General features: G+C 37.8%; 4 protein-coding genes and 1 long non-coding RNA gene across 10 annotated transcripts; 3 read left to right on the top strand and 2 right to left on the bottom strand.

Annotated features, from left to right (window-relative positions):
- The first annotated feature begins 20,031 nt into the window (after window positions 1-20,031).
- Window positions 20,032-23,568, top strand: LOC104093497 (electron transfer flavoprotein subunit beta, mitochondrial). The gene is made up of 5 exons (XM_009599244.4): window positions 20,032-20,204; window positions 20,294-20,578; window positions 21,232-21,312; window positions 21,998-22,092; window positions 23,050-23,568. The coding sequence occupies exons 1-5, from the start codon at window positions 20,136-20,138 to the stop codon at window positions 23,273-23,275; spliced, it is 756 nt and encodes a 251-aa protein (XP_009597539.1). The 5' UTR covers window positions 20,032-20,135; the 3' UTR covers window positions 23,276-23,568.
- A 5,182-nt stretch (window positions 23,569-28,750) lies between these two features.
- LOC104103694 (transcription factor bHLH104-like) lies at window positions 28,751-32,642 on the top strand. Of its 2 annotated transcripts, none has more exons than XM_009611616.4 (5): window positions 28,751-29,030; window positions 30,847-30,927; window positions 31,267-31,344; window positions 31,737-31,899; window positions 32,030-32,642. In XM_009611616.4, the coding sequence occupies exons 1-5, from the start codon at window positions 28,912-28,914 to the stop codon at window positions 32,273-32,275; spliced, it is 687 nt and encodes a 228-aa protein (XP_009609911.1). In that variant the 5' UTR covers window positions 28,751-28,911; the 3' UTR covers window positions 32,276-32,642. The 2 variants fall into 2 exon arrangements, with proteins under 2 accessions (XP_009609911.1, XP_070041979.1); XM_070185878.1 differs by having other exon boundaries at window positions 28,807-29,030; window positions 32,034-32,642.
- Window positions 32,643-33,139: 497 nt separating this feature from the next.
- On the bottom strand, window positions 33,140-34,304 carry LOC104103693 (WAT1-related protein At4g08290-like). Its single transcript, XM_070184487.1, has 5 exons — window positions 34,299-34,304; window positions 34,122-34,183; window positions 33,928-34,044; window positions 33,457-33,691; window positions 33,140-33,301 (listed from the first exon to the last, which is right to left on the bottom strand). Exons 1-5 carry the CDS (start codon window positions 34,302-34,304, stop codon window positions 33,140-33,142), a joined length of 582 nt encoding a protein of 193 aa, XP_070040588.1.
- Window positions 34,305-36,241: 1,937 nt separating this feature from the next.
- LOC104103695 (CASP-like protein 5B3) lies at window positions 36,242-40,877 on the bottom strand. The gene is made up of 3 exons (XM_070185947.1): window positions 40,391-40,877; window positions 36,829-36,961; window positions 36,242-36,728 (listed from the first exon to the last, which is right to left on the bottom strand). Exons 1-3 carry the CDS (start codon window positions 40,519-40,521, stop codon window positions 36,534-36,536), a joined length of 459 nt encoding a protein of 152 aa, XP_070042048.1. The 5' UTR covers window positions 40,522-40,877; the 3' UTR covers window positions 36,242-36,533.
- Window positions 40,878-53,553: 12,676 nt separating this feature from the next.
- On the top strand, window positions 53,554-58,462 carry LOC104098155 (uncharacterized). 5 transcript variants are annotated; one of them, XR_001969635.3, is made up of 8 exons: window positions 53,554-53,694; window positions 54,102-54,530; window positions 55,147-55,248; window positions 55,765-57,043; window positions 57,142-57,266; window positions 57,341-57,618; window positions 57,703-57,818; window positions 57,894-58,462. It is a non-coding gene; the product is annotated as an uncharacterized lncRNA (long non-coding RNA). The 5 variants fall into 5 exon arrangements; XR_001969636.3 differs by having other exon boundaries at window positions 55,765-57,073; window positions 57,163-57,266; XR_001969634.3 differs by having other exon boundaries at window positions 55,765-57,073.
- Window positions 58,463-72,089: the final 13,627 nt, after the last annotated feature.

The raw sequence follows: 72,089 nt of genomic DNA, 5'->3' as shown, positions 1-72,089 counted from the left end.
TTGTAGACAATGGTTAGATCACGGGGACGAGGTGATACATCCAAGGGGAGGGGTGAACCGTCCCGAGGCCGAGGCAGGGGTACCCTACCACTCTCCGTGCAAAAAGTTTTATCTAAAAAGGCAACTGCAGGGGGAGGTAGGGCTGCAGAGCCCTCTGAGTCAAGTTCATACATCTCGTCTAGGGAAGCATCAGAGGGACACTCTTTGGAAGAATGACCTGATGCCCAATCTCCGCCACAACAATTTCCAGGGAGATACCAGCTCTGAAATGAGCTTTCCACCTCAGCAAGCACTTCTGAGGGTTCGGATGATGACATTCAGGGTTCTGAACCCTCATCTACTCATGCCCCTACTGCACCAGTCACAGTTGATGATGATAATGATATTCTGGATAACGGTCGGGGGGTGATACCAGAGTTGAAGTCCTGGAGAGGTCAAAGAAGAAGGAAATTTGGGAAGATAGGTTTGTGAGCCTGACTACATTCAACAGGTTTCAAGAGTGGTGGTCGCATAGATCGCTCACACTTGAGCGTCAGTTTCTTTTGAAAAACTTGGATAAGTACAATCCAAATGTGGCAAAATAGTTTCGGGAGAGAAAAAGGTGGAAATGGTTCATGTAAAGAGTAGTGGATGCCAAGGAGCACTTAGTCCGGGAGTTCACGCCAATGTGGCGCACATCAAGAAGGGGAATAAGGTGACTAAGATGAGGAACTTGAAAGTACGATTTGATCAGAGCACCATGAACACTTATTTGGGGCTCGAGGATATGGAGCTGGTGCAGTATTTAGAGAAGTTCACAATGGGTGATGTAGCTCGCCCTTGCCTAGATGAGATACTAGCATCTCCAGGACCACCACCACCATGGATCACAGCAGGGGTTCCCATTCAGCGGAACACCCTAAACTTTGAATAAAAAGGGTGGCAAACATTTGTGTGTAGTCGCACAGACCCAAGCTAGAATGAAAACAATCTCCCAATCCCTCGGGCAGTCCTAGTTGCTTCCATCATGGCCGGGTACCCAATCAATATGGGTGCCATCATGTCGGCTAACATGTCTATGGTTGTTGGGCAGGGTGAAAGCTCAAATCCATATCCCAACACTATCACGGAGTATCTCACGGATGCGGGGGTGGAGCCCAAGAGCTTTGATATGAAGGTTAGGGCTAAGCAACCCTTCTCCTGGTACTCTCTGAAGGACCCAAAGAACCCCGAAGAACAAGGGTAAGTCGACTACTACCGTAGGCTAGTCTGATGAGCTGTAAGTGGTAGTTGCAGATTCAGCTGCCATGCCTTCCACAGCAGCCAGGCCTTCCATCGATATAGCTGCCATACCTCCACCTCTATCTTCAGGGCCATCAGTATCAGTGCCTTCCTCCTCTACTTATCCACTCTCTACGCTGTGAGTCTCCCAAACACTGGAGAGTCTCAACAACTGGATGCAGACAGCTACTGCTAAGCTGTCTGACCTATCCAGTGATGTTGTAGCTCAGACTTCTACCCCAGCACCCCAGATTCCTCTGTAAGTGGAGGAAACTTTGAAGAAGATATTGGATAATCAGAAGACCATCATGGACACCTTGGTGGCACACGGGGGAGAAATTGAGGAGCTTGGGAAGCAGGTGAAGAAGATGAGGAAATCTCAGGCTTCGAGGAAATCAGTTGACAAATTGAGATGAGAGGTGACCAAGATAGTAGCCGCTGGAGATCTTCCATTTGACTTACTGATGGAGAAAGATCCATCAGTACCAGCAGGACCATCAGCACCATCAACACCAGTGGCACCAGCTGGCTAGTCTGAGGAGCCAGACCTCGATGTCCACACGGCTGAGGCGGTGCTACAGATGTTCACCAACCCAGCTACTCCCTCAGCAGATAATGATGAGATCCAGTTGGAGGAGCCTGAGGGAGGTGATGTTGCTATGGACACTGAGACCACATAGTGAGTCCTCTTTACTCTTTCCCTTCCTTGTTTTTATTTTGCTAAGCATTGGGGACAATGCTTATTTTTATTCAGAGGGGTGGAGTTTATTTTGATTTGACATTTGACATTGGCCTGGAATAACTTATAACATTCTCTTTTTATTTTTACTTTCATTATATACATATTCTTCTCTCTCTATTGCTGTATATATATTCTCTTTCCCTTTCTCAATTTGTATATTCATTTATGCTTTCATCAGTTTACTTCATAGCTTCTTTATTTTGTTTTCTCAGTAGTCAATGTTTAGTCTAATAGCTTCTTATTTACTTTAATAGATTCTTTTTAATTTAGTAGTTCTTTTCATGTTTAAGTGATCAATAATCCTTTGGTTTTCTTAATTTCACGATTCTTTCCAAAGGTGGTTTTTCTGTGAACCGGGTGACTCTTCCCAACGATGGATGGCGTGACAACCTTCTTAAGGGATTGAATCCGTTTTTGATGTTTAGGTAAGAACAATAGTAATAATGAATAAGAAGACCTAATTGAGTCGAACTAGAAGAGTCAAGCATGCTTCACTTGGTACCAACACACTTAAATACATGTTTATTATTAAAAACAAGTTCTTGGAAAGAAATAGCTCTAGTTAGTGACCTTTTGACTCTTGTGTTGACTTAAGCAATCATCGAGTGGTTTAGTTGAACCATTAGTGATTTTCAATCTCGAATATGGTTGTTGTGGGCTCTCAATTCTATCCTCTTGAACAATCCAGATGTGTGAGATGTGAGATTTTTTGTTGCAAGTCCAAGTACCCGTGCGAATGGTCTAGAACTTTCCCCGAATGTGGTTCTAGGCAAAATTCTAAGTTTTGCTTGGCTTGAGAAGTGATTGTAGGCTCTCCTTGACCCGTTTTAAAATTTTCCATGACCCACCAATGTTGTTATCCCTAGTCAACCCTTTTGAGCCTAAAACCTTTTTCATTTGATAACCATGTTACAAGCCTTTACCTGTTTTGTAGTGATCCTCTCTTGGCACTCGAGCTTTCCTTAACACTCTTGAGAAACAATTGGCTTAAACATAAGTTTGGGGGAGAGACGAGAAATTTGAAAGTGGTATCAAGGTACAAAAAGAGAAAAGAAATGAAGAAAAAGAAAGGCAAAAAAAAAAAGAAAGAAAGAACAAAAGAAAAAAATGCAAAAAGAAAGTGAATAAGTTGAAGAGTTGAAAGAATTCAAAGAAAAGCAAAATGCAAAGCATGGAGAAAACAAAGAAGGAGAAACGAATATCATGACCAAGAAAGTGTGGTGTTAAGTCGCTCTAGTTCCCCTAAGGAAAAAGAAAATGACTCAAAGAGTCTGCAAAGCATGAGCCAAAAAGAGAAAATGGAGTGTTTAAGGAAAGATAAACCCGTTCTATTCCAACATTTACTACCTTAGTCCAAAAGCCTTCATTACATTCCGAAAAGGCACTATGTGATTTCAAGCCGAGTGAACTTACATTAGTGGTGATTTACATGAGGGGCAAGCATATAGTACTTAGAGCCGTACTTGTGACATTCTTTTGAGAGAGATAAGCGAACTTTTCACAAATCCTTGAAGTGAGTGCTACATTCTTAAGTGAGATACACTAACGGAGAGTAGAGGAGGAGGAGTTTGGGATCCACAATGACCTACATGAAAGAGCGAACTTCCTTGATGAGTAAAGTCAACTCTTGATGCTCTAATGTCATATTAGAACTATTTGTGCTTAAAACTTCAAGTGTTGTGGGTAATTGTTGGTCCTAATTGATGTCTGTTTGATTCACCTTAGATCATCTGGAATAGCTCTTATCTTGTGGATGTGGGAATTACCTTATTTTCTTGAGGACAAGCAAAAGATTAAGTTTGGGGGAGTTGATAAGTGAGAATTTTGACTACTTATTAGCGCCTTTTAGCTTTTGTTTTAGTCCAAAAGTATCTAATTGTATTCCCGAAAACTGAAAAAGTATGCTTACCTGCAGGAGTATTGGAAAATGAGCCACTACGATGAAATCCAACTCAAGGAGGAGTGATCTGAACAAGGACAAAAATCAGGCACAGAAGCTCAAGTGCAGACCGTAGATTTCTATCTGCGGCTACAGAATGTGAAGGAAAATCAACAGAGCCCCAGTGCAAAGTGTGGACCGCACAATTATTGTACGGCCGCAGAAGCTACGTAAGAGCCAAAGTTCAGAGAGTTTCATTTCAATATCAAGAAGAAATGCGGACCGCACAATAATTGTGCGGCCGCAGAAACAACTATGCGACCGCACTCAGGAAATGTGTGGTCCGCAGAAGAGCCAGTGCGGCCACACCCAGAATTGTGCGGACCGCAGAACATGAGAGATGCGGACACAATCCAGAATTGTGCGACCGCAGAGTCGACTCTTGTCAAGATCTGAAGAGAAGTGCGGACTGCACATATAATTATGCGGCCGCAGAAACTCCGGAAGGGAAATTTTGTCCGAAAATTTCAGCTTTGTATAAATAGACTACTTTCACGAAATTAGGTCAAGTTTTGAATATTGAAAGTTCTGTAGCCGTTTTTCTTTACCCCTTTAGGCAACTTTAGCTTACCTTGGTGATTTAACTTTGGATTTTTATCTTTTAATCTTGCAATATGAGTTTTATCATCTTTTCTTCTCTATTTTCCTCTATACCCATTATGAGTAGCTAGAGTTTTAGCTAGGGTTGTGACCCAACCCTAGTGTGTGAACCTAATGGGTATTTTATTTATAACTTGTTTATGGTTGGGTGTTTATTATTTAACCTTGTTCTTGCCTTTAATTGTAGAACTAATGGTTGCAAACATTGGTTTATGCCTATTTGACTTGGTTTCTACTTGAGAAAGAGAGACCTAGTCTAGAAAAACTTGGATAACAAGAATTTGGGATAAAATCAAGAGATTGATAGTCCCAATTAAAGGGTTGAACCTAGAGATAGTAAAATCCGACTTGAGCATTTTATCAACTGTTTCGTTCAATACCCATTTGGACTTGAGAAAGCCAAATTGGGCAAAATCACTCTCTTACCGAGAGGTATTGAGTGGGTATTTGAGTGTTGATTGCTATAATATACCCCGACCAACAAAACAAGCTTTAAAGTTTACAATCTGTTAGGCAAACACCTAGGTGAAGGTCACACCCCTAGGACTTTTTATATATTTGAAAACCATCCGAAAATAATATTCTCTAGGTTTATATCTTTAGAATTGTAATCCTTAACTTAATTTTAGAAGTAAAAATAAAACCATATTTGTGGAAGTGCAACCAAAATACTTCTCGTGCTTTATCCAAATATATACTATTAATCCCATCTCAGCTCCCTGTGGATTCGATCCCGACTCCTTGGTGGGTATTATTATTGCAATCGACCGTTTCACAACCCCGAATAAAGGTGTGACTTGGACGAGATCATGCGCAACCAAGCTCGCTTATGCGAGCTCGCACCTGCGAGCCAATTTCCGCAAGTGCGATTGCATCAGTAGATAGCAGCAAGTTTCAATTGTTCTAAGTCCAAATTTGATACATTAACCATCCGAAACTCACCCGAGTCCCCCAGGACCTCAACCAAATACACCAACAAGTCCTAAAACATCATAAGAACTTATTTGAACCTCTAAATCACATCAAATAACGCTAAAACCATGAATTATGCCCCACACAAGGCATAAATGACATAACGGACGTATTCAAATTTTCAAACTCTGATTCTGACCCCGATATCAAAAAGTCAACTCCTCGGTCAAACTTCCAAACTTAAATTTCCATTTAGCCAATTCAAGCCTAATTTAACTACAGACTTCCAAATAATTTTATGTAGGCATGACAACACAACATAACTGAAAATCTATTAATTCAACCTTAGCCCATAACCTTGGAATTCAATTTCCAATATTCAGAATTTCTTTTCAAGACCTGAATCTCACATCTACACAATGTATAAGTCTGAACAAACAGTATCAATGCCATATCCATAACTCCATATATAATCATATAATATACTACACAACTCGCATACTCGCAGCAGCATTTCTGATCACAGTAACTACTCAAAACCAACCTAGTATTAGTATTAAACCCCATATCCACAAAACCTCATTCCAAAACCTTCGTACATTGCCGATAATGAAAGAAACACGTGAAATCTCATAACTACTTATCAGATCAATAAGTCAGGGAGCTCTCTCGCCCCAACCAGAACCATAATCACTTTCTAAGCCGACTTTCGATATTATTCTCCCAAATATACCGCAATCAAATCTGATAGTACCCATTATAGGTCCAATAACCTTATGTTATCAAACACGACTATTCCATAGACATGCCACGCCAATATAACTCAAGCCCCAAACCGCGCAATCCGTGCACCCAAAAATAGGAAATGTCTCGAAGAAGAGAACCGTTTCGCAAGTTCAACAAGCACCACTACAATCGCAATGCTATGGGCTCATCATACATAGTAGAACCAAAACATACGAATCTAAAACAAGGATCATATCCCGACGTATCCCCGCTGCAATGCGTGACCCCATCCAAACACTGGTCCATATGAATTACCTCCAGCTACCATGCTCAAAACCAACAACCGCACACAATTTGACATCAAGTACCCAAGGTGCATGACCATAACCGTGGAGAAGTAGATAGCACAATATACCACAGTCCGGAGAGAACATAACCAAATGCGCAATCAATCATTCAACACCCTAATATCCATTTCGCTCAAATTCCGCTATATGGCCGAAACAGAACCGCACCATGTGTGCTTATAACCAAAAAATCACAACCCCCCGTAGCGTAGAGGAGTAACACATAGATCATATCAGAGCACGAATAAGCTTCACTCTAACCGAATGGCACATCCCCCAACAATAGCAGTACAAAGTCGACCAATCTGACCCGGTGTAGAATACACATCCTCATCTAAATTATTTTTTACCTTTCTTAAACTGGAATGTAGAATCCATAGTCATACAGAATTACCGCAAGTCCAGGTACCATCAAATGCAAATCTCAGATTTTATCCATACACAAGTTCGGAGAAATTCTCAATTGCTATATATAAACCTCGAACCCATTGGAACTTTCTACCCACTTTGTTCAAATCCATATTGCATCGCCCAAACGGCCCGAAAGACACATGCCCCATTATCACAACAACACCCAAAGAAGTAATCCTGCCTTAACACCATCAATGAAATTCATACTTCATGCGCACTACATTCTTCAAAATAACAACTTAATCATTCCATGATTTTCATATTTTCATAAAGTGCAGTGTAACCCGTATTCAAAAAAATTTCTTACTCGAGTCATCCTCGATCTCCACCTATGCAAGTCATGACTAGCCCATAAGTATGTCTCAGACCAAAACTAAAATTTAACATATAACGATGAAATTGAATTGTCAATAGCTGGCTCCCCCACTTGGCTCAAAGCCATGGATTAAAACACTTGATAGCTCACAATACTCATACTCTATTACTGCCATAATACTATAGTCAGTTCAACAAAACTTCTTCTCAAGCTCAGGCAACACTAACCATAAAATACCTCAATAATCCGCTAAAATCGCATTTATTCTCTTGACACTCAAGTCAACTTTCTCACCCAGATTCAAATTCAAATCTCAACACATACACGTCGCTGGTAGAAAAGAAACTCTCCACTCAACATTATAAGGATCACACATACGTAAATTACCCCACATGTGTTAACCTGCCTGCTTGGCCTCAAACTGGCATCTTTCTATACCCTTTTACGGCCACAACTACTACATAATCACTTAACCTTCTTGAATCCAAACTCATTGACAAGATATGAGAATTTAGTTTGTCCCATAATTTATAAACGTGAAAGATCCTTCAATACACTCACAACTCGAGACTATACGTCAAATCAAGACAGAAATCAAGTACCCAATAGCAAACTCTTAAATCACAAGTAAGCTTTATCTGTCACATTCATCCCATCTGAACACATCCCGCAGTCACATCATACTTATCTTATAGCCATTCAATCGCTCATTGAGCCACAAATTCTAGCCGTGGGGACATTACCAGACAAATGGGTCCAAATGTACAAGTTCTCACAACCGAAACTGCCAATTCTAAGCTGCGGTCTAAACCTGGCCTCAAGTCCTCCAGACTGGCCTATCACCAAAACACATAATACATATCTCTCACGTTATCCCTGAAATCACAAGTCGGCGATGCACAACTGATACCGAGCGCTCGCATGCGCACACGAATGTGTGGAAGAAATTCAAGGAGTTATGCTTTAAGCTAAATCAATTTCGCACGATAAGGAAAGAAAGATGGGAAATTATCCTAAATGCCCTGTAGCCTCTCGAAGATAAGTATGGAAGTCATCATACCGATCCGCAAGACTCTACTAGACACTTGCTCATGACTTGTAGAACCTATGAACCTAGGGCTCTGATACCAAGTTGTCACAATCCAAAATCCACCTAGTCTTGATGGCACCTAACCCAACCCGTCAAGTAAGCCAATTAACAACTATCCAATTCAATTAATATTTAACTAACTCTAATATACTCCCAAAGGACTGGTAGTATAAATCATGAGCTTCTATGATTAGAATTTACAAAGCTGGTATGAAATAAATACATCATCTGGTCGAATCCAGCTTCCGTGAACATCAACAGATTTTTATAAATCTAAGGCTACCATGAACAAGGGGCAGCTACGACCGGAACACAGGTACATCTTCAAATCCAGCTTCCGTCGATCACACCAACATCACCATCTAATATATGCACGCAAGGTGCAGAAGTGTAGTATGAGTACAACTGACCCTATGTATTCAATAAATAACAAACCTAACCTTAGGTTGAATGTAGTGACGAGCTGGAACAAAGGTCAGGGTCCAACACCAATAGCCAACAACAGTTCATAACATCATAATAGAAGTAATAAAAGAAGTAGCTCAGAGATAAAATGCTTAGCTCGTTCACAGTTCCAGAAAAATAGTCCCGCTTTTCAAATATATCAGTGAAAACCCAAATCCTTTACCGAAATCACCAATTTATAAGTAAGTTTAAAAGCTGTGATTTTTCCCAAAACTTTTAACAGGTAATCATTTTATTTTTAAATAACATGAAAATATATCTCTATGCCTACATGTCATTATGTAGGAGAAGTCATGAATGACGCAATATTGTACAACATGAGGAAAAATGCATCTATATGCCTGTATGTCAAGTGTGCATGTCAATGCAATGCAACTCAGTGATAAAACCATGTGCATACCCTCAGAGTATCAATTCACTCAGTCCTCCCAGTCACTCAATCCTCAGAGTCACTCAATCCTCCTAATCGCTTGGCACTCGCACTCAGTAGGTACATGTGCTCACTGGGGGTGTGTACAGACTCCGGAGGGGCTCCTTCAGCCCAAGCGCTATAATCCGCACGGACAACTCCCGTGTTGCACGAACAACTCCCATGCTATATTATAATATATGGATCCGCACGGACAACTCACGTGTTGCACGGACAACTCACGCGCTATAGTATAATATCAGGATCTGCACAGACAATTCACGTGCTATAGTATAATATATGGATCTGCACAGACAACTCACGTGCCATAGTATAAATATCTCAAAATCAGTCCCTCGGTCTCACTCAGTCATCAATCTCTCTAGTCTCTCGGGCTCACAATATCATGAAACTAGCCCGAAATGATGATATGATGTATCAATAAATAACAACAGAGACTGAGATATGATATGCAATGAATGGACATGAATAAGTGAAAAATTGCAATGTAAGCGAATAACTCAATAGCAGTAATGACCTCAGTAGGTCCAAACAAGATAAGCATATAGTCTAGACATGATTTCTAACATGAATCACATCTCGATAACTCTAGTACGTAGAGATTTCATGATTACAGATAAGTTCAGGTAACTACATAGTACCACAGAAATAACGGAGTCACAGTTCACACGGTGCATGCCCACACGCCTGTCACCTAGCATGTGCGTCACCTCAACACCAAACACATAACACGTATAATCAGGGTCCATACCCTCAGCTCCAAGATTAGAAGAGTTACTTACCTCGAACAAGCCGAGTCCAATATTGAGCAAGCTAAACAATGCTCCCAAAATTCCATTCTGTACGTATCAACTTCTGAACGGCCCAAATCTAGTCACAATTAATTCAATTCAGTCAATATAAATTATAGGGATTAATTCCATATAGAAATACTAATTTTCCAACAAAATCCGAAATTGCGCTCAAAAATCGCCCATGGGGCCCACGTCTCGGAACCCTACAAAAGTTATAAAATATGAATGCCCATTCAACCACGAGTCCAACCATACCAAAATTACCAAATTCCGACAACAACTCGACCTTCAAATCCCCAAATCTCATTTTCCAATCTCTAGGCCCAAATCCTCTAATTACACCTCAAAAACATATAATCTAGTCAGAATACTCAATGATAATTCAATATTATTGACTAACAATGATCACAAGTAACTTACCTCAAGTTTTCCCATGAAATCCCTCTGAAACATCGCCCCAAACCGTGTGTTTGAACTCCAAAATGACAAAAATGTTGGACCCTTCTGTTTTTGTAGCCTGCCCAGCGTTTCCGCTTCAGCGAAATACATAACCGCATCTGTGGTCTCGTAGATGCGAGGTCCTCCCCGCTTCGGCGGACAAAAGGTCCTCTTCTGCGGCTTCGCATTTGCGGAACCCAAGCCGCTTCTGCGATGAGGCCCCTCCCCTCTCACTTCCGCTTCTGCGATCAACTCGTTGCAGGTGCGAGTCCGCTTATACAGTCCTGCGTGCGCACCTGTGACCCCTGCCCTTGCCAAGCCAATTCCACTTCTGCGCAACCAAGCTCACTTCTGCGAGCTCGTACCTACGAGCTAATTTCCGTAGGTGCAATTGCATTAGTAGACAGCAGCAAGTTTCAATTGTTCTAAGTCCAAATTTGATCCGTTAACCATCCGAAACTCACCCGAGGCCCCCGGGACCTCAACCAAATACACCAACAAGTCCTAAAACATCATCTTATTTGAACCTCTAAATCACATCAAATAACGCTAAAATCACGAATCATACCCCAATTCAAGTTTAATGAAACTAAGGATTTTGAACTTCTACATTCGATGCCGGAACTTATCAAATCAAGTCTGATTGACCTCAAATTTTGCACACAATACATAAATGACATAACAGACATATTAAAATTTCCAAAATCGAATTCCGACCCTGATATCAAAAAGTCAATTCCCCGGTCAAACTTTCAAACTTAAATTTCTATTTTTAGCCAATTCAAGCCTAATTTAACTACGGACTTCCAAATAATTTTTCGGACACGCTCCTAAGTCCAAAATCATCATACGGAGCTATTGGAATCATTAAAACTCTATTCCGGGGTCGTTTAAACATAGTCAACATCGTCAACTATTTCAACTTAAGCTTTAAATCTTGGAACTAAGTGTTCCAATTCATTCTGAACCCTCTCCGACGAGTCACATAATTATAATTGAACACATGATAAGCAGTAAATGGGGGAACGTGGCTGTAATACCCAAAACGACCGACCGGGTCGTTACAGGTTTTGACTGACTATTGCTCTGAATGGGTAGAAGTAGGAGTATTCGCCCAAATATGTGAACAGGAAGTGATCGCCTTCATATGGAAAATATCGTATGTCGATTCAGCCTCCACAAAGAGATTAGCTACAACAACGAACCCAATTTACAGGAAAGAAAGTCGCTAAATTTTTTGAAAAATGGAATATCAAAAGAATACTCTCAACGCCATATCATCCCGCGGGCAACGGACAAGCGGAGTCCTCTAACAAGTCGATACTAAACATCATGAAGAAAAAACTTGAAAATTCCAAAGAGATGTGGCTGGAAATATTACCACAAGTACTCTGGGCCTACCAAACAACGCCAAAGACAAGCACAGGAGAGGTGCCTTACTTATTAGTCTATGGGACTGATGCAGTAATACCGGTCGAAGTCGAGGAGCCCAACCTAAGATACTCCCACGAGAGCGGACCAGGGAATGATGAAAGCAGAAGGCAAGAGCTCGACGAAGCCGAAGAATGAAGAGATATGGCCTACGTAAGTATGATCGCCCAAAAACAACAAGCAGAACGCTATTATAACAAAAAGGCAAAGGTCAGGACACTCAAAGTCAGGGACTACGTGCTTAAAGATAAAACACAAGCAAGAAAAGACCCACGGGAAGGTAAACTGGGAATAAATTGAGACGGCCCGTACAAAACCATGGAAACATCGAACAAAGGGTCATTCCAACTAGAAACAATGTAAGGAAAGCTACTACCAAACGACTGGAATATTACCCACCTTAAGTATTTCAACTTTTAAGAGACAAAGCGTCCCCCAAGTTGTACTCTTTTTCCCCTCACTTGAGTTTTGTCTCAATTGGGTTCTCAAGGAGGTTTTTAACAAGGCAACGAAATGGACACTTCAGGTCGAAGTACGCACGGATAGAGGCACAAGACGGCTAGTTCATTTTCCGACTTCTCAAGACTTCTCCAGGCCGACCAATGAAGGGACTAGATAAACTGGGACTGGGACTGGAACGCTAGCCAATGCCCGAAAAAAGATGTAAATTTCTCCAAGTGTATGAACAAAGAACAAATGCATGAAGTTTATTTCTATTTCTCCAGATATACAACCAAGGCAACATCACCTTAAAGTTCACAACGTCGACAAATGCCGCACCTAGAGACATATCTAACTAAATATAGGTTATATTCGACCTCGTTCGAATTAACACCTAAACTTGCCCCCGGCCATAACAACATAGGTTATATTCGACCCCGTTCGAATTAACACCTAACTAGCCCTCGACCATAATTAAACAGAGGTTTATATTCGACCTCGTTCAAATTAATACCTAAACTGGCCACCAGCCATAACAATATAGGTTATATTAGCCCTCGTTCGAATTAACACCTAACTAGCCCTCGGCCATAACCAAACTGAGGTTATATTCGACCTCGTTCAAATTAACACCCAACTGGCCCTCGACCATAATTAAACAGAGGTATATATTAGACCTCGTTCGAATATATTAGACCTCGTTCGAATTAATGCCTAAACTGTCCCCCGGCCATAATTAAACAGAGGTATATATTAGACTTCGTTCGAATTAACACCTAAACTGCCCCCCGGCCATAACAACAAAGGTTATATTCGACCTCATTCGAATTAACACCTAACTGGCCCTCGGCCATAACCAAACACGGTTTATATTCGACCCTGTTCGAATCAACACCTAACTAGCCCTCGGCCGTAATTAAACTTAGGATGTGTTCAACCTCATTCGAACTAAACGATTAGGGCCAAGAAAATCAAAAAACATACAAGCCCGAACCAAAGAAAAAGAATTAGGTACAAGAAAAGAAAAACTATTGGTCGCCACCAGGAGCATCAGTGCCATCGGCTTGACCATCTGCCCCCTCAGGGTACGCATCCTCATACCAGGCATCCTCTTCAATCTGATCCACATTCGCATCCCTCTCATCGTCACCAGCCTTCGACATAGCAGGATTATATCCGCAAGTGATTCAAGCTTCACGGGCTTTAACACGAGCATCTTCAAGGGCGTCCCCAGGAACAGACCCCGCCGCATGCAAATATCGAAACGCGTCCAACTGGGCCTCAGCGTGAATCCATTCCTCGTACAATCCCCGGGAAATGCTCAGAAAATCTAAAGTGTAAGAAGACGACGGTCATGCAAGCATTTGAGCCTTCGCGGCCTCTAAGGTGGCCACCTAGTCCTGAAGGAGGGAGTTGTCTTTCTCCAACTCCCCAATCCTCTCATCAAGCCGCTCTTCTTTATGCTTAGCCGTCTCCAAGTCATTTTTTCGCTCAGAGCGAAGAATACGGATCACTACCTCCAAAGCTTCCGCCTTCCTCAGATCCCCTGACCGAACAAACTCAGCATTCTCAAGGTCCTCTTCCTTCTCGGAAACCTCGCCGCTTAGAGAATCCGCTTTGAATTGCCACTCCTCAAGTTAGGCGCGTAGAGAAGCCACTTGGGCTTGAAGGTCGCCGCACTAGGTCGCCGCACTAGGCTTCGACCCCCCTGCTAACCTTAAGCTCTTCCTCTTTATTTCTTAGCGTCCCATCGAGGACGCTGCACTTTTCGATGACCCTCAACAACTCGTCATCCTTCTCCTTCAATTCATCTCGAAGAGCCTGGAAATTACCGGTCTTACCAAACCGCCTATAAATTTCCCGATGCTTGCCATGGTACTCGCGGTATTTTTGCTGCAACTTCATAAAAATAGCCTTACGCTGCTCCTCTCTTCGGGCTCTTTCAATTTTCAAGATCATGGTCTAGAAAAGAAAGAAAGAAAACAGAGTAAGAATAAAGCCTAAACATTGAGCATAATGAACATAAGCGTCGAAAAACTTACCCCGAGAGAGAGGCTAGCTATGCTCCTCGATAAGGTAGCATCTTTCAGCTCTTGGAGAGTTCGACTCTCCATATCAGAACAAAGGGGACCGAGGGCAGGAACCACGTTCTTAGTATCTTTCAATAAATTTCGATCCATGGGGATCACAATGGTCTGTGTGGACCCCTATAGTCTCACCTCCAGGTAAGTAAATCCCTCATCCATCATCCCCATCTAGTCAGCATCGAGATCAGAACCCATCTCGTAGCCATCCTTGGCAACACCTTTGCCTCTCTCCTCGGCCAGCAAAGAAGCATCGTTAGCCGGCTGCAAAGTCGACGGTCCCTCATGCCGTAAATTATCAGAAGCCGCAACGGTCGGCCCTTTGGCTCTTACCGCCAATATCGAACAGCAGATGCCTGCTCGACGTTGTCCTCGAGTGTAATGGCCGTCATCCCACAGATGACAAAATCATCCCGTGATGAATCCACAACCCGGGCGACCCAATCACCGACGTCCACTAATCTTCTCTTATGAGGAACCAAATTCCCGCCGCTCGACGACTCCTCCCCCTCATCCACTAGACGGTACAAAGAAGAAGCTGGTAGCTCCACTGTCAAAATATCCGCAGGCGGAGTAGATACCGATGTTGAGGCAGCAGTAGATGGGGCCGAAGACCGATCAGACCTGGCCGCGGTTGAGGAAGGAACATAGGCAGATGATCAAGTAGGTCTAGCCGCGGCCATAGCGGAAATATACACCAAATAGGAGGCAGCCTTTCTCTTACAAAACACAGGAGGATGAGCCCTCGGCCTCCTCGAAGATCCTCGAGCTGAAAAAGAAAAAAAAGCAAAGCAAGGTTATCATCACTACCAAGAGCAAACTACAATAAGTAGGCGACCATGAGGCCAAAAAAACAAAAACATATATAGAGAAACTCATCGGCTAAGGAAGGAGCAGGCCTCTTGAAAAAGCCCGGCCACTCACGAATTCCCACAATGTGAGGCAGAATCCGGCCAACCCAGTTAGAAATGTCCCCGACCAAAAGAGGGGGTGTAGTCGTGGCTGCACAAAGAAGAGATAAAATTTCAGAGCCTACGACTAAAGCAGACAGATCAAATGTTTTAACAAGAGAAGAATAAACACTTACGAGTGTAGTTCTAAGTCTCAGGGAAGCCATCCGCGTTAGCCACCACGTCTTCAGTTCTGACAAAAAAGAAGTTGTTCCAGAAGTGACGACTTGCCTTGTCGTCCATCTTCACCACCTGGCATTTGCCTCCCCGATAGCGAAGGTTCAACATTGCTTCCCTATAGAAACTAGGGGTGAAGAGATGCATCGGATGTCTCGGTGTGATCTCGACCCCGGCTAACTCCGCAAATTTAGTAAGCATCCTGATGAGCTTGTAGATATATGGGGCGAGTTGAACTGGGCACACGCCATAGTAGCAACAGAATTCCTCTGCCAATGGGAGAAGAGGAAGAGCATAGCCGATCTGGAAGGGATATGCATAAAATGCGTAATACCCGGGGCGGTGGACTTGTACCACATCACGCCCTGCTGGGACCAAATCGATGCGGGCAGGAACGTTGAATTTTGACCTAAGCTCTGCTAGGTCGACCCTTTCATAGTCGACTCAGAAACCTCAGGCGCCTTCGAAAAATCAGACCTAACTTTCTTGCTACGAGGAATTATTTCCTCCACCGTAGGAAAGTTCTCATCTTCAATGGCGATAGAGCGTCATTAGCGTGAGGAGGCATAAACACCGCCAAAGGGACAAGGTCAGTTCCCACAACGTAACCAGAGGATGCATTAGCCATATTTTTGATGAGAAAGAGGGATTGAAAGCAACGGGAAGCACTAAGACTATGAAAAAAGACACACAACGAGGGAGAAGGGAGAAGAAATCTCAAGGTTTTGATGAGGAAAACACGTAAAAAAACAAATGAATGCCATAATGATGAATGATGTCGTGACGTCATTCTAGCACAGAAACGACGCAACCCTAAAAGTTGCGGCTCTCAAAAGGCCACATTGTCGTCTCATCCCAAGCTTAACTGCCTGACCCACTCGTCCACTATCCTCGACCATAACCAACAAAGTCCACTCATCAAGGTCATCTGAGGACGACCTTAATAAGCGGAGGGACTAACTTTATAGGTCGAAATCTACTACGGAATATTTAGGGCGAGAAAGTATTGAGGAAAAATCAATCGAGGTCGATCAGGAAATGGCGAAGCTCGTGGTCGGGATGCTTATAATGGTCGAGGACGAAGTCCGCAGAAAGAACCGTAACGGCTAGTTTTTAGAATAGGATAATAGAGGGAATATTCTAAAGAATATTCTCTGCACATGTACTATTAGGGTTTATTAGGGATGTGTCCCATATAAAGAAGACAAAAAATAAGGACAGGGGATCTGTAATATTGATCTAATAAGATCAATTTTCTAAGAAAGATTCTCTCTCTCTCTAGCAAAGATACAAGCATTACCTTTTCATCAAGATTCTTGTTCATATTATTCCATACTTTTTCGTCAGCTCCGAGAATAATTCAAACATTCTAGGATTTATCTGTCACTCATCATTGTCAGGAGGAATAATCATCTAATCCATTCTTTATTGGGTGAATCACTCATCATATTTACTTAAATGTCATTTATTGCTAGTTACTCGTCCATTATTTCTCATACTTTATGAATATTTAGTGCATGTTATTGTCAATCTCCTATTAGATCTGTCCCACATTATCCACGCTTTCAAGATCCGCATTTAGAGATATTATCGTTAACTAGATTTAACCCATCATTATATAAATATGATAGTTTTAACCGAAAGTTATACTTTTTGTTCAAGCAATTAGTTATATGACAATTCAATTTCAATGCATGATTTTAGAATATCAGTTAGTTCTCCATTGTCGGACCTAATTAGAAATATTAATAGCTTCATGATTTTTACTTTGAAAAAGCTACACTATATCCCATTAATTTTTTGTTAATGACTTGTGAGAACCATTGGATCGTTCTAATTTGCTTGTGATCACAATTGAATATTTTTGGATTATAAACTCGGGTAACAAAATTACCTAAGTTAAGGTGGATTATACATGGAGAGAGACGACAGAAAAAAAAAAAAAAAAAAAAAGGAGAAAAAAAAAAGTGTAATTGAATTCCCTAATTAAGGCACTAATAATGGATTGTATATAATTTGTAAGTAATCCTTGTTTAGGGCGGGTAATATACAAAACTAGGACATTTTAGGTAAATAAGTTTCAAATATTTATGGCAAAATACATAAGTTGACACCTGACTTATGCCCCAAATCCCCGTTACATACTTTCTGGGAACGAATATTACTTTACACACCCAACCTTTCCAAAGTGTATCTAAGACACACTAGTTTTTTCTTAACCAATTTTTCAGAATATGTGTAATATCACGCACCTATAAGGTCGTGACACATGTTAAAAAATTTTAAACAATAAAATACTTAAATTTATAATTATACCCATAACACCTTCTCTCGTCTCTTTCTCTTTTGCAAGGTATGTACAACCAGTGCTACAATAATGGCAGCCACCATAAATCAGAAGCTACCACAACAATGGCAGCCACCATAAGATTCCTCCATCTATGCCCCAAAACCAAACCTATTTTCCCTCGTTTCTTCTCTTCTTCATCAAATCTTGAACTCCCCCATGCCCCAACCACCCCTTCTGAACCACTCCACCACCAATAATAAACACAATCTCTACCCCCTAAACCCTTCTCGTTTTCCTCCATGATTAACATGTCATAATAGTAACAAATCTTGAAGATGAAGGAAATAGAACTGAAGAATTGTATAATTTCAGCTATTTTCAAGAAATATAATTCTTTTTTTGATTTATGTAAAGTGGGTCTTAATGGTAGAAAAAGAAGCAAAAGAATTTTTGTAGCCCCTATTAAAGAACATTTACAGCAAGTTATTTGATTAATTCTTTATAATGGGTTTAATAGATTAGTAAATTACATGTTAAGAAGATGAAAAAAGGGAGAAGAGGTTGGGAGAAAACATAGAGGAAAATGGGGAGAGGGGGTATGTGATGAAGAAGAAGAAGAGAAGGAGAGGGTGGGGTTATGGGGACCCACTAATTAAAAATATATATATAAAATTTTGACACGTGGCACTTAAACATATTTGGGAATATTTTTTCAAAGGGTTCACGCTCTTATCTCTGTTGTTACGCACGCGCGTGCCACGTAGCAAAAGTGGTATGTCTTAGATACACTTTGGAAAGGTTAGGTGTGTAAAATAATATTCGTTCCCAGAAAATGTCTAACAAGGATTTGGGCTATATGTAAAGTGGCTACTTATGTATTTTGTCAATATTTATTGAGGTATTTGCACCTATACCCAGTTTTTGGGTCACATTTTAACATATACCCGCTTTGCAAAAACAATTACAAGCATACCCACTTTTCGGGTAACTTCAGGCATACGGGCCTGAAATAGCAAAAATTTATGTTCGAAGTTTGAATTTCAGGATTTTTTGCCTGAAGTGTAGCCTTATCAAAGCAAAACTTCAGATATTTTTGCCTGAAGTTTGGCCTGACTTGCAAAGGCAATCACGCAAACTTCAGTTTATAGTGCAAGGGCAAACTTCAATTTTTTCTCACTTCATAGTGCAAACTTCAGACAAATTAGTCTAAAATTCTTCAATTTGTAGTGCAAACTTCAGGAACTTCAGTTCATAGTGCAAGGGCAAACTTTAGTTTTCCCTCACTTCATAGTGCAAACTTCAGACAAATTAGTCTAAAGTTCTTCAATTTGTAGTGAAAACTTTAGGAACTTCAGTTTATAGTGCAAGAGCAAACTTCAGTTTCCCCTCACTTCATAGTGCAAACTTCAGATAAATTAGTTTGAAGTTCTTCAATTTGTAGTGCAAACTTCAGGAACTTCAGTTTATAGTGCAAAGGCAAACTTCAGTTTCCTCTCACTTCATAGTGCAAATTTCAGACAAATTAGTCTGAAGTTCTTCAATTTGTAATGCAAACTTCAGGACAAATTAACTTTTCAGTGTAACTAAGAGCTGGTTTGGCATCACATCGGGCTTTACCTCATGGGGAATTCTTCATGTTCTTCATACTGGATTTGGAACTTCTGTATATTCAGTATGAGATAAACACATAACAAGATGAACTAGAGAGTATCTGTTGCGCTCTCGGTGCATTTGGATTTGTATCTCGAGCTTGCAAAATAAAGGATTGTAAAATTTGCAGAAGCTCACGTTTTACCTTCTATTGACAGGGTTTCTGAATTCAAATAGAGAACAATAACAATACTCTGTTTTGTTATTTTATGACAGTATTTGATCAAATGTAGGTTACGTTGTTAATTTGACTTCATATTTTATTAGTGAATATATTAAAGTAGTGATTGAAAAGTTAATTTGATAGATAAGAAGAGTAGTAAGAAAGGAGCGCATAGGTCGAAGAAGAAGAAGAAGCGTCTGAAGTTATTAAAATTAGGGTATATGTTAAATAATTTTAAAAATATGGGTATATATTAAATGGGGGCGACCAATGGTGGAATTTTTACATATTTATTAGCCATAATGCTGGCGTGTAATCTTTTCCCCAAAACTTATCCTATTTTGTGCAAATAGCCCTTATTATACTACTATTTCATTTTTTTTCTCTAACGTGGACATAAATAGACTTTTAAACGAATAGCAACTTCCGTGTCTAGCTAAAAATACTCTCCATTTTCTCCGAACAATTTCCGACCAACAATGAAGATCATGGTAGCCATCAAACGTGTCGTTGATTACGCCGTCAAAATCCGAGTTAAACCGGACAAGGTACAATCTGTAACAATATCATTTGATTGAAATTTCATTTTTTTGGGGTGTAATTTTAATTGACAATTGTTTTAATGTTGGGACTGAAGAGTGGAGTAGAGACCAAAAACGTGAAGATGTCAATGAACCCATTTTGTGAAATAGCTTTAGAAGAAGCTTTAAGGATTAAACAATCCGGTTTGGCTTCAGAAGTGGTGGCTGTTAGTATTGGGCCCGTTCAGTTTTCGGAAACTTTAAGAACCGGGTTAGCTATGGGAGCAGACCGGGCAATTCATGTTGAAGCACCTGAGAATATATACCCACTTACAATTGCTAAGATTCTTAAAGCTCTTGTTGATGTTGAAAAGCCTGGTCTTCTTCTTCTTGGCAAACAGGTATGATTTTGATGTAAAGATTTGAGCTTTTATTCTGCTTTTGTTTGTCATTTTGTGTACAAACAATTGTTTGGTATATTAGGCTAGTAAGATAGATCTGATTACTCGATATATGTGCTGGTGGAAGGCAGCAAATACCCGGCGGCATAGTTGTCTTTGTAGATTATGTTTTGGATCATTTCCAGTGTTTGGTTGGGTATAAACACAAGTCACATAATGGAAGATAAGGTACAATTATAGTGTTTTGATGATATTCTTTAGTGTTAAAGAATGACATAATGTTTAAGAGTGTTGAATCAAGTAATATGAAGTAAGAGTTGGAGATATTTGTAAAAGAAAATGAATTCTGCTCATAAGTGAAGGTAAGTCATTTATCTCTTTTTGTGGAAAATATTTTCTTTTGGGAACACGTTTGCAACACTTAAGGCAATCAAACACTAGAAAATGACCTAATAAGAGAAATCGTTTTCTGCCAAACCAAGTATATCCTTAGTTTTTGACTGATAAGTCATAAATGGAACAAGTCTTGGTTTTTGTGGAGTTACTATCTGCTATTCTCTGTGTTTTCTTGGTTATTTTCTTCGTTTTTCTTTTCCAGTTTTCTTCTTGGATTTCAGTCAGTTTGTTTGTCTAATATTGTGATTTTTATGTAGGCAATTGACAATGATCAAAACCAGACGGGCCAAATGGTTGCAGGACTTCTCAGATGGCCACAGGGAACTTTTGCCTCTAAGGTTGGTATCATTTCTGCATAAGGAAAGAGCTAAAGAGATTCAAAGATTGTGATTCTGCAATCCCTATTTGGTCTAAGTTGGTTTAGATCACCTCTACTTCAGTCAAGGGCGGAGCTAGCCTTACGGTTGCGGCTTCGGCCGAACCCAGTAGCTTTGGTTCAAATCCTATAATTGTCTTAAGAAATCCATTCAATATTATATAAATTATTAATTTAGAACCCGGTGACTTAAACTGATTGGAAATACGAACCCATAAGCTTCAAATCTTGGCTCCACCTGTGGCTTCAGTGTTTGTATTTTGAGTACCTCTTGGGCATTGCGTCCAAGTATCCAACACTTTCAAACTGCTTCTTTTGGTTTGCTTCTGCCTTCTTTATATCTGCCTCTTGAGCACCTCTTGAACCCGTCTGCTCATATGTATGAAGCTAATCAGATATAAGACGATATCTATCATTTAGCTGTTTGATTTATGAGCCGTCTAATCTACAAACCAAGTTAGTTTTATACTTCTGTTCATACAAGAGGATTTGTCTGATCTCATGCAATCAGCACTTTTCCGAGCAAAAAAATTATCAAACAATCATCAGTCTTCCAAAATCCATCTCGCCTTTCAACTATAGTTTCTTTACTATCATGTCCAGCTGGCTTGTTTAGGGCTTCAATCTCACTATGATGCTTCTGTTAGGTTGTGCTGGACAAAGAAAAGCAGGTGGCTACAGTTGACAGAGAAGTTGATGGCGGTATTGAGACATTGTGTTTGGATTTGCCTGCAGTAATCACGTAAGTGTCAATCCAGTTACTCCAAAGACTTGTATGTTCACTACGGAAACACTTAGAAGTATGTCTTCTGGATAGGAAAAAGATGTGAAAGTAGGTCCTTTGGGGCATCTTAAAACAAATAGGATTTTAACTAATTCAATCTCAAATTAAGATGCATAAGCTTCAACTATTGTTTTATTTTTTGATAATTAATAAGGAAAACGTTAACTCTTGTTTTTATTTGATTGCTTTAGTTCTCACTTCTCTGATATTAAGTATTTTACTGACAAGTCGTGAAGCGTACTTCTCTCAAAACTAAATGTATAATTAAGTGGATCCGCCTCCCTATTTCCCCTGTTTTCAGTTTCCCAAACTTTTTCTGCACCAGAAACAGGATACTGCTATAGCTAGGAAATATTTACACTGTCAAAACTGTTTAGTCAGTATCGGACGTAAGAATGCAGTTGCTGATAGTCAGAGTGAGATGCTTTTACATAGTTATTTAGCATGAAAACGGTTAGATGTGATAAGCAAGCTCTGAAATAGTCCGTAAACCCTTTCTGTCCCTCGCTCTAAGCTCTTTAAAAAGCTCCATGTTTTATTACATCGATAGCATCATTTCAATATTGAAGTATCAATAGAATTAGTCGATTTAGTTTTCCAGGAGATTTGAGAAGCAAATCTTTTGATAATGGGCTTTTAAAATCCATATCTAAGATTAGTCATGTGGTGATATTCCAAAAAAACTAATTTTATTATTTCTGAATGGTATGGGGTCCTCGGGCAACGATAATATTGTACCACTCGGTCGATTAATCTAAATCATAGACTTTGAGTCTTCGACAGATGTTAGAAACTACAGTCAGCTACTAACTTATCTTTCTACTTTATTTATCTTCTCTGCTAAAGATACCTAAGTTACCATTATTAGTTGGATATTAGATCTGTGTACTTATGACTTCTCTGTTGTGGACACAGCACTGACTTGAGACTGAACCAGCCAAGATATGCAACACTCCCGAACATAATGAAAGCAAAGTCGAAGCCAATAAAGAAATTCACACCACAGGACTTGAACGTGGAGATCAAATCCGACTTTGAAGTAGTTGAAGTAACCGAACCTCCCAAAAGAAAAGCAGGTCTCATACTTTCTTCTGTGGATGAGCTGATTGACAAGCTGAAGATTGAAGCACGCGTAATTTGAGTGTACTAGCAGAGTTGTTTGCTGCATTTTCGTCTCTTGAGCTGATTGACAAGCTGAAGAATGAAGCACGCTTAATTTGAGTGTACTAGCAGTTGTTTGCTGCATTTTCGTCTCTCGAGCTGATTGACAAGGTGAAGAATGAAGCGCGCGTAGTTTGTGTGCTAACAGTTGTTCACTGCAAATTTCATGTCTTTTACACCGAATGTTTCTCTTTGTTAACTTCCAACAATGTAGCATGTAATAACAATGATCACATAGTGGAAAAGATGCCATCTACTTTCTTTCATTTCAAATATATCTAACTACTTCTATCATAAAGCTAGAGAATATTATGTACTACTCCTTCCGTCTCAAATTATTTATTGTATTTTTCTTTTACATGCTCCTTAAAAAAATACTATTAATTAGAAGGAGTTTTAGACAATTTAACCCTTATTTATGTCTTAAGATATAATTTCTCTTTGGTGAATATTTACTCTTTATGTGCTATCTCCATTTTCAAGAAAAATTATTAATTTTGTCTTGACTTTTAAAATGACTAATAATTTGAGACAACTATTTTAAAAAATTAAGACAAATAAGTTGAGACAGAAGGAGTATCATCTTGGGTTTTTTGGATTGTAAGTAGCTTTTAATCAACTTAATATGTAATAGCGTTGACTAGACTAATTCAGAAGTTAGTTAGAATTAATTGTCAACCACGTTGTGGCTACCTTTATCAAAAATTACTTCATCTGATCCATAATAAGTGGCCTTTTGGCCTGTTTATTTTGGTTCAAAATTGCATAATCAAGAAAAAATTAATTTTATGTTTTCAAAATTTGCTTATTTGCATATTCCAATGTATCAAGTTAATAATTAATTAAGGGTAATTTAGTAAATACATGTGATGATCCGAAATGTCATCTTTAAATTTAATATTCATTTTTGTGTTCTGAGACCTTGAATAGCACCTTTCAGCATTCCTTGACTTGCGTGCACAGTCCGTAAATTTTTCCGAAAAGTTTTTATGTGAAAATAAAATTGATTTTAATGTGAAATTGAGCTTCAAAACTCATTTGAGTTGATTTCGGTCAACGTTTTGAGCAAACGGACTCGGATCAGTATTCTGACTGTCCCGGTAGGTTTGTATCATGATTTGGGACTTGGGCGTATGCCCAGAATCGAATTCGGAAGTCCCTAGCTTGAATTATCGCCATTTGACAGAAACTAGAAATTTAAAGGTTTAAATAATTTCTAAATTGGCCATAATTGGATTTTTGTTGATACCGGGTCCCGATTTGGATTCCGAGAGTTCGATCAGCTTCGTAACAATATTTTGTAACTTGTGTACTAAAGTTAAAGTTATTCCGAGGTGTGTAGGCATTTTTTCCATTAGTTTCTGAAAAAAATTGAAAGGTTTGATTTTATAAAGCTTGAATTTCTAAAGTTTGACCGGAGATTTGACTTTTGAGCAAACGACTCCGGAATAAAATTTTAATGATTTCAATAATTTCGTATGGTGATTTTGGACTTAGGCGTATGTCCGAATTTAGATTTGGATGTCCGTAGGACAATTCGGTGCATTTTGGCGAAAGTTGAAAAATAGAAGATTTTTGGAAAGTTTGACCGGAGATTTGACTTTTGAGCAAACGACTCCGGAATAGAATTTTGATGATTTCAATAGCTTTGTATGGTGATTTCGGACTTAGGCGCACGTTCGGATTTGGATTTGGATGTCCGTAGGACAATTCGACGCATTTTGGCGAAAGTTGAAAAATAGAAGATTTTTGAAAAGTTTGAAGGGGAGTTGACTTTATTGATATCGGGGTCGGAATTCTATTCTGAAATTGAAATACCTCTGTTATATCATTTATGACTTGTACGCCAAATTTGAAGTCATGGATTCATTTAACACGTTTCGGCACGAGTTTTGTAAATTGAAAAGTTTGAAACTCACAAGTCCGATCGGGGTGTGAATTGTAATTTCGATGTTGTTTGACGTGATTTGAAACCCCGAGTAAATCCGTATTATGTTTCGGTACTTGTTGGAATATTCGGACGAGGTCCCGGGGGGCTCGGGTGAGTTTCGGATTGGTTTCGGACCATTTTTAGGCCATTTTTAACTGCTGGTTTTTGGCTACAATAGTGTGCGAATTTCTGATGCACATAGCTGACTTTGGAAGCTTATATATTGTAATCTATAAGGAATCTAGAGATTATCAAAACACAAAAGTTGTAGCCCTTTGCTTCTAGTTCCCAAAAAAGTAAATCATTCATCATTTGAACATTTGTACAGAAAGTTATGATCGATTTATTGAAGGCCAGTACTGCAGTTTTCAGCTACAACAATGTGCGAATTTCTGATGCACATAACTGACTTTGGAAGCTTATATCTCGCAATCTATAAGGAATTTAGAGATTTTTAAAACATAAAAATTATAGCCCTTTGATTCTAGTTTCCAGAAATGTAAACCATTCATCATGTGGACATTTGTACAGAAAGTTATGATCGATTTACTGAAGATTGGTAGCAGTTTTTGTTTGCCTGGAAATATGAGACAGTCGCATTTCACACATGCGACATGCCTAGGTAGAATGCTTAAAATCGAAAGTTTGCCATTTTTACTCATTTTTGAGTTTTGAGTTTTGAGTCTCGGATTTGGGCGATTCCAAAGGGGTTTTTCACGAATTTGACTTGGGTAAGTGTTCTCTATCTGCAAGTAATTGTATTTCATAAATCCATGTCAATATTCATCATTTATTTCGGATTTAGATGGAAGAAATTGGGATTTTTGTAAAACTTTTTAAAAACGAAAATTTAGGATTTGAAAGACAAAACGATGTTGGAATTCGATAATTTTTGTATGGTTGGACTCGTCTCAGAATGGGTGTTCGGATTTCGTGAGTTTTTTCGAGATTCGAGACATGGGTCCCACTGTTGGTTTTTGAGATGAATTTCGGATTTTAATCCGAAAAATCTGTAATTTCATATGGAAATAATTCTTACGATTCATGTTGAGTGTATTGAATTGTTTATGACTAGATTTGAAGCTTTCGGATACCAATTCGCGAGGAAAAAGGTTTATTAGAATCTTGAATTTGGTTGTGAAGCGAGGTAAGTATCGTGGTTAACCTTGACTTGAGAGAATAGAACCATGAATTATTTGTTCAGTGAATTTCGTGTGTAATGACGTATAGGTGAGGTGACGAGTGCCTATATGTCGTCAAATTGACTGTTTGCATATTTATCTAATAATCATAAATTATTTTAAATTATAAATTAATTATTATATTAATTATTTCTCTCATATTCCTTGTCCAATATTATGTCTTGAATTCATGCTATAATTGCTACATGTTTATTTGAATTATGTGTCTTAATTGTTACTTGACATTTAGCACATTAAATATTAAATTGTCTATTTTCTCCGTAATTTTTACAATTAATTGCTACTTGTCATTACTTTTTTTCCAAATAAATTATAATCATTGTATGCCTTGTTGCCTAATAATTTCTTATTTAATGTGATATTTATTGGGATATTTTTACATTTAAGAGTTGTTAAATTATATTGTTGGAGCGGGTTGCACGCCGCAACGAATTTATTTTAAGTTTATATTGTTGGAGCAGGTTGCACGCCGCAATGAATTTATTGAAAGTTTATATTGTTGGAGCAGGTTGCACGCCGCAACAGATTTTATGTTAAGTTTATATTGTTGGAGCGGGTTACACGCCGCAACGAAAATTTATTGAAGGATTATGACTGTTGAATTGACTTCAATTATTGATATGATTTACCGGTCTTACTTCTTTTCCTGTTGTTATTATTATTATTGCGTGCAGGTTAACGTAAGCGACTTGCCTTAGCCTCGTCACTACTTCGTCGAGGTTAGGCTCGGCACTTACAAAGTACATGGGGTCGGTTGTACTCATACTATACTCTGCACTTCTTGTGCAGATTTCGGAGTTGGTCCCAGCGGCGTACTATAGAATTGCTCGGATTCAGCTATCAGAGGAGACTTGAGGTATAGCTGCACGATGTTCACAGCTCTGAAGTCCCCTTCTACTTTATCTTAGTTGTGTGCTTTCTTTCAAACAACTTTATTTTATTCAAACCCTTGTTTGTATTATTCTAGAAACTCGTACACTTGTGACTCCAGTTCTGAGATGGTATTTAGACATCGTATTATTTTTGGTTTGCACATTTAAATTCATATATTATTCCGGTTGTTGGTTTCTTTATTATTTAATTAAAATAAATTGTTAAAAATAATTTAAATTATTAACGTTGGCTTGCGTAGCAAGTAAAATGTTAGGCGCCATCACGGTCCCGAAGGTGAGAATTTCGGGTCGTGACAATACATCTTTTTTTTTTTCTAGGAATTTGTATTTTCTTAAGGGGTGTGACAAATGCTAAAAAATCACTTATTATGGATCGGAGGAAGTAACAAGTAGGATGCATGTACTCAAAGGTGTCGCCCGTCAATGAAATGGGTGAAAATTATGGATCAAGTTCAAATCTTAATAAAAGAGAAAAAAAAATTACGTGATATTCTCCCATTTATTTATGTCTTATGGGCGGGGTCACTCGGTATGAAATAAATTGAATTTGGTGTAAATTGGCTTGGACACTAAAGTTATTTGGAAAATTTTCAGGAAATCCGAAGCCACAATCCTTCGAGTACCTCGCAAATTATATAAGAGATATAAATTACACTAGGCAAGCGCATGGCGACAAGCTCTGACTGAGAAGGCTGCCGGTGAAGGAAATCTATCCCATGTCGCAGTAAAATTTTATTTGCTAAAATTGCTAGCAACATACTTGTAATAGATAAATTGATTTTAGATTTACGTTACATTGAAATTAAATAACAGCCAAAAAAAAAAGAAGGAAAAGCATAGGGGTAATCAACTCCTTATTCTGTCAACATTTTAAACTTCAAGAAGATTAAGAAGAAGATGAAAAGAGTAAATTACTTTTACTACCGTAAATTGTCCCCCCATACCTAGCTTTTAACTTATATTTATTTTTATTTCTATTTTTCAAGAAGTTGATAGGGATAAAAAAAAGCTTAATTGGAAAGCAATAGTCCTAAAGCCAATTGAACTGTCCTTTGAAACAAACACTTGCCTCAATTTGAACTCATTTAAAAAAAAAAAACTTTTATCTAAACTTTAGCTTTATCTGGGAAAAAAAACACAATTCGAAGAAAAAAAAGTCAAAATTTGAACTCATTTAAAAAAAAACCCTTTTATCTAAACTTTAGTTTTTATCTGGGAAACAAAAAACACAATTCGAAGAAAAAAAAGTCAAAGAGTGCCTAACTTTTAGGTGAGGGAAAAAAAACATTTTATCTTTATTTCCATTTTTCTTTTTCCCTCACATGAAATTACCTGGCAATCATATCAAAAATCAAAAATCACAGTGGAAAAATGCGGCGCCACCAATAATTGGACGAGCCACATTTACACGTGTCCAACAATTATTGGCTGCCGCTTCCGCCACCGAATCAAGACTTGTGACTCCTCTTTTTTCTTCTTCTGTCATCTCTATCGTTGAAAACCTTTCCCCCAAAAAAGAATTCATAACTTTTATGGTTTAATTTTTCATTTGATTTTTAATTTTTCCTTTTTATTGTCTTGATTTTTCGAAATGGATCAATTAGATTCATTTCGCGATAACAGTTGGGACTTAATTGATATAAACAGTTTTATAGATGAAGCACCTTCAGATTTCTTTTGGAATGATCAAATCCAGAACCAGAACCAGAGGTAATTTTTATTTTTACTCTTTTTAATTACTGCTTTAATTTAATTTATTAGCTTGTAAAAATGTAATCTTCTTATATGCTTTTAATTCTATGATTGTTCAATGTAATCTGTTAGTGCTGCTTAATCTTGTGGAGGTTTTATTATACAGATTAATGTTCAAGTTTAGCTTGTAAAAATTTGATTTTTTTCATCAGGCTTTTATTATATACTCATTCAATTTATCTGTAAAAATTTAACCTTTTCATAGGCTTTTATTATATACTCATGCAATTTAGCTCTTAATATAGTTTTTTTTTATATTTATACTCCTTTTCTAAATGCAATTTAATCTTTTAATATGCTTTTCTTCTATGTTTGTTCAATGTAATGGTAATCTTACTGCTGCTTAATCTTGTGTGGCATTTTTTTTTAATACAGTTTCAAGTTTAGCTTGTAAAAGTTTAATCTTTTTGTAGGATTTTATGATATGCTCATTCAATTTCTCTTAATATAGCTTGATTTTGGTGGGGCTTGTTTTTTGTTTTAATTTTTATATGTTCATTTATCACTTAATACAGCTTAATCTTGATTATATTCTTTGAGAGGAATAATCAGAATCTATAGGAAAAATGAGATTTTCCTTATTCTTATTCAAAATCACCTATCATGCTAGTTAATTAATCTTGTTGATCTAGTTACAGTTATCTTTCATTGAAATTATCTCGATTCTCGAAATGCCAGCTTGTTGGTTTGTTTAGGGTTTTATTTCTTATATTTTCATATGCTTGATGTAATGCTCATTTAGATGTAACCAACAAGCCCACTTTTCTCCGTCGTTCTGCTACAGTTGCTTTCCTTTCCGATTTTTTGGTTGAATTATCCTGAGTATTTGTTAAATATGATTTGATGGACTTTTTGTGTTCTATGTTAGAATAAGGAAATAGGGAGAGAAATGAAAAATGAATTATTTTTATTCGTTAGAAGTAAGGTTGTCTAAAATGCTTCAGAGTATAAGTAAAATTACTAGATTACTGCGTGAAGTTATGCTTTCCTCTTCTTCTTTTTTTCCCTGTGAAATTGCACGATCATATTCAGGAAGCTTTCTGTTTAATCTTGATTCATGGGTAGATAATTAATGCAACTATATACTCAAAAAATATGCAAGTTTATTGTTCACATGTATCTTGTTGCGAGAGAAAACTTTCAATCATCTTATAATCATCTCATTGTGCTTCTTAAGTCTTTTTTCCTGTTAGATAAGAGCTGATATTTTGACTTCCTGAATTTCCTTTTCGTTAACTTATTGTCTTATCATTGTTCAGTGTTCCTTCACCTAATTTCACTTCACTCGTGGAATGATATCTGGCACGACATTAGATCTCTTTTACTTAATGTCAGGAGAGGTTTTACCATAATAGGGAAATTGTATAAGAGATCCTGAAATCTGACAAGTTCAGATTTGAGTAGTTTTTAAGTCAGTACCTCCATTTGTTACATAAGAAAGAAGAAACAATTAATAAAGGTGGGAAAGGATTATGATCATTTTTCTACAAACTTTTCTTATTTAGTTTTGTCTACGCACTTTTTCTCTAGCAGCTATAGCTAAAAGGAAATTGAAGAAAAATGGTCTCTTCGAGAATTTTACTAATTGGGTAATTCGACGAAGTGAAAGGGAAATCTCCATCCGAACAATATTGTCTTTCGTGTTTCCCCGCTCCATTGGGGTTGATGATTTTTCGCTTGCGTCAATTTGTCGTGTTCAGACTGATAACATAGGCCATGTTCCATGAATCTAGTTTATAAGCTTGTCCGTATCTCATTGATCCTTTGGTTGCAGAGCTGTTGCAGAACTCGAGGCACCTCTCAGCAGTGCTACATTTCAGGAGGAGTGTATAGAAACAGAATGCCCTCGGAAGAGGTATTTATAAATATAGATACTTCTAACTATATCTTTGTTTTTCTTAAAAGGTAGCAAAGTTATGCATATGCTTGGGTTATTTCATGGGGATGACTAGCGTTGCCAAGATAATATTAAGGGAATAAATACCAAGTTAACTAGTATGCTTATGACTTTAAAATCATAATGTGATAATTTAGTATTAGTTGACAGAAATTCTTCATCTACATTCGAGATGAACTTGCTCTAGCCATCAATTGTCTTCTAGCTTTGCCTTTGAGTTAATCAGGTTATGGAAACTAAAGTGATATCTGTTCGCAATTCTTTTACTGAGTCTTCTTTTGTTGTGTTTTTAAACAGAGGCCGGAATGAGTCTTGCAGCAAACAAGGGAACAAAGCCTGCCGTGAGAGATTAAGAAGGGAAAAATTGAATGAAAGGTATCATCATGCTCATATGAACTCTTATTTCTCTCTCTGCATTCATTTGTTTTCTGTTATTTTCAACCATACACAGTAACACCGATATTGTAGATAAAGCATGGATGTAGCTCGTTGCAATTTTATAGATGCCTTGTTCTCTTACTGGTTTGGTTAGTCTTACTTGGAGCACCCATTGGTATAAGTTCTTCTGAGAATAGTCGAGTGTATCAAAAAGAGGCCATTATAATTTGAGAAGGATATACATCATAAATAGAGAAGGATGACAGGCACACTTAGAAAGAGAAGTGTCATATTCACTTAAAACAAGTTTACTATTAGTTATTATGTCCTTCAAGTGACAATTAGGTGTTCTAAATCCATTTATTTGAATCTTGTTTAACTTCATGCAGGTTTTCAGAGCTATGTTCTGTTCTGGAACCTGGGAGACCTGTAAAAACAGACAAAATGGCCATACTTGGTGATGCCATTCGTGTACTAAACGAACTGAAGACTGAATCTGAGGAATACAAAGAGATAAACCAAAAGCTTATGGAAGAGATCAAAACATTGAAGGTTAGATATGATATTCCCTTTGTTAATAGTACTGGGAAGGTTGAAAGGCTAAAGTAACTTGTAAAATTTACTGTGTTTTACCTTTGATGTCTAGTGTACAATCTCACAGCCAATTTTTTTTTATGGATAGGCAGAAAAGAACGAACTTCGTGAAGAGAAACTCGCACTGAAGGCAGACAAAGAGAGGATGGAGCAAGAGTTGAAAGCTACGGCTACTCCAGCAAGTTTTATTCCACCCCATCCAGCAGCATATCAGCCGGCAGTAAATAAGATGGCAGTTTTCCCAAGTTATGGTTATGTTCCAATGTGGCAGTATCTACCGCCATCTTCCCGAGACACATCTCAAGATCATGCGCTCAGGCCTCCTGCTGCTTGAGAATCTTGCAAGATGATGTATGGCATTTCCCCCTTCATTCGTGTAAATATTGGTAACATGTCAATTTATTTTACTCTCTTAGTCATCTCTGCCTCCATTTGTTTTCCTCCCCATTTTCTCGATATTTAGTTTGAGGGAGGTGCATGTATGGCAGATAATTTATCTAGGTGGAATTGGATTTGATTTACATCTGCTACTTGACTTTTGCCCTTTTGGCTCCTACGTTTTTGTTTGTCTCTTGCAATAAGTAGACATTGTAATTTTAGTTTATCCGAACTATGTGATACAATTGATTATGAGCTTTGTAATTTTTGGATTCTTATAAGACTTGGCAGAAGTATGAATGAACTGGGCTGCTATTTTAATATGCCACGTCTTGCATAACTAATTGAACTTCCCAAACTAAGGAATGAAAAAGAAAATCATGTCTTCCATACTTTGGAGGTGAGCATACGTGAGATTAGGTATGGAAGTCATGTTGTTTCTCACCAGATGAAGGGCAGAGACCAGTGGTGGAGGCAGAATTTTCACTACCGGGTGTCAAAATATAAAGAAGTAAACCTACAAAGAAGCCAATGGGAGTCAATATATAGTATATATACATAAGTTTGAAGGATAAGATGAAAAGGTCGCTTACCTGCCTGTATAGAGCTTTTCACCAAGGACGAAATATGCTAGAACTGCAACTAGTATGGTTGAGAGTGGGTTGAACACCGTTGCGAAAATAGGTCCCTTCTGCTCAGTGCACCAGAGTTGTATGTAGACTACTAAACCAGAGACCACTATTCCCTATTTCAGCTACACAGATTCTAATCAAAATGTGCAAGTGCTGAATTGTTTTAGAGAGGAACTATTGGACCCTTCTTACCCGTACATGGTAGACCAGAAATCAATGTTGAAGCCCATCGTCCAAGCTGTTTGTTTGTGTTGTACAATTACTGTGTAGAAATCTGATTGTGTTGCACCGATAAAACTCATCCATTTAGTCAGTGACAGTTGTGCTGGATATCTTCTCAAAGTGTAAGCCTGTAAATTCCAGGTGTAAGCTGTGAGTGTTAGGAGGAGATCTTTCCTCAGAAACAGTAGTTAGTTCCTACGTAGCTTGAGGAATCTCCATAATTCATGCAAGTTTTACGTTCAAAAATTTATTTTTGTTGAGAATAGAAGTTCATGATGGTTACCTGCATGATGTACCATATTGACCATATAATGCAGCTAGCAGCAGTGAGAATCGAGCCTTTCAACCAGTTCTCGTGGACAACACCGTTCCCTCTGTCGATGCAGATGAGAGTAAGCCCTAAGTTTTTCACAACAGGTCCTTTGTATATTTTCATGGTCATAACCCCAACCAAGGAAACCATTGTTCCTAGAATTTTTGCTATTCCCCGAATATCTCGAATGTTAGCATCTTCCAACCTACACTAACTGTGATTTCAGTTATCTCTTGTTTATATGTTTCATGTAGCGTGCATGGAAACTTCATGTACAGATCTCTCTATAATAACATCCTTATGTAACATTCATTCACTATAAAAGCCAAGTTTTTCTCGGAACTGATTATTATGTTATGTCCTCTATAATAGCACTTCACTATAGCAGCCAAAAGATATCGGAACAAACGAGGTTGTTATAGAGAGGTTTGACTCTGTTACCTTAGAATGACTGCTGATACAAATGTTAGGGCAGCAATAGTGTTGACCATTGAGGCAAGAAGAGTTGGAGAGGTGTAGTTCAAGCTCACAAAGTACATGTTTAGTGTCAAATTTTCTCTGTAATGAAGGATAGGCTGTTATAATATTCCTCATCTAACAGCATATGAAATTTTTATATGTTTAACTGAGCTTACCCAGTAGAGAGAGTACAAATATCAGCAACACCAAAGCTATAGTTATCTTTGGCCTTGTCTTTCTGCAGAAAGCAACAGAAGCATTAGAAAATGGTTGCTGCATTTCATACTAGTTCTCTTCCACTCCCGACACCGGTCTCGCCTTGCCTCCCTAGTCCCTTCTAAAGCTAAGGGTACCTGCATTTCTTACATTGATGAAGAAGTGAAACAATTATCTTTACCTTTCAAGAAAATAGGCAAAGGGTACAATGGTAAAACCAGCTACAATATAGTGATGTAGACATGAGGATTCATTCCATGATTGAAGGAGGCTTCAGTTATGAAGTATTAAAGAAGTCTAAGCAATCTGAGCCAAAACCATAAGGATGTGAGGCTTGAACCTCTTGTAAGTTCCTATGAATATCTCCATAGCCATCAATCCCTATGCTCCTCTATACCTTCGACAAACTAAACTCCAATATTAAGCGGTTTATATACTTTATAAAGAGGAATGAGTTTTGATACCAAGCAGAGGCGGATCCAGGATTCAAACTCTATGGGTTCAATCTTAGTTTTTATCATTGACTCATTGTATTTTTAAAATTACGGGTTCATATATACTATTTGTTATAATTTTAGTAGATTTTTACACATGAATTCATGCACCGCGTCAAAAATTGTGGGTTCAGTTGAACCCGATATTAGAAGGCTAGGTACGCCCTGATACCAAGTGCTTGTTGTTAGACAAAGCTATACCGCAGTCGCTGAATAAGTTAGGGGTCAATTATATAAATCATCACTTACCATTTTGCTCCATTTAAGCCAGTATGATCAATAGAGTGTTGATTAGAAAATTACAAGGATTTAAAGTGTACTATTAATGCGCTACAAATTTAAGAAAAGAATCGAGATATAGATACACAGAATAACAATGGAAGGCCTTTTATACTGCTGCAATGTTTGCATTATCATACACCACCTATATATTTTCATATGTTATTTGAGCTACTACAACAACAACAAAAAATCCAGTACGCACAAGTGGGGTCTGAGGGTAGTGTGTACGCAGACCTTACCTCTACCTTGAGGATAGAGAGGTTGTTTTCAATAGACCCCCGAGCTCAAGGAAAGATGAAAGAAAGCAGTAGCAACAAGCAATACAAGGCTAACTACTAATACTACTCGTGTGGGGAAGACACATACTTGCTAATCTTCTACCCTAATTTTCGTCCTTCACACCTTCCTATCACGAGGTTAATTAGTTGAGCATTATTGCTGCTTCCTTAAGTTTTTAGAGCATCCTAAAAATTCCTTCGGAAATTTATAAAAACTAGAGTACCCTGAAACTATAATATATTACGAATATTCTGGTTTTCAGGCATCAGATCCATTGCTCTCACTTAACCAAGGTGCACAATGTTTCATGTCTGTCACTTAAAAAAGATAGTCAATTTATTGATAGTTAGAGAATTGAGTGCAAACTTAAGCGCAGAAGGGTGTGATCTAGTAGTAAATGAAGTGGGCAAAACTTAAAAACCGTTATCATCTACCTAAGCTTTAGTGAGCAGAGCAGAGTTGTTCAGTATCTATACTGATGAAATAGCAGATATCCGATAGAATAGTCGAAGTACACGCAAACTTATACTGACAAATCTGTTTATCTTCAAGGATATTCGGTTTGTTAAATTTCATATAAAACATCGGTTTCTTTTCCACTCAACCTTTCACATAGTTAGCATATTTTGAAGTTTGTTGTCACTAAGGACAAATCTATCTAACCTTCACCAATTATAGTTGGGGTGCTGTGGTCTTGTGCCTGTTGGATTATATGCATAGGAAAGACAAAGTGTGTTCTTTTAATATTCCTTGATCCATTGCATACCTTTAACTTACTACAGTGTTAACTCTCTCTTTAGGAGTTGGAGGCAAGAATATGTCCAATTTTTAATACAATGAATTAAATATTCAATAAATTAAAAATAATTTCTTCATTATATTCTCTGCATTATTAATCCTTCCATAACTAATCCTTATATTATAATTCTTGTATAACTTGTTCTAAACCAACCCCGAGTTCAGAATTCTATCACGGTCATTTGATTATTTGTACTTATTAAATAAATTTTAACACACATACAGGATTCGAGCCAAAGCTACATCCGCACTAACCATATAGTTACAAAGCCAAATAACATAACCATGATCCATGAACATTGTTGAGTTAAGGTCAGCAGGACAAAAAGGCCTTCCTCAATTAACATCAAGTGATCAATTACAGTTACTTCTATACCGACGAGGAAAGGACAAAAAATAATATTCTGGAGTATAAGCATACAAATGAACACTCTCAATCCTATTTTTTTCCTATTCACACTTCAAAATTGGACAGTAATGAAGATCATGAGAACAAATGTATCAGTACACTGGAATCGTCTAACCGGCAGCCCATATCCAGAACATAATTAGAGAAGATATGGAAATCATTATCCAACTGAGGAAGGAAAATGCAACCGATAACTGGTACTTGGTGCATTCCTCGCCAAAACTGCAACTTCCCAAGTCGTGAAAGTACAACACTGTTATGCCAGCTGAAGAAGCAGCTGCAGCGAGCGTTAGTATTGCTGTACACTGCAAGTAAATTCATTCCAAAGAGATCGTTAAGAGAATTAGTAAAAACATATGTTTCTTGTATATTTAGTGCGTGCTGTCATTCTCTGCAGATACTAACCCAATCTCCAACTACGAAGAGGCTCAGTAAAACATGATTGTGGAAAGCCTTCTTCTTTGCCAAGAAATAGGCGTCCAAAAAGGCAAGTCCGATACTCCAGATAACTTGCAAAGCCATTGAAGCAATTAAGTAGCTGCAATAATGACATGCATATGAAAATCATCAAATTCCAGTAGTCTATTGTAATATGAACACATAAAAGGGCAGTCTGGTGCACTGAGCTCCCGCTATGCGCGGGGTCCGGGGAAGGGCCGGACCACAATGGTCTATTGTACGCAGCCTTACCTTGTATTTGTGCAAGAGGCTGTTTTCACAGCTCTTGCAGTAGTCCGGGAAAATGACAGTAATCAATTGGACATATTTATATATCAACAATCAAAACATGTACTATTTAAGATTTTTTACTTGAACAGAATGCAAGACCATGCATAAGTTACTGGTGTCTTTAACATGTATAACTCACAATATGACTGAAATAAGTAAGGTTCAATAACTAATTGAGATAAACTAACTATTTCATAAATCAAGGGAGACCGCTTGCTGGAAGACATGAGTCACGAGGTGATAAAATGACTATTAGTGCTTAATGAAGGTTATTTATTTATTTTCTCCTACTTTTGGTTGTTTCTATGGTTTCCACTCTTTTTGCATAGTAAAAAGGGCAGCCCGGTGCACGAAGCATTCCCCGTTTACGCTGGGTCCGGGGAAGGGCCCTAGGGGGTGTAGGCAGTCTTTTTGCATAGTGTTTTCAGTAGAAGATGTTGGCTAAAGAGCAGTAACGGCTAAAGACTAGATTGAATGATCCATGTCAAGCCTTCCACATCATGTCTAAGTTTGAGCTTTCATCGTTCCTTACACGTCTAAGTCCATTGACGACTTCCAACCTAGTTCTTGACATCAGCCAATATATTGACAGCTAATGCAGAGCCAAGTTGTCAAAAGTCAGTTTAGAAGCTTTTATCCCTTCACAAAATTTTAAAGCTATATTAACATATTGGTGATTTCTATTTTATCCAGTTTTACGAGGAGTATTTGATATACTTCCACCAGTACAAGTTGAAAACCCAAACTGGAGACAAAGTTCAAAGAGTTTCTAAGGTCTAGTACACAAGCAATAACTGTACAATTTGCATTTAAATTATTTCACAACACCAAAAAAGTTGTTTAGGCTGATACTCACACCTACATTGTTAGACTGGGTTTCGCATTAGAGAAAACAACCGGTAATAGTTTGGGCATCAATGGCCATTGATAAGGCCAAGTTCTACCTACAACCAGGGGCGGATTTAGGGGGGCGGAAGGGGCCCTCACCCCCTTTGTCGGAAAATTCCACGGTATATATAAGGCAAAATCCGTTTTGTGTCTCTATATATTATATTTTGAATCCTCTTGACACAGCCCAAAAGCATAGCTCAGTGGTCAAGGAGATTCAAATCCTTTGTGGGATTGCTAATTCAATTCTCACTAGCCACACCCCCTTAGCAGAAATCCTGCCTCCGCCACTGCCTATAGCTAGTAGTCAGTTGGATCAAAAGAATAAACTTTTACTTTTTTGATATGGCAAAATCCAACTCGCCAAACCCCATTACTCAGGAGCCAAACATTGGCTTTTCTCAATTTGCTCCATGTGACTTGAAACCCTGACCTTATGATTGGAAGTGGAAGGTCCTTTCCACTAGGCTATACTTCCCTTATCGGACAACAAGCTTTCGTAACTGGATTAGGACAAATAGAATTATAAGTTCAATAGCCCTTACGTGTTAGATATTGGTACAATGTTACAACATTTAATCTTATGAATCTCTAGAAGTAACCTAATACATTAAGTTACATTCTCTATAATGCTCCTTCAACAGATAATGCAGTTCTGACGTCAAACATGTCCAAGGAAATGCTATTTATATACTTTTCCTGTTAAAGATCAAACACGCCGAAAATTTAAAAAAAAAAAAAAAAAAAAAGAAGAAGAAGAAGAAGATATTTGCTGAACCAAATGGTAAAGGAGCTATGCTGAGAGGTGAAGCCCTGTTATCCAAATTTAGCCATTCTTTTTCAATTGAACAGACAAGAAAAGAGAGACAAACAAATTATTCTCTTATATTCTGGGATTCTGGATAAGGAAATTGAATAGTCATTATTATGTTAATCAAGACTAGCATCACGCTCAAGGAACTAATGGACAAATTCTTGAAAGTTCTGAGTATCACTTTCTTCTTATGAGTAATTTAAGTGTTTGGATTTAGGTACTGAATCATTGAGTTAATTTTTAGACTAAGACCGACCTAAATCCTTGAGAAGTTGCAGTGATAGTGTTGAAACCGGGTTGACAATTTAAACAGTTGGCCGGGAAATTCTTTGTAGGTTCACAAACTGTAAATAGAGAAAAATATTCAGTGTTGCAACAACAATGATGAGCACAAAAGATGGTTGAGAGTTGAGATAACTTTGGGATGTAAATTGATAGTTGACAATAAATATTGTGGAAAAATTGACGTTACACACAAGCTTACAAGCATTCAAACATGGAATGAATGCTTTGATGAGTACATAGTGGCTCAGATATCTTGCTCGCAAGGAGGTGACTTTCATGAGTAGACCAAAATACTCTTACAATAATATTCAGACGAAAAGGTTGAAGAAAAGATCTATCGAGATAAAATCGTCTCTTTGTCAACTCGGGAAAAGTTTGCATTATGTTAGTTAAGTTACGGTTGTATGAATGCTTCAATTATGCCTCTTATTTCTATTCTTTATTAATTTTGCTTACATCAGATTTGCAAAGCATAGCCTGTCCCAAGCTTGGATAAAGTAAGAATCCTTGAATAGAGCGGAAAGAATGCAGAGGACCCAAGAGGCAGCCCCAACTACTTTAGGATCGAGGCATAGTTGATCGATATATGAAGCTATTGTTGATTGTCCTTGAGGAAAGAAGACTGAACTTTCTAAAGTTTTAGACCTTTATGAGCCTAGCATTTGAAACTCAACAAATATTTAAAGGTGCTAGACTCCCTTCTGCTACACTGGACTTCATAAAGATTAACAAGGTAAACACTATTTGCGCACCTACCAAAGTAGCAAAACAATGGCAAGAACTGCATCAAGATTTAAAAGAAACTGGGAATTGCCTTAGTTGATTCTACATTCATAATACTGATTCAAAAATGCATTCCTCACCAAATAAAGGGTCCAAATAAAAATAAAAAAGGGCAGCCCGGTGCACTAAGCTTCCGCTATGCGCAAGGTCCGGGAAGTACCAGACCACAAGGGTGTATTGTACGCAACATTACCCTGCATTTCTGCAAGAGGTTGTTTCCACGTCTCGAATCCATGACCTCCTGGTTATATGGTAACAACTTAACTCATTACGCCAAGGCTCCCCAAATAAAGGATCCAAACAACTCACCTAATTGCTAATTTGAGTAAAGGTAGCTGACTACTTCTCAAAAGAAATAGGAGTAATGAACTAAACAAAATTATTCATTTGTTGAAATAATTCATCAATACAAATAAATTACACAAAAAAATAAATGCAGAATTGAGAAAAGGAAATGGAAGGAAATACCAAAAAGCAGTGACATTGAAGAAGTTTTTAGAGGTAACCATTGAAGCAATTGAACCAGCAGCAAAGAAGCACTGAGCCATCCTCAGAAATAGCCCAGTCAAAGTTCCAGGTGCACCAGCAAAATCCCTCATTTGTATATCTCCTCAAACTTAAATCAACTTTTACCCTTCTTGATGGGTTAAAAAAAGCAACCCAACTAAGAAAAAATTATCCAAATAACCTTTCTTTAACCATTTCTGAAGCAAATTCAAACACAAATTTGAGTTCTTGATTAACTACCAAAAACTATAACTTTTCTCCAACAAACTGATGAATCAAGAAATCTTAGCTACTTTACTACAATCCCTTCAAGAATAACCAAAGAAAGGTACCATTTTGAGCTAGAAAAAAAAAACAAAAACACCAAGTTAAGTTAAAGATTTTGATACCCCAGATGCTAAAATTCAAGAATCTGTGAGAATTTGCCTATTTTGGGAAAAAGTACAATGAGGTAAGAGAAGGGTGAGGTGGTTTTTTTTTTTTTTGGGTTGTGGGGGGGGGGGGGGGGGGAGGGGGTTGGTAAAGGAAAGGAGAGAGAACAGCTAGCTGGAAACTTGGATTGTGCAATTATCAGATTTTCTAATTTGGAAATGTAAAGTACACACACAATTTTGTCAAATATTCCATGGCCCTTCCCCAATTAAAGGAAAAACAAGATACTATGTTCCGGTTTTATGGAACTTATATTTTCTTTTTAGTATATTTTAAAAAGAATAAATTATTTTTAAATTTGAAAACAATTGAACTAAAAAATTTCATTTACTATTAATGAGAGGCTAAAGACCACACAAATATTATGTCATGTTTAATATCACAAGTTTCAAAAGAATTATATTCACACAAATGTTACGATTTATTTAGAATCACATATTTCAAAAATATTTATTTTCTTTCTTAAACTTCATATTTTTTTATTTTTTTAAATTGAAACTAAGCATTTTATTCATTTCCAAAAAATAAAATAAAGGTACATTGAGTTGAGGGAGTCAAAATATGATATTTCCTCCCTAGTTCATCTTGTAAGATAGAATCAACTATCTTATAACATTTTGAGACGAGATAAATGCATTTGAAAGAAAATGAGGATCCCAACCTATACAATAGTTAGTACCCCTACACATGTACAAAAGATGATGAACATGGTTGTTCAAAGGCTATGTTTGATTTTTTCAATTTGGACCTTCGAAGAACATGCATATTCCACCTATCCATATTCATCAAACCTCTCACTTGAGGTGGTAGATCAGCAAAATCATAAAATACTTGAGCGTGAGTGAGAATATGACTGAGACTAGCAAGTTTATCGGCAACTTGATTACTCTCTCTGTAGCAGTGTTTAAGGGTGAGTCTTGAATGAACCATGACTTCTTTAAGCTCCTCTACTTCTTTTGAGATCCTCCAGGGAGTTGCATATCGACCATTTACGCATTCTATAAGCAACTGTGAATCACTTTCAGCACTAATATATTGCAACCCATTTGACAAGCACCAATTAATGCCATAATGCAGAGTAGAGGCCTCTGCCCAGTTACTAGTACCAGTGCCGAGAGGTAGGGAGTATGCAAAAATAAGATAGCCATCTTTGTCTCTGATCACACCTCCACCACCACAATTACCATCTTTACAGGTACCATCGGAATTTAGTTTGATAAATTGAGGAGTAGGCCTGGTCCATTTAACAATAATGGATTTTTCAAAGAGAATTGTGCTTCTCATAAGCTTGATAAAGTCATCCCAGTTAGGAGTCAATTGAAACTGCTGGAATTGAGTATTAACTAGTTGAGTTATAGAGAAAAGTATTAAAGAAAGGGATCTCCTTACATTTATTCTAACATTGTCATATTTTGCCTTGCACTCCAAAGTTTTCAAGAGACAATAACAGGCAGACATCTAACAATAAGTGTATGGACTGGATTTCTAACCTTGCACCTCCACTAATTCATTATTAATTGTCTATATGGAATGTCTGAGAATGCAATGCCCATAGGTCCACATAAAATTTTCCATAACTCTTTCGCAAATGAGCCATCGCAAAATAAATGATCCACAGTTTCTACATCCGGAGAACCACAACAGCAACATCTGGGAGATATAGAGTATCCCAACCTGGTCACTCTTGTATCAGTAGGAATCTTGTCCCTCAAGGCCCTCCAAACAATAAAATTCATCTTGAAAGGAACATATTTTTGCCAATTCATAATATTCACCCAAGATTTCTGTTTCAATTTTTCCTAAATAACTGCCAGGCCGAGGTCATAGAAAAGGTTTCATTATTGTCAGCTATCCATTTTAGATCATCAGGAGTTGCAGGATTCAATCTAATATGTAAGTTATTAATTTTATCCACAACATGTGGAGGAAGCAGAAGATCCAGACCTTCCCAATTAATATGGTTGTTCAAAAACATATCAGAAAGCTTCACATTCTTAGGTTTATAGTTCAGAGGTAAGAAGTTACATACGGAACCCAACTCTGACCAGTTATCAAACCAAAAGGATACATCGCCTCTTCCAATCTTCCATAGAATTTGTTTGTCAATAATCTTTTTGATCTTGCACATAGCATTCCACGACTGAGATTGGTCAGAATACCATTGCTTGACTAAAGGATGGATTCTCTGACAATATGTTGCCATAAGAAAACTCTTCCACAAGGACTGGCTTGGTCTAAAGTTCCACCATTATTTTGTTGTGAACGCATTACAAATGTCCTGAAGTTTTCTAAAATTAGTACCTCCCTCTTCATACGGAAAACAAAGATTATCCCACGAAGCCCAGTGGTATTCTTTCTTTTCTGCTGAACCTCCCCAAAAAAATCTGATCAACACTCTTTCTATCTGGTTAAGAACACCTTTTGGGGGATGGATTGCGGCTAGAAGATGGGTTGGTAATGCTATCAGTACATGTTTGATTAATACTGCCCTACCAGTGGAGAGAAATTTTGAATTCCACCCTGAGATTTTGTTGATAACTTTGGTTATCATTTCAGAGAATATGAAAATCTTTTTCCTCCCAACATATAGCGGACATCCCAAGTATTTGATAGGTAGGACTTTATGTTCCATCTGAGTGATCCCTTCCACCCTTGAGATCTCATCTGGAGGTGTGATGGGAGTAAGGATAACACATGACTTTTGCTTATTGACCAATTATCCTGAGATTTTCTCATATCCAGTAAGATCCTCCATCAAAAGTATCAACGATTTCCTGCATCCACTAGAAAAAAGAATGATATCATCTACATATGCAAGATGATTAATTAAGGGTCCATTCTTATTTATATGAAAACCTTTATAATCATCAAGAGAAGTAATATTATTTAATTTTCTAGAAAGATATTCAGCACATATGACAAAGAGAGAAGGAGAGATAGGATCTCCTTGTCTTAGACTTCTTTCAGATTTGAAAAAAGCTTGTCTAGTGCCATTAACAAGTAAAGAGTACCAGTTACTAGAGATATGTCTAAAAATAATATCAATCCAAGTCTCACAAAAGCCAAGTTGCCGCATAAGAACGCATAGATATGACCATGACACCCTATCATATGCCTTGGCCATATCCAGTTTCAAAACAACATTTCCTTTCTCATTTGGTTTTCCAATATCTTGAATGATTTCTTGTGCAAGTAAAATATTTTCTATAATGGATCTACCTTTTACAAAGCCACTTTGATTCCAGCTAATCAAATCAGGTAAAATAATGCTCAATCTAGAATTAAGTAACTTAGCAAAGAGTTTACTAATAACATTGCACATGCTAATAGGTCTTATGTCATTAAAATGTTGGGGAGAGGGGACTTTGGGAAGCATGACTATGCATGTATGTGTAAACCACCTAGGAAGTTCTGCTCCACAAAAAATAAAAATAAATGATTGAACAATATCAGAAGCTACAATGGACCAACATGTTTGAAAATATTTTGAAGTAAATCCATCGAGCCCAGGTGAACTATCTGGATCCATTGAAAGGATACATGATTTCAATTCATCCTCAGTAGGCAACGCAATCAGCTTGTGGTTAACATCCTCTGAAATAGCATGTTCTATAATATCCAAATTAGAGAAATCATTCTGCTCATGTTTTTGGGAGAAAAGTCCTCGAAAATATCTCACTGCAGCTTCTGAGATCTCCTTAGTCCCTTCTACCCATTGAAAAAATTCATTCTGGATCTTGTTAATGCGCAATGTCCTTCTCTTATCTTTTATGACATTGTGGAAGTAGGCAGTGTTAGAATCACCATCAGTTAGCCATTTAACTCTAGCTTTTTGTCTTAAAATAGAATCCTGGATCTTGAGATATCTGATGTACTCTGCCCTGATTCTGTTCAAGTTGGTTCTATTAACATCACTGTTATCATTTATGGTAAGAAGTTCAAGATTGGAGATTTCTAATTCCAATCTTTTATATTCTTCATGGATATCTCCATAAGCCTCCCTAGACCAAGAACTAAGTCTCGAGGCCGTCTTCTTCAACTTCTGATGCAGGATCCATAAAGGATTGCCTTGGCATTCTTCTTCCCATGTACTTTTAACCACATCAAGAAAATTCACATGCTCAGTCCAGAAATTGAGAAATTTGAAGTATTTAACATATGTCTCCTCTGTATGGCAAAATTGAGCTAAGGGTGGCACATGATCAGAGCAAGCACTTGCCAAATGTGTAACAGTAGTTCTACCAAATAGGCTAAACCACTCAGAGTTGTATACTATCCTATCCAATCTCTTCCAAACAGTATCAAGAGCTCCTCTGTTTTTGCACCATGTAACAATATTCCCTAGAAAACCTGCATCCTGCAAACCCCATTCTGTCAAACATTCCAAAAAATCAAAACTTTTGTCAATTCTATAAGGATTTCCTCCAATTATTTTCTCAGGATCGGAGATGACATTAAAATCACCTATAATAGCCCATGGTCCCTTAAGTGAAACAGAAAAGTTAACCAAGTTAGCCCATAACTCTTTTCTCAAATTGGATCTACATTTAGCATACACAGTAGAAAAGTAAAATTCTATATTAGAGATAATATGGTGGATCTTACAAGAGACAATTTGATCAGTATCATTAACTATGTTAACATCTAAATCTTTAGACCAAAAAATCCAAATTTTATTATTGACATTAGAGTAACAATAGTTCATATCAAGCTGATTCATGTATTGATTCATTTTTATCCCTTTCACCTTAGGTTCTTGCAAACAAATAAGGGATATATTATATTGAAGCTTGAGATTTTTGAGTCGCTCAAAAGCACTTTGAGTCCTTATACTCCTAATATTCCAAGATAGTGTATTAATCATCGGAAATAATTGGAGAAAGAACTTTGTTTGACTTCTTTGTAAATTTAGTCTTCTGGGAATTAGACCAAGTATTTTGATTACCATCTAATCCCCTCGGATAGAGATTGTTCACATCAGAAATTAACTTTTGATCCTGAGTTAAAACCTTCTCTGTCTCAAAGTCCATGTCGTCCATAGTATTTTTGCCAGTTTTGCTAGCCTCTCCTTCTGATAATGAGGCTTGTTCTTTTTGGAATTGAGTTTCTTCAACCTCCTCCTCTGAATCTGTTTTAAAGTGGGAGTAATCATCAACTCCATTGTCCTCCTCTTGTGAACTAGTTTCTATTGCTATGTTATCCATAGTCACATCCTTATCCTTTCCACTGAAATCTAACAAAATAAGTTTCCCATCCGGATCCTCTGGTGATCTGATAGCCATAATTATCCCCTGCAAGTTATGAGCCTAAGAGGTTTTGTTCATTGATTCTTGAATTTTCTCTGTTTCTAATTTCCAAATTTCTTCATCATTGGATTTGTCATTATTTCCTCTATTTTTAAATCCCTGCTGATTTTTGTTCCTCTCATATGGGGGACCAATTTTCCCAAAAAAAGAAATCTTTTTTGGTTCGTTTGTTCTTCCTAGTAGTGTTGCTTTCAGCTTGAGACTTAAGAAGTACTATATTAGGAAGATTTGGTGTTTGTTCCGCTAAGGAAGTACTCGCATTATGATCCTTCACTTTAGTCAACTCCTTTGGTTCATTAATAATACCTTCTGAAGAGGACACACTCCTTTCATTAATACCCTTTTGTATCTTCTTTGAAGTATCTCCGGTCGCCTGTGTGGATTGAGTCTTATTAGTATTGTTCCTCCCTTTCTTTTTCCCTTTGCTATTTGTCACAGTGGTCCACCCTTCCTCCTCAACTCTATTCTCCATTTCCATAGTGAATGTTGTTTTCTCTTTGTTGATTTCACTTGTGTTAGCACTTTTATCCACTTCCATTTCATTACTTACATTTCCACCAGTAACTTCCATGTTCTTGTTCTCCAGAATGGGTGCTTTATAACCTTTGTTTTCGAAGATTGTAGCAGATTGCCTAAGTTCAGGGTGTTGAACACCACATTTTAGATCACTATGACCCTGCATTTTGCAATGGTAACAATATTCCGGAATAGTTTCATATTCTATCTTTTGAACAACAGTTTCCTTTTGGCCTACCTCATTGAGAATGTCAATCAGAACCTCTTTTAAAAGAGATTTGGTAATGTCAATTTCAATCTTAATTTTAGCCGTTGTAGGCCTTATTTTTGATAAAGTGGCTTTATCACAAATGATAGGGATTCCAATGGGCTCGACAATTCGGTATAGAGCAGTCTATTCAAAGAAATGCCATCTCAAATAAGGAAGATTAATCCATACTGGAGCCATAGTAGTTTCAACTCCAGGTTTAAAATCTGCAATCCATTTTTTGCAATTTCATTTGCATACCACCAATTATGAGAGGAGACCTTCCATAAACACTTTTGTGATCTTCCTCCAAGTCAAAATCGATGAACACATTCTTGAGATTGTAAGCTCCTATTTTGACAGCACCTTTGAGAGAAATCGTTCTCAAAAACTCCGTCAGTATCTTTTCAATAGATGGTCTAGTTCTTGGAAAAATGCCCACAATAGAAAGACGACAAGTTTCAGCCAACAGATCGTGTTCTTCCTTTGTGAAACTCACCACTGGTTTTCCTTCGACAATCTTGTATTGTCGATATTTGAGTTGGATTTTTTTCTTTGTTGTATTGCCATTGGTGCTGGAAACTCCAAGTGATGCAGCATAATGATAGAATTTATCTCCTACCAGTGTATTTCTGATGACCGAAGGAACTTCAATTTGAGGTGAAAGATTTTGGGTAACAGCTTGATTATGATGCAATATAGCAGGGGATGAAGGGATTAACGGAGGAAAGGCACTATTTTGTCTGTTGATTGAGTCCGGAGGAGCGGGAGGCGGTCCGAAAACTATCCCGACGGGGAATATTGGCCATATTTTGCCCTAATTTTGACTGTTATCAAAAGCTGTGTTTCCTTAGCGACGCTGTTGTGGTGGTTAAACTTCATGTTAGTCAACTAAATTCACATAAATTGAAACTGGAGAGATTAAAGAATAAGACTTTGTTCACATAAATCTTTTTTTTCACTTCCTAAGAAAATCATTTTTGGAACCACCAATGACTACTACTACTTGGTTGGTTTAGGAATGCTCTGACTTTTCCTTGTCATCAATTGTTTCATTGGATTTTTTTTTCTTTCCTCACCCTCCACTTCCAGCCAAGAGGTCGTGAGTTCGAGTTACCCCAAGAGCAATGTGGGGAGTTCTTGGAGGGAGGGAGCCGGGGGTCTATCGGAAACAGCCTCTCTACCCCAGGGTAGGGGTAAGGTCTGCGTACACACTACCCTCCCCAAACCCCACTAGTGGAATTATACTGGGTTGTTGTTGTCATCCTTTCGTTGTCGAGGAAAATACATACTCGAGTTTGTCTATAGAATGTTTTATAATATTCTGAATTCTCTCAAATTGTTGTTTAATGTAATATATATTTTTAAATATACAGAACTTCTAATACTTTTTATCTATATTTACATAATATAATAATGTAAATTGAATAACACAATCAGAGGCGACCTGGGATTTGAGCACGATTGAGGCACCACTATATACTAATTACTAGCGATAAAATTCGGTGTACAACTCTTTAAAATTTATTGATTATGTTGACTTATCATCCAAGTATAAACAAAATGAAGATCTAAAAAAAGAGAAAGCATCGAATAGAGAGAGATATTTCTTCTCAAAATGAGTGCTACCGGAAGGGAAGATGTTTGGTTTAAGCATGTTTCAAACCTTAAAGTTTCTAATTTTTCTTAACTAAATAAGGGCTAGTGATCAAAAGGGTATTCAAACTTCAAAAGTTATCAAAAACTCACTAAAGAAATCAAGATTAACGGTGTGTTAATAGTCAAAGAACTGAAGAAGAATCTGTAACTCTAGTTGCCATTACTAAGTCGGAGTTGACAAACATATACTACTTTGTCAAAGTAATTATTGAAGAAAGTTGTGGCAGAAAGATTTGTATTTTTCTATTGTGTAGCGATAAGTTACAACTTGAGGCTTTTAATTTTAAGAAAGGGCTTTAAAAAAATTAATTAAGTTGACTATTATGTATTAATACTAAACTATAATTAAATTCAAAAAAAGATAAAGTAAAAAATAAAGCCAGATTGCTACTAAGTATAAAATATGTTGAATTCAAAGAAGTAAAATAGAAAGGAGGTGAAAAAGTTGAAGAAGGGTCTCGAACCCAGGTCATCCAAGCAAAAGAGAAATTTAAAGTGATCCATATAACCAGTTCCTGTCCAATAATGAATGAGGATTCATATAACGGATCTCAATTAACTTGGGACGTAGTTATTATTGGTACAACATGATTAAGAGATAAAAAATTTATAAAAAGAAATGCATATATCATGCATTTTTTCATTTAATGAGAATACATAGGTAAGATTTTCCTTTTATTGTTCTTTCTCTTTCTCCTCTAGCCGTCCAAATTAGTACAATGAATTTGAAATAGTGAACTTCTCTTTGCTTTTGGTTTAAGTTTTTCATTAGGAGAAAGGGGAAGGGGAAACGTGGAGAGAATGAGGAGAAGAGTTGAACTCTCGTTAATAAAGTTTAGGTAGTTAACCAAGTGAACTATTAAAATTCTCGTTTATCCCACAATTATAATTAGAAAATTGCCAAAAATACACCTACGACAAGTCGATAAGAATAACAAACTTTAAAGTGTATTATTTAATCTGAGAAAAGAAAGAAAAAATTCTCATTTCCGTAAAAGAGTTTAAAGAACCTGCGATATGGAAAATGCTAGTAGCCTAATAGTAAGTACAACAATTTAACTTAAGTACTTGACATTATTGTTTTTATTAAAAAATACGACAAACAAACAATACAAACAAATTTCAATTAAACTGAAACGTAGTTGTCTAGTGATATTTATAGATATAAAGCCATCAATTTCAACAATAGGCAAAGATCTAGCCACCAATTTACTACTGGAATGCCCTGGACATTTATTAAAAAACTAGCTCAACGCAGGGCTATCTAGAATGGAAGTTATCGGTTCATTTGAACCCATACCTTCGGCTCGGCCGATATATTCATTGAAAATTTTATTAAATATATACAAATAATATATCTTGAATCCATTAAATTGTGGGGTCCAGTCCCATAATGAAACAAAGAAAAAAAGAGATTGTGAGGTGGATCCCCATAATGAAAAAAGAAGAAAAAAATTGTGGGATCCATCCCCATAATGAAGAAGAAAAATTTGCAAGATGCCAAAATTAGTAGTTGACACCGAAACACGTTTTTTGATCAAAATTAGTTTTGGTTACAACACTTCTTCCTATAAATAGAAGCCTTCAGCTTCTCATTTTACACACCAAATCTCAGAGGAAAAATATATCTGAGAGTTAGAAAGAAAGAGTGAGGTTTCACAGACAGGGCATAAGAAAATAGTCTGTGAGAAAAATAGAGAGTGAACAATATTGTAGTGAGGTGAGAATATCAAAAGAGGGTTATTTCTTACATGTAAATCCTAATCCCGCACATCACACCACATCTATTATGCCATCATGTGACAAGCACAAGAATCTTATTATTAACTTCGAGTCACCAACAATTTACATACCCGGTTAGTTAGAAACCTTCCTCTTACTTCCTCCTAGGAGGAAATCACAATACACAATATATTTTCCCTCACCAGTAGAAAATATCCGGTTCAAACTATGGTAGAAACCACTAAGAATACTTTTGAAATCCATTTTCACCTAATCACGCTATCAGAACTAATTTCCTCTATCTCGTCCAAGCCACGATGGTCACCAAAACCCAAAAATATTGCCACCAAAACATCTGTAAGGTCTCACCACATTATAATTACCCCTATAAATACCACAACCGAAACACCTACTCTGAAAATACCTTATTTGAGTCTAAGGCCGTTTCATTCACCTTCCTAATACCAAGATATAAAATCTATAATGATATACAAAAATGCCACAAGTCTGGACACTATCAAATGCAAATCTCAGATTTTTATCCATACACAAGTCCGGAGAAATTCTCAATTGCTATATATAAATCTCGAACCTATTGAAACTTTCTCGAGAGTCTCCCCCTTTGTTCAATTCTAAATTACACCGCCCAAATGGGCTGAAAAACACGTGCCTCATTAGCACAGCACCACTCAAAGAGATAATCCTACCTTAAGACCACAGATCAAATCATACTCAGTGCGTACTACATTATTTACAAATAACAACTCACTCATCCCATGATTTTCATATACTCATAAAGCACAATATAACCCGTATCCAAAAATTTTCTTACTCGAGTCATTCTCGAACTCCACCTCTGCAAGTCATCACTGATTCCCAAGTATACTTCATACCAAAATAAACATTTGACACATACCCATGAATTGATTTGCCCATAACAGACTCCCCCACTTGTCTCAAAGCCATAAATTAAAATACTCGATAACTTACAATTTTCATACTCTATTAATGTCATAATGCCGTAGTCAGTACAACGAAAATTCTTCTCAAGCTTATACAACGCCAACCAAAAAAATACCTCAATCGTCCGCTAGACTCGCAATCATTCTCTTGTCATTCAAGTCAACTTTCTCAACCAGATTTAAATTCAAGTCTCAACACATACGTCCCGCTGGCAGAAAAGAAACTCTCCATTCATATTATAAGGAACACACCTTCGTAGATTACTCCGCAGGGAATAACCCACCTGCTTAGCCTCAAATTGGTATCTTGTTATACCCTTTCGCAATTATAATTACTATGAAATAACTTAATCTTTCTGAGTCCAAACTCATTAACAAAACATAAAAATCTAATTCTCTCCACAATTAAACTGCATGACAGGTCCTTCAACACACTCACAATTCGAGACTGTACATCACATCAAATAAAAATCAAGCATCCAATGGCCCTCTTTACATTCCAAGGAAACACTTCTCGTCATATTCACATCGTCTTAACACATCCCGCAGTTACATCATACTCATCACAAAGCCATTTTACCGCTCCTCGGGCCACAAATTCCACTCGTAGGGACATTACCGGACATATAAGTCCAAATGTACAAGTTACAACTAAAACTACTGAGCTTAAGCCGCGGTCTAACCATGGCCTCAAGTCCTCTAGACTGGCCCATCACCAAAACACAGAATACACATCTCGAATCTCGTTCATAGAATCACAAGCTGACGATGCACCGCCGATACCGAGCGCTTATGTGCGCATACGAATGCGTGGAAGGAATTCAAAGAGTTATGTCTCAAGCTGAATCAATTCCGCACGATAAGGAGAGAGAGATGGGAAGTATATATCCTAAATGCACGATAGCCTCTCCAAGATAAGAATGGACGTCATCATACCGATCCGCAAAACTCTACTAGACACTTGCTCATGACTTGTAGAACCTATGAACCTAGAGCTCTGATACCACCTTGTCACGACCCAAAATCTAACTAGTCGTGATGACACCTAACCCAACCCGCTAGGTAAGCTAGTTAACCACTAACCAATTTCAATAATAATTAATTAAAAGAAAATATATGAAACTAATACATTTCCCCCAAGAACTGGAGGCACAAATCATGAGTTTCTAAGAATAGAGTTTACAAAGCGGAAATAAAATAAATACATAGTCTGTTTGAATAGTACATAAACAGAGTTTTACAGATCTAAAGCTACCACGAACAAGAGGCAGCTACAGCCGGTACGCAGGTACATCTTCAATCTATCTCCCATCGAATACAGCAACATCAACAACCAACATCTGCACGCAAGGTGTAGAAGTGTAGTATGAGTACAACCGACTCCATGTACTCAATAAGTAACAAACCTAACCTTAGGTTGAAAGTAGTGACGAGCTAATAGAAAGGTCGGGTCCAACACCAATATTCCACAAAAGTTTATAACAGCATAGTACACGTAACAAATGAGTATCTCAGAAATAAAAGGCTCGGTCCGTTCACAGTTCCAAAAAAAAATAGGCATTTTTTTTCAAGTATCTCAGTGAAAATCCAAATCTTTTATCGAAAAAGACAAAATACGAGTAAGTTTGAAAACTGTATTTTTTCCCAAAACTCATTTCAACAAATAGTAAGATATTTCATTTTCAGATAGCATGAGGAAAGTACTTCTCTATGCCTACATGTCAAGATACAGGTAAAATCATAAATGTTCCCAAAACTGGGTAGCAGCAGGAGATGCACCTATATGCATGTATTTCAAGTACGCATGCCAAATGCAATGCATCTCGATGATGAGCTCATGTACTCACACTCTCAGAGTACTCAATATCACTGTCTCGCATTCTCTCTCACTATGCTCAGCACACTCAATCACTTAGCGTTGTACAATACCCGCTGCCACTACTAGAAAAAAGCTTTTTTCTGACTACCATTTCCGACCATAAATTGTCAGTCATAATATTTCGACTACTGTAATCGGAAAATTTATATTTGTATTTATAGTAATTGTTTAGAATTTTGCCGACTATGTTTTCGACTACTAGTATTGTCAAGTTTCGTGGAATTTTTCGCGCATATATTTTTCCGATTATTGCAGTCGGAACATAACATATAAATAATTTTCGATTACAGTAGTCGAAAAAGTTTACAATAAAATTAATTAAATAATAATTTATTTCTGACTATAGTAGTCAGAACTTAGTCAGATATTATTTAGCGACTACTGTAATCGGATGACTTAGTTATTTTGGGCCAAAACCCTTATTTTTCTAATTATCTTTTTCTTTCCCACACTCTCTCTTCTCTCTCATAGCTCACGTCCCTCCTCTCTTCCAGCGACATCTTTAGTGGTTGTGACCGGTGTCGCCGCTGCCGACGACTCAGGTATGTCTCTCTGTGTCAATTTATACTCTTTTACGATTATACAACCTACTATTTTCGTTTTCTAGAAAGTAATGCTCCAAACTACACATTGACCGTGTTGTATTTTTTCCTCTTTAATGAAATTAATTAGTACGTATTAGTTTTTATCTTTTCCACAAGAATAACTTAGTAGTCTTTGTGTATGGTGTTGGTATTTATCTTAATTCTTGTAATTTAGTCAATTTAATAGTCTTCTGTGAACTTTGCGGCTGGCTATGGGCTGTGTGTTTAGTATTTCTCTAAAACTTTTATGTACTTTGCGGCTGGCTATTATCAAAGTTGTGTATAATAAACTCGTAAAGACTTGAATAAACTAGATGCATGACTTATAGTTGTAATCACAATCATTAACCCACATCACTCTGTAGGTTGAACTGAAATCCACTCTTGACAAAGATAAGTTTCTGAACCAATGACACACAAATCGTTCCAGCATTAGTTGTCCATGTGAAGGCTAAACTTGTGTAGATACAGGTTGCCCATATTATTTGATACCCAAACCTGAAGATGTTGGCATTGTACCTATAATGAATATCTCCCTCATGCATAATAGATGCATGATGTACCTGGTGTTTCCTCCAATTAAAGCACAGTTGACCCGCAAAGTGATGCAAACACCCATGGTTCAACAAAACCATTCTGGAAAGTAGTGTGGTGTTGCGTATGTCTTTTTTATTTTTGTGTTATCATGTACCTTTACTATAGTAGTTTGTAATATGTTCAGGGTGTAGCAGAGTATCAAGAAAAAGGTCCCTAATTGTACAATTCTTATGTCAGGCATGGCTATCGATGTTATGGTATGATAGCTACTATTTTGGTTATGTAAACCAGTAGATATTTCAAATGTGTTTAAATGCTACTTTATGTAGTGATATTAGATTAATACTCCATCTATTCCCATATTTTATTTTCTGAATTTATTTTATATTGGTATTCATCCAAATAAAGGAACTCCAAAAGGCCCTAAATGGGAAATTAAGATCCAATTTCAGTTCTTGGTTTCCTTACTGATATTGAATGGTTGACATTGCACCATTGGCATTTTGGAGTTCAATGTTGAGTTGTTGGCTACCAAGTGATACTGAAGTTCAATAGCTGCTTATAATTCTTCTTCTTCTTCTTTCCTTTTTTTTATTTGATAAATGTCGAACTTTGTTAGTTCTTATGAATCTGGATATAATAACTTCTATTTGAAAATATTGATATGAAATTTACATAACCTCTTAAGTATAAATTTGGATTATGAAATTTGAATATGGATGATTTGGTGAATATGAAAGTACTTGTTTATGATTTGGTGAAAACATGTGGATGGACTCTGACAAGAAAAACTGATTAGTTATTTACCTACATATTTATTTGGTGTCACTTTTTATTCTACATTCACTCATATAAGGCATCATGATTTTGCAGAAGACTGAAAGAGTACAAAGGTTGATAATTAAAGAAAGACTATACTACTGTTTCATCCTCCATTTCAACTTTTGTTTCTTGGTTTCGTCCTTGCTACGATAGGTATATCTATATATCTTTTTTTAAAAACATATGTTTATGCAAAATATATCTTTATATAAATCATAGGACTTGCCTCGTTCTTCAAGTTACATTGTTTGCTAATAACTAAATGGTTGGATTTCTTTTGTGTAAATTTAAAATTTTAGTTTCACTTTGATGCTAGGAGTTAACTATTAATTTATATTTACTTGTTATTCAACTCACTTAAGTTTGAATGAAATAATGAAATAATACTATGTAATAATTAAAGTATTTAGCATAGTACTATGTGCACTTTCTCCGAATATTGTTGTTGTTGCAAATTTAACTAGTCATTTGGACATGTGAGACTTCTCTTGTTGAATTTTGATTCCGCTATAAACTAGTAGATATGCTTTTGAATGTAATCAATCTAACTTTTTGTTGTGAAATTTTAAGTTTATAGAGTCATTCATAGTTAAAATGTTGAAGGTATTACACTTATTCAAAGTAGGAACCTTTAGAAGAATATCTCAATAGTTTTTTTTCTTGATGTAGATGGAATTTGAACATCGTAGATGGATGTATAATAGGACTCATCCTAATCGTGCGGGATTGAGGAAAGAATTTATAGAAGGAGTTGCGGGGTTTATTGCTAAGGCAAAATTGCTAAATGATTTTCTAATTGAAGGGACAATTAGGTGCCCTTGTGTTAAATGCAAGTGTGTCAAGTTATTGAGACCAGATATAGTTGAACTTCATCTTTACAAGAATGGATTTATAGAAAATTATTATGTATGGACTGTTCATGGAGAGAATCATGATATTCATAATTCTTTTGGTGGTGAGGGTAGTCCTAGAATAGAGAATAATTTTGAAAATTCTCGATTCAATGAAATGATGAGAGATGCTTTTGAGATGTTCCAAGGGGTTCAATCCGAACCAAATGATGAGGCTAAGCACTTTTATGAATAAATAGAGGAAGTTAGTTATCCATTATATGAAGGCTCAATGCATTCCAAGTTGTCTGTTGCAGTTAGACTACTAACTATCAAATCTGATAGTTCTATTTCTCAAGCGGGCATGGATTCTATCACTGGGCTGATGAATGAACTAAATCCGAATAAAATTAACTTACCCAAAGATTTCTATACTGCAAAGAAATTGGTGTCCAAGTTAGGACTTTCATCAGAGAGGATTGACTGTTGTGAGAAAGGATGCATGTTATTTTATAAGGATGATGCAGCGTTAGAAAATTGTAAGTTTTGTAACCAACCTCGTTATAAGGAAGTTACAAATGCTAATAAGAAAAAGGTCCCGGTGAAGGCGATGCATTACTTACCCCTTATACCAAAGTTAAAGAGATTGTATGCATCAATGAGCTCCGCTCCTCATATGAGATGGCACTATGAACATAAAAGGCCAATTGGTGTTCTCTGTCACCCGTCAGATGGAGAAGCATGGAAGCATTTTGATAGAGTGTTCCCGGACTTTGCAAGTGAACCAAGAAATATTAGGTTGGGATTATGCCCCCACCTGGGCCTTTCCACATTTATGTGTCTTCAGTTGGCATGAACTCTGGCTCTAACCTTAATTTTATTCCCACACCAAATGTAAATTCTTCTCCCGGTTTTCATATTAGTCAACAAGGTAGCTCCTCAACACTACCTACTTCATCGACTCCAGCTGCATCTCCGTCATCAAGCACACCTAGCGTATCTAGGTTAAATATTGGAGTCTCTGGCACACCAACATCACCATCCATTGGTAGTGCTACACCAACAACTTCTCGGGATCGAATTGATAGAGAGACTCCACAATATGATGCATATAGTAGGTTGATTATCGTTCCGGATGAGCATGATGGGTAAGTAATCCTTATGTTTATTTTTACTCTGTTGAATATATATTTTATATATGTTAATTTTAATGCAGGTTTTTCCCCATATACTACAGCGCATATGGTTACAGAGTCTATTAAACCACTTTACGATGATGCTTGGAGTATATGAAGAGAAATTCCATATCATATCAGAGATGCAATGTGGAATCAGTTTAGGGTACATATAAACTTTATTTTTAAATTTTTTATCAAATATCCAATTTCACTCTACTTTATTTCATTATTTTCCAGACTAAGTGTGTGTGGGAGCAACGATATGACAATGAAATAAAAGATGTCTTTGTGAAGAAAGCAAAAAATGCGATTACAAGTTCATTGTATGAAGCTCGAGAAAAGAGGCAGAATCCTGGTTGGATAAGAGAAGATGTGTGGATAAAAGTTTTAGCAATATGGGATAGTGATGCATTTAAGAAGAAGAGTAAACGAGCAAAGGCAGCCCTAGCCTCTCAAAAGGGTGGCTCGTGCACACCGGGGGATCTATGAGTTTTGCTGCGCATCGACGGAGATCGGTAATTTTCACCTTTATTTTTCTTGGTTTTGTTTAAACACAATTGAACTTTTAAAAAAAATTATATATCTTATTAATTTTGTAGGAAAAGTTAAAAGGGGACCAGTATCTCATGCTGAGGTCTTTGCGGAGACACATACGAAAAAGAAGAAAGACGGTTCAAGAGAAGGATGGGTTGAGATACTTGTATCGGAACAATATGTAAGATCATAACTTTAAGACTATTTTCACTTTGATATTAATTTATTTATATAATCCTTATTACTTTTATTTCAGGATGGATATCATAGAATCTTGGATGAATGATGTCAGACATAGCCTACTTCTGATGATGGTACCCCAATCCAACCGTCACCCGATGATATGACTTCAATATGGACAGATATGGCAGGTGGTGTATCCAAAGGAAGAGTTTACGGGCTTGGAGTACAACGACCTTCCTCTTTTTGTCCATTGCCATTATTTTCGGATGCTCATATTGCGCAAAATCATGAAGAAATGGAAGCAATGCAAAAGAAAATTGAGTTGTTGTCTAAACGGTGTGAAACAGCCGAAACTCACATTGCTAGAATGGATAAATACATGAAAAAGCACATGCCCCACTCTTATGACGATGAAAAGGTTGAATTTGATGCGTAGTAGTGGTTTATGGTTGATTACTATTTTTGAATGTTTAGATTTTATATTTAGACTTTATGGTAGATTTGGATGATGTGGTATATATGTTTAGACTTTATTATATTAGTGTCAATGTGTATTAGCTACTTAGACTTGATATTGAATATTTTGGACTTTGACTAATGTTTTGGTTTGATATTATGGGATTTGAATGTTTGTTTGTTGAAGTTGGAATTGGTTGGTTTGATTATTAGGTTGTTTAGTTGGAATTGGTTGGTTGAATTGGTTGTTTATAGCATTGGTCATTTGACAGGTGGTGTGCTAATAAAATAGTATTCGACCAAAAATCAACCCAGTTTTTCGACTACTGTAGTCTGAATATGAGCCTAGAATAATGCATTTTTCGACTACTGTAGTCGGAAAATAAAATAAAAATAACTAATAAATAATTATTATTTATATAATATTCTGACTACATTAGTCGGAAATATTTTTTAAAATAAATAATATTTTTTTTATTTTTCGACTACTTCAGTCGGAAAATAGCTCCCTTTTCTAATTTTTGGCGGAAAACGTTTCCGACTACAGTAGTCGAAAAAGTTTTTCCGACCTATCTTTTTCCGACTACTCTAAATCAGTCGGAAAGTAGTCGAAATAGGTATTTTTTCGACTACTTTTCGACTATTTTGGTAGTTGAAAAATAGCGAATTTCTAGTAGTGTGCGGCGTGCAGCCTGATCCCTATTTATAGTCGACTGCGCTCACTGGGTTTGTGCAGACTCCGGAGGGGATCCTTTCAGCCCAAGCGCTATAATCTGCACGGACAAATTACGTGCTGCACGGACAACTCACGTGCTATAATATCAATACCTGGAATCGCACGGACAACTCACTGTCACGACCCAAAACAAACCCCTGTCGTGATGGCGTCTATCATGGAACTAGGCAAGCCGACTCATTTCCAAAATAAATCGATATTTTCATTTTAAAGATAATTTCAAGGTTATTTGATATAAAACCTCCATTTAAAGAGTTCCAATTAAAGAAAAATAGAAGTGCGGAAAAGAAAAGCCCGACATCGGGTTGTTACTAGTCATGAGCATATACTACAATCTGTCTAACAATATCAAGACTAACTCAGCCCGAAAAATAGCTAAATACAACTAGAGGAAGATAAGAGGGTGAAGAGCAAGGGTTGCGATCGCCAAACAGCTACCTTGCTATCTCCAAGAAAATCTTCAACCAGAACACTCAATAACCGCTACCGTGTCCAGCTACACCTGAATCTGCACACAAGGTGCAGGGAGTAACGTGAGTACGCCAACTCAGTAAGTAACAATAATAAATAAAGACTGAGCAGTAGTGACGAGCAATAAAGCATATAACGTTCATATCAGGAAATCTCAGTAAAATACCATATGCTTTTAAAAATCAGGATTTGAATCAAATTATCTAGTTTAAACACAGTTCCAGTAAAAAAAATCATTTAAAGACATTTTTCCAATAGTTTTTCAAACAAAGGCTCAATGCAAAGGTGAGTAAAAATGATAAAATCATAAACAGCCCCTCGGGCAAAACATCACTCATATACAGCCCCTCGGGAAAACCTCACAGTCACTCTTGCCACTCGGGCATACCTCACAATCGCTCATGCCTTCCAGTCACTCAGCACTCGGCACTCGCACTCAGTAGGTACCTGCGCTCACTGGGGGTGTGTACAGACTCCGGAGGGGCTCCTTCAGCCCAAGCGCTATAATCTGCACGGACAACTCATGTGCCAAAATAATAAAGAATGCTGCAGGCGGGCAGCCCTGATCCACACTCATCCTCACAAATCAGGCCCTCGGCCTCACTCAATCATAAATATGCTGCAGGCGGGCAGTCCCGATCCACACTCATCCTCACAAATCAGGCCCTCGGCCTCACTCAGTCATAAACCTCTCAAGCCTCTCGGGCATTTTAATAAAACAGGGCATTCGGCCCAAAACATTTATATGCATCAAAATAGAGTCATAAAACTGAGTTATGCGGTAAACAAGTATAAACATGACTGAGTATAGATTTTCAATCGAAAACAATGAGAGGATGGTAAGAAACAGCCCCTAAGGGTCCAAACAGCTTTGGCGCAAGGCCCAAACATGGCATTCAGCCCAATTTACAGAAATTCTTTCTAAAACATATAAGTATCATATGGTTTCAACAAAGTATGCAACTTTACAGTTGCTACGGGACGGACCAAGTCACAAATCCCCAACAGTGCACGCTCACACGCCCGTCACCTAGCATGTGCGTCACTTCAAAATAGTAGAATGATACGAAATCCGGGGTTTCATACCCTTAAGACCAGATTTACAATCGTAACCTACCTCAAAACGTGAAACTTTTTACTCTGCTATGCCTTTGCTTCGCAAATCGGCCTCCGAATGCCTCGAATCTAGTCACAAATAATTTGTTTCAGTCAATAAAATTTATTGGAATTAATTCCATAAGAAAATACTAATTTTTCATAAAAATCCAAAATTTAGCTCAAAAATCGCCTGTGGGGTCCACGTCTCGAAACCCGACAAAAGTTACAAAATCCGAAAGCCCATTCAACTACGAGTCTACCCATACCAATTTTACCAAAAACCTCAACTCGACCCTCAAATTTACAAATCTTATTTCCAAAATTCTATGTTCCAATCTCCGATTTACACCTCAAAATCATGTAATCTAGTCGGATTATTCGATGATAATTCAACATTATGGAGTAGAAATGATCACAAGGGACTTACCTCAAGTTTTCCTTGAAAATATATCAAAAATCGCCTCTCCTCAAGCTCCAATTTGTCAAAAATGGCAAATGGGACGAAGTCCCTGTTTTTATAATTCTGCCCAGACAACCTCGGTTCTACCTCGATCTTGGCCTTCGATCGAGGTCCTCGATCCTGGCCCTCGATCCTGGCCCTCGATCCTGTTCTTAATCCTGGCCCTTGATCCTGGTTCTCGATCCTAGGCCTTCGATCATGTCTTCGACCCGGCCTTCGACCGTGGCCCTCGACTCTGGGCTCGATCATGGCTTCGATCGTGGCCCTCGACTCTGGGCTCGATCATGGCTTCGATCGTGGCCCTCGACCCTGGGCTCGATTTCTGGCAGAAGAATTTCCAACAGAAGGAAATTGCAGCAGCTGTTGTAGTTCAATTTTTGATCCGTTAACCATCCGAAACTCACCCGAGGCCCTCGGGACCTCCACCAAATATACCAACAAGTCCTAAAACATCATACGAACTTAGTCGAATCCTCAAATCACCTCAAACAACGCTAAAACTATGAATTACGCCCCAATTCATGCCTAATGAATTTTGAAATTTCTAATTTCTACAAACAACTCCGGAACCTATCAAATCACGTCCGATTGACCTCAAATTTTGCACACAAGTCCTAAATGCCATAACAGAGGTATTCCAATTTTCAAAATCGGATTCCGACCCCGATATCAAAAAGTCAACCCCCCGGTCAAACTTCTCAAAAATAAAACTTTCGTCATTTCAAGCCTAATTCCTCTATGGACTTCCAAATAATATTCCGGACATGCTCCTAAGACCAAAATCACCATACAGAGCTATTTAAATCATCAAAATTCAAATCCGAGGTCGTTTACACATAGGTCCATATCCGGTCCACTTTTCTAACTTAAAATTTTTAATTATGAGACTAAGTGTCTCATTTCACTCCGAGTTCCTTCGAGACTCGAACCAACTAACCCGATATAACATAATATAGCTGAATAACACAAAAAGAAGTAGGAATGGGAAAAACGGGGTTATAACTCTCGAAACGACTGGCCGGGTCGTTACACTCACGTGTTGCACGGACAATTCACGTGCAATAATATCAACATCTGGAATCGCACGGACAAATCACGCGCTGCACGGACAACTCACGTGCTATAGTGACAAAATCCTCACAAACAGGCCCCCGGCCTCACTCAGTCATCAGTCTCTCCAGTCTCACTCACGGGCTCACAGTGTCATAAAACTAACCCGACAACAATGATATGATGTATCAATAAATAACTGAGACTGAGATATGATATGAATGCATGAATATGACTGAGTATAAATTTTCTATTTAAACAAATAATTCACAGTAATATGTCCTCTGTGGATCCCAATAATACTGGCACATAGCCTCAACATGATTTTTAATATGATTCAGCTCAATTTCTTTAACACATAAAATTGCATAGAAAATGCCAAGATTATTTGACTACAAAATTTTCACGAAAATAATTATGTCACAATTTCTATGGTGCACGCCCACATGCCCGGCACCTAGCATGTGAGTCACCTCCCAACAATTCACATAATACATATATTCAGGGTTCATACCCTCACCTCCAAGATTAGAAGACTTACTTACCTCGAGCATGCCAATACCAATGCCGAGCAAGCTAAACAATGCTCCAGAAATTTCATTCTGCGTGTATCAACTTCCGAACGGCTCGAATCTAGTCACAATTAATTTGATTCAGTCCACACAATTATAGGAATTAATTTCATATCAAAATACTAATATTTTCCCACAAAATCCAAAATTACACTCCAAAAATCGCCTGTGGAGCCCAAGTCTCGGAACCCGCGAAAGTTACAAAATATGAGCTCCCATTCAACCACGAGTCCAACCATATAAATTTTACTCAAATCCAACATCAATTCGACCCTCAAATCTTCAAATTAAACCAAGAGGGTTTTCACAATTTTTTAACTTAATTCACCAATTAAATGTTAAAACAATCATGGATTCGAGTAATTTGACCAATATAAAGTTAAGAACACTTATCCCATTGTTTTTCTTGAAAATCTCTAAAAACTCACCTCTTCCCGAGCTCCAAATCGGTAAAAATGCAGAACTTTAACTCTCTGCCCAGGCTTTTCTTCTTCGCGAACGCGGTCAGTGCATCGCGTTCGCGAAGCACAAAAATTGTTCCCGTCCAAATTCCTCCTTCGCGAACGCGACATACCCCTCGCGTTCGCGAAACACAAAGTGCCTTTGCCTCAATGCCTTTTACGCGAACGCGTTCAACCAATTGCGAACGTGATGCTTCGTTTCCCCCTCACTGCGCGGACGCGACACCCCCTACGCGAACGCATAGACCAATTGCATGGGGTCCTCAGCTGCTTCCTCTCTTCTTCGCGAACGCGTAACACCTCCTGCGTTCGCGATGCACACCCTGTCCCCTTTTCGCGAACACGTCCTTCTCTTCGTGAACGCGAAGAGCAAATATTGCCAGCCTCTCAATTCCTCTCTGCAAACGCGAGGCTCCACTCATGAACGCGATGAAGGAAACCAGATGTTGCATCAGAAACATTCCAGCACAGTTCCAAGTCCAAAATCCAACCCGTTAACCATCCGAAACTTACCCGAGGCCCCCAGGACCTCAACCAAATACACCAACAAGTCCTAAAATATTATACGAACTTAGTCGAACCCTCAAATTACCTCAAACAACAATAAAACCACGAATCATACCCCAATTCAAGCCTAATGAACTTTGAAATTTCAAATTTCAACAAATGTCGCCGGAACCTATCAAATCAAGTCCGATTGACCTCAAAAGTTGTACACAAGTCGTAAATGACATAACAGACCTATCAAAAGTTTTAGAACTGGATTTCGACCCCGATATCAAAAAGTCAACCCCCGGTGAAACTTCCCAAAAATTCAACTTTCGGCATTTCAAGCCTAATTCCACTACAGACCTCCAAATAATTTTTCGGACACGCTCCTAAGTCCAAAATCACCATACGGAGCTATTGAAATTATCAGAATTCAATTCCGAGGTGGTTTACACATAAGTCAATATCCGGTCAACTTTTCTAACTTAAGTTTTCAATTACGAGACTAAGTATCTCATTTTACTCCGAAATCCTTCGGGACCCAAACCAACTAACCCGATAAGTCATAAATCAATTATATGGCATAAATTAAGTAGTAAATAGGAGAACGAGGCTGTAATGCTCAAAACGACCGGCCGGGTCGTTACACCCTTCCACGGAGTATGTCCTCATCAGTGATGAGGGGGAGCCAAAAGGTCTTAAGGAGGTGATGTCCTATCCAGAAAAGAACCAGTGGATAAAAGACATGCAATAAGAGATGGAATCTCTGCAGAAAAATGGCACGTACAAGCTGGTTAAACTTCCAAAGGGTAAAAGACCACTCAAATGTAAGTAGGTCTTTAAACTCAAGAAAGATAAATATGTCAAGCTGGTTAGATACAAAGCCCGATTGGTGGTTAAAGGATTCGAACAAAAGAAATATATTGATTTTGACGAAATTTTCTCACGTGTTGTCAAAATGGCTTCTATTCGAATAATTTTGAGCTTAGCAGCTAGCCTAGATCTTGAAGTGGAGCAGTTGGATGTGAAAATTGCATTTCTTCATGGAGATTTGGAAGAGGAGATTTTTATGGAGCAGCCAGAAGGATTTGAAGTAGCTGGAAAGAAACACATGGTGTGCAAATTGAATAAGAGTCTTTATGGATTGAAGCAGGCACCAAGGCAGTGGTACATGAAGTTTGACTCATTCATGAAAAGTCAAACATACATAAAGACCTATTCTGATCCATGTGTATACTTCAAAAGATTTTCTGAGAATAACATTATTATATTATTGTTGTACGTGGATGACATGTTAATTATAGGAAAAGACAAGGGGCTGATCACAAAGTTGAAGCGAGATTTGTCCACGTTATTTGATATGAAGGATTTAGGCGCAACACAACAAATTCTGGGTATGAAGATAGTTCGAGAGCGAATAAGCAGAAAGTTGTAGTTGTCTCAGGAGAAGTACATTGAACGTGTACTGGAACGCTTCAACATGAAGAATGCTAAACCAGTCAGCACACCTCTTGCTAGTCACCTAAAGTTAAGCAAGAAAATGTGTCCTACAATAGTGGAGGAGAAACGGAACATGGCTAGAGTTCCTTATTCTTCAGTAGTCGGAAGCTTGATATATGCAATGGTATGCACCAGACCTGATATTGCTCATGCAGTTGGTGTTGTCAGTAAATTTCTTGAAAATCCAGGAAAAGAATATTGGGAAGCAGTCAAGTGGATATTGAGGTACCTGAGAGGTACCACAGGAGATTTTTTGTGTTTTGGAGGATCTGATCCAATCTTGAAGGGCTACACAAATTGCTGATATGGCAGGTGATCTTGATAATCGTAAATCTATAACAGGATACCTGTTCACATTTTCAGGGGGAGCTATATCATGGCAGTCGAAGTTACAAAAGTGTGTCACACTCTCTACAACTGAAGCAGAGTATATTGCCGTTACTGAAGCTGGCAAGGAGATGGTTTGGCTGAAATGGTTCCTTCGAGAGCTTGGATTGCATCAAAACGAGTATGTCGTCTATTGTGACAATCAAAGTGCAATAGACCTGAGCAAAAACACCATGTATCACGCAAGGACGAAGCATATCGATGTGAGATATCATTGGGTTCGAGAAAGAATAGAGGATGGATCTATACAGGTCAAGAAGATCCATACAAGTGAGAATCCATCAGATATGCTGACTAAGGTGGTACCAAGAGACAAGTTCGAGCTATGTAAAGAACTTGTCGGCATGCACTCAAGCTAGAAGTCCGTTGTTACCTCCTTTAGGTGAATGGGTATAGAGAGGAGATTTGTGGGGTCCAGTCCCATAATGAAAAAAAAAAAAAAGGAGATTGTGGGGTGGATCCCCATAGTGAAGAAAGAAGAAAAAGATTGTGGGGTCCATCCCCATAATGAAGAAGAAAAATCTGCAAGATGCCAAAATTAGTAGTTGGCACCGAAACGCGTTTTTTGACCAAAATTAGTTTTGGTTACAACACTTCTTCCTATAAATAGAAGCGTTCAACTTCTCATTTTACACACCTAATCTCAGAGGAAATATATATCTGAGAGTTAGAAAGAAAGAGTGAGGTTTTACAGACAGGATATAAGAAAATAGTCTGTGAGAAAAATAGAGAGTGAATGATATTGTTGTGAGGCGGAAATATCAAAAGAGAGTTATTTCTTTTGAGTGTTGTAGTGGTCTTTGGAGCATTTTTCTCGGACCTACAAAGTGCAAAATTCCTTGCTATAGTGATATCAGTTGCTCGTCTCGGGGCCGTAGTTCTTTTTCTCTTATTCAAAAGAGTTTTCCACGTAAAAATCTTGGTGTCATAGTCACTCTTTTATTCTTGTTAATTATCGTATCTCGGTGCTATATTATTATTCCGCTTTTATTACTGTGAATATTATTTCTGTAGGGGGTTTATTCCCAACATAAATTACATGTGATATGGTAGAATTGTGAATTTGAACCCATAACGTGATGAATAGTCCGTACACAAGGCATCCCGCATTCACGCAGAATCTCGGGAAGGGCCGCACCCCAAGGAGTATGATGTAGATGGTCTACCCTAATACAAGCATTAATAGCTGCTTCCACGAATTGAACCCCTAACCTATATATCACACAAAGAGATATATGTAATCTTTACCAAATAATCACGAAAGAGTCCAATAATGAGTCTACAGCTGAAGATCATATCTTTCAACAAAATGCAGACTAGAGTGCAGTTCAAATTAGTCAAACACCAAAGCTTCCAGCAAAATGAAGTTCGTAGTTCCTCTCAGTGGAACACAACCAATCCCTGTTAAACAATAAATCTATGTATGAGAAAAGAACTTGACAAACTTGTAGTACATTTTTCTACCAAATCTAAATGAAATATAGCCAACGTGATTACTGCCAATAGATTTTGACTCGATATACAACAACAAGCAACCTTCTAACATAACATTAGATCTAGTCACATATGTGAAAGAACATAATTTTTCATAATTAAACCACATTTTTCAAGGGATGTAGGTATTCCTCGTTTGATGAAGAATTAGCAGAACTACAATTGGTTTTAACTGAAAGAGCAGAAAGCTGAAGCCAAAGCACAGTTGCAATTCACTGATAACTTTGCATTAATTCTTAAATACTGAAGAGAAACAAAGACTTACGTAGGTCCTGAATATGCCCAATCAATTGATGGAATATGGGAAATCTTGGACCACTCGTTTGGGCAACTTTCATCTAAATGTGGGCAACCAGAAATTCTCAGGTACCTTAATTTGGTGAGGCGTCACATGGCATCTCCGGATGGCAGATGTTGTAGTTTTTCGCAGTTTGATAAAGTTAATGTCACGACCCAAAATCTCACATGTCGTGATGGAGCCTATCTCAATACTAGGCAAGCCAAAAATCTCAATAAACTATCATTTCTTTTAAATTTAAAAACAAAATAATTAAATTCAGCATAAGAAATCTCAAAATTTCAAATATATCACTCTCAAAACCCGGTGTCACTGAGTACATGAGCATCTAATGTGAATACAATGTTTGACTGATAAAAACTACTGCCTGAAAGTATAGAACAGTACAATAACTGAAGGAAAGAGAGACAAGGTAAGCGGACACCAAGCAGCTACCTTGATAGTCTCCAACTGACAGTACTCTGAAATCTAACAATCTCCGTGTCCGAAAGCACATGGATCTACACACGAGGTGCAAAGTATAGTATGAGTACAATTAACCCAATAAGTAACAAGACTAACCTATGGGCTGAAAGAAATGATGAGCACCGCAGGTACAGTCCAGTAAAAATAATGGTACATAATTGTAGGCATGCTTTCAAGTTCAACAGATAAACTCAGTACAAGTAAAATAGATCAATACTGCATGATATAAGAAATATGACATCTCAGTAGCAAGACCTCATGTAGATGCTGGTCACCAATTATTCGGTCACTCGGTACAATTTATGGCTAGTCCATCCCCGGGGTGTTCCAACCCGTATATATATACACATCGACTGACAGTCAGTCATTTAGTACCGTATAAGGCCAATCCAGCCCTGGGGTAATTTATCCCCAAATGTAAATGATACGGATAAGATCCACGTCCAGGTAAATTCATTACAATATAAATAAGTAAGGCAAGTCCATGCCCTGGAAAAATTCATCCCAAACATATATATAAGCAGTAAGTAAGGCAAGTCCATGCCTTGGGAAATCCATCCCGAATATATATAATTATCTACGCTCACTAGGGGTGTACAGACTCCGGAGGGGCTCCTTCAGCCCAAGCGCTATAAGTCGACCGCGCTCACTGGGGGTGTGTGCAGACTCTCGGAGGGGCTCCTTCAGCCCAAGCGTGATATAAAGCCAATATAGCCTACTGCAAGCGGGCAGTCCCGATCCGTATAAAAATAAAGCCAATGAGGCCTGCTGTAGGCGGGAAGCCCCGATCAATAAAATAGTAAAGCCAATAAGGCCTGCTGCAGGCGGGCAACCCTGATCCAGAACAATAATAATGTATAAAGCAATTCTGGCCTGCTGCAGACGGGCAACCCCGATCCATTTATTAATAACATATATAAAGTCAAATGGCCTGCTGCATTGCGCAGCTCAATCCCATAAATATCCTCACAATGGACAATTATTACTGAGTGTGAAATGTATATTTTAGAATAATTAATTCAACAGCATCACGACTCTATAGGTCCTAAAATATCGACACATAGGCTAAACATGATCTTTATTACTAGCCTCGGCTTAATTCCTCTAACACGTGCCACATGTTCAGATAATAACATGATTCTTTAATTTTTTTTCTTCACAGGATATATTCAAGACACACTTTCTGTGGTGCACGTCTACATGTTCGTCACCTATCATGTGTGTCACCTCCAAACAATTCATATCATACCAAATTCGGGGATTCATACCCTCAGAACTAAGTTTATAAGTGTTACTTACCTCAAACCGTGTAATTCTTTACTCCGGTATGCCTTCGCCTCGTGAATTTGCCTCCAAACGCCTCGAATCTAGCCACAATTAATTCGATTCATTCAAGAAAATTTATTGAAATTAATTCCATAAGAAAATGCTATTTTTTCATAAAAATCCGAAATTTAGCTCAAAAATCGCTCGTGGAGCCCACGTCTCGAAATCTGACGAAACTCACAAAATCCGACAACCCATCCAATTACAAGTTCAACCATACTAATTTCACTCAAATCCGACTCCGAATCGGTATTCAAATATCGAAAAATTATTTTTATGAAATTGTAGAAATTCCTCCGATTTCTCTTGAAACATCAATAATCTAACGCCGAAAATGAAGATTAATTCATGGAATATAATTACAAGGGAGTCAAGAATACTTACCCCAAGTTGTGTGGAAAATTTTCTCACCAAAGTCGCCCAATCGGAGCTCCAAAATCCGAAAATGAAGAAAGAAACCAAAACCCACGATTTTATCTTCTCTCCAGTCATTTACTCTTCGCGATCGCGAAGCACAAAAATTTTCAGCCCAAATTTTGCCTTTCGCGATCGTAGAAAATGCTTCGCGATCGCGAAGAATAAATTCCCAGTACTTCCAGACAGCCTCTAGTATAATGGTCATAACATTTTATACAAAACTCCAAATGGCAATAGGTTTAGCTTTCTCAAAACTAAACACCAAGGACTATAACTTTCATTTGTTGCTCATATCCTAATTCCTTATGGTCCGAATCCACCCCGAAACTCACCCGAGCCCCTCGGGACCTCAACCAAATATACCAATAAGTCCTAAAATATCATACAAACTTAGTCGAAGCCTCAAATCACATCTAACAACACTAAAAACACGAATCACACATAGATTCAAGCCTAATGAACTTTGAAACTTCCAATTTCTTCAAACGACTTCGGAACCTATCAAATCACGTCCGATTGACCTCAAATTTGGCACACAAGTCATAAATGACATAACGGAGGTATTCTAATTTTCAGAATCAGATTTCGACCCCGATATCAAAAAATCAACCCCCCGGTCAAACTTCCCAAAATTTTTAACTTTCAACATTTCAAGCCTAATTCCACCACGGACCTCCAAATAATTTTTCGGACATGCTTCTAAATACAAAATCACCATACGGAACTATTCAAATCATCAAAATTCAAATCCGAGGTCGTTTACACATAAGTCCGTATCCGAACACTTTTCTAACTTAAAATTTTCTATTATGAGACTAAATGTCTCATTTCACTCCGAATTCCTTCCGGACCCGAACCAACTACTCATTGTAAGGCATAAATTGAACAGTAAATATGGGAATGAGGCTGTAATACTCAAAACGACCGGTCGAGTCATTACATTCTCTCCCACTTAGACATACGTTCGTCCTTGAACATTGTAACGACCCGATCGGTCGTTTTGAGTATTACAACCTTGCTTCCCCCTTTACTGCTCAAATTGTACTTTATAGTTATTGTGTGAATTGCCGGGGTAAATAGTTCGGGTCTGGTGAGGTTTTGAAATGAATTGGAACACTTAGTTCCAAGGTTTAAAGCTTAAGTTAAAATAGTGACCGAATATCGACTTATGTGTAAACAACCCCGGAATGGAGTTTTGATGATTTCAATAGCTCAGTATGGTGATTTTGGACTTAGGAGCGTGTCCGAAAAATTATTTGAAAGTACATAGTAGAATTTGTCTTGAAATGCCGAAAGTTAAATTTTTGGAAAGTTTGACCAGGGGGTTGACTTTTTGATATCGGGGTCGGAATACGATTCTAGAAATTTGAATAGGTCCATAATGTGAAATTTGACTTGTTTGTAAAATTTAAAGTCAATCGGACGTGATTTGATAGGTTTCGGCGTCGTTTGTAGAATTTGAAAATTTCAAAATTTATTAGGCTTGAATCCGTGTGTAGTTCATATTTTTAAGGTTGTTTGATGTGATTTGAGGCCTCGAGTAGGTCCGTGGTGTGTTTTAGGACTTGTTGGTATATTTGGACGGGGTCCCGAGTGGCTCGGGTGAGTTTCGGATGGTTGATATATCAAATTCAACTTGAAACATTTCTAGAACTGCTGCCTACTGGTGTGATCGCACCTGCGAAGCTTTTGATCTCAGGTGTGAAGCCGCATGTGCGCGAGATCAGTCACAGAAACGGCCAAGAATGGGACTGGGCAGTGCTCGCAGGTGCGAGGAATTTTCCGCATCTGCGAGGCCGCAGGTGCGAAGGTATTAGCGTAGATGCGGACTGGGGGTGGCCTGGGGCGAACGCTGGTGCGAAGAGTTTGCGTATCTGTGAGCCCGCAGATGCGAGAAGGGCACCGCAGATGCGAGGTTTTGAGAGGTTGGCATTGTCCGTAGGAGCACAATTTATTCCGCAAATGCGGATGCGCAGGTGTGAGCCCAGGCACCGCAGGTGCGGAAATGCTTGGGCAGTGTTTAAAATGAGGGTTCCGAGAATTTTTCTCATTTTCAAATTTTGGAGCACGGTTTGGGCTATTTTGGAGAGGAAATTTTCTACACAACTTGGGGTAAGTGTTCTTAACTCCTTGTGATTATATTCTATGAATTAATCTTCATTTTTGGTGTAAGATTATTGAATCTTTAATAGAAATAGAAGGAAATTTCTATAATGTCACAATGCCGTGAATTATCGTGCTAAATTGAAAATTCATACTCAGTCATATTCATTTCATTTTATATCATATCTCAGTCTCTGTTGTTATTTATTGATACATCATATCGTCATTTTGAGCTATTTTTCATGATATTGTGAGCTCGAGAGACTGGAGAGATTGATGACTGAGTGAGGCCGAGGGCCTGATTTGTGAGGATATTTATGGGATCGGGCTGCACGCCGCAGCATGTTGTATATTTATGGGATCGGGCTGCACGCCGCAGCATGTTTGATATCGGCCGAGGGCCTGAATGTGAGGATGAGTGTGGATCGGGGCTGCCCGCCTACAACATACTTTATTATTATAGCACATGAGTTGTCCGTGCAGATT

The sequence above is a fragment of the Nicotiana tomentosiformis genome, chromosome 9 (genome assembly GCF_000390325.3).
Source record: "Nicotiana tomentosiformis chromosome 9, ASM39032v3, whole genome shotgun sequence".
Taxonomy (NCBI): Eukaryota; Viridiplantae; Streptophyta; class Magnoliopsida; order Solanales; family Solanaceae; genus Nicotiana; species Nicotiana tomentosiformis.
The sequence above is the reverse complement of the archived record's forward strand: the minus strand, read 5'-3'. Positions and strand labels throughout refer to the sequence as shown.

Bases quoted from the DNA above. Each gene is read 5' to 3' on its own strand.
- LOC104093497 (XM_009599244.4), top strand. From the start codon at position 20,136: ATGAAGATCATGGTAGCCATCAAACGTGTCGTTGATTACGCCGTCAAA. The intron at 20,205-20,293 runs GTACAATCTGTA...TTGGGACTGAAG, and splicing joins TCCGAGTTAAACCGGACAAG to AGTGGAGTAGAGACCAAAAA. The intron at 22,093-23,049 runs GTAAGTGTCAAT...TTGTGGACACAG, and splicing joins GATTTGCCTGCAGTAATCAC to CACTGACTTGAGACTGAACC.
- LOC104103694 (XM_009611616.4), top strand. From the start codon at position 28,912: ATGGATCAATTAGATTCATTTCGCGATAACAGTTGGGACTTAATTGAT. The intron at 29,031-30,846 runs GTAATTTTTATT...CTTTGGTTGCAG, and splicing joins ATCCAGAACCAGAACCAGAG to AGCTGTTGCAGAACTCGAGG. The intron at 31,345-31,736 runs GTATCATCATGC...AACTTCATGCAG, and splicing joins AGGGAAAAATTGAATGAAAG to GTTTTCAGAGCTATGTTCTG.
- LOC104103693 (XM_070184487.1), bottom strand. The intron at 33,692-33,927 runs GTAACAGAGTCA...CAGTTAGTGTAG, and splicing joins GTATCAGCAGTCATTCTAAG to GTTGGAAGATGCTAACATTC. The intron at 33,302-33,456 runs GTAACCATCATG...TGGAATTTACAG, and splicing joins CAATATGGTACATCATGCAG to GCTTACACTTTGAGAAGATA.
- LOC104103695 (XM_070185947.1), bottom strand. From the start codon at position 40,521: ATGAGGGATTTTGCTGGTGCACCTGGAACTTTGACTGGGCTATTTCTG. The intron at 36,962-40,390 runs GTATTTCCTTCC...TCATTATTGCAG, and splicing joins TTCAATGTCACTGCTTTTTG to CTACTTAATTGCTTCAATGG. The intron at 36,729-36,828 runs GTTAGTATCTGC...ATTTACTTGCAG, and splicing joins TCTTCGTAGTTGGAGATTGG to TGTACAGCAATACTAACGCT.